Below are 72,089 nucleotides of genomic sequence, written 5' to 3'. Positions count from 1 at the left end.
CTGGATGAATTGGGGATGGGTTCGTAGCCTCCTTAATCATTGGAGACAAGAAGAAGACGATCCTTTCCATCCACCACATTGCCCTCTTGGCAATGAACCTGAAGCACTTACCGGCGAACCTGTCCGAAACACCATTTTCTCTCTCATTTCCAGAGTATCTCGTCATGATTATATACTACACCAAATTCTAGATCTTATTTATCCGCTTGTCCGAACCGATAATCACCCCGGTGTAATAGAAGAAGTCAATGAGCTTCGCGCTCGGGTAGTGGCTTTGGAGAATATGGTGCAAAGGTTACAAACAACAGCAGCAGCACCAGCAACATAACCAGTACCACCATCAATAACATCAACAATACCATTACCACCACCAACAACAACCGTATCGCAAACCTCAACTTCACAATCTGTCCCATGAGCATCGACGTCATACGCCCTGTAGATACTAAGGAATACCACAACGATGAAGTATTGATTCATAACTTCATTGGGAAAACATTCTACGACGATTATGTAATTTCTAAAGTTTAGAAATTATCTATCCTAGCCTTAACCATAAATCAAGTGAGTTTAATTTAATATTAACTCATTAAATCTATATTACATCTGAAGAAATATACACATATATTTCCATAAAGACTGTAATAAAATTCTTTTATACAAAATATTAATTGTGACATTTTTTTAACGGGTAGGTAATACCCGAGAGATATTTAAATTCACAATTAATATGTTACATTCTTCGAATCTGATTCAGCAAATCATCCATTATACTCCCTACTTTCACAACAATATACATTCTTTTATAGAAATCAAAACAACCATACTCATTCAAAAATCTAATTACATATTCTGATTTTGAAATCGTCGAATTCAATTCAAGTTATAACCGGTATCATCACTCTTAGATTCTTACATCTTTCAAAGCTATACTTTAACTTCAAAACTATGTTAGAACATCGTATGTATATTAACGATTATAATCTGTGTTCAACCCCTTCGAAATACCTGAAGACACTTCAAATAATGAACAATCAAGATGATGATCCAACCACATGTTATCCACAGTTACGTACCTGAAAAACTCTTGAAACCAAAGTCATAATTTAACATGTATCCATGTCAGACCTTTTGGCATTTACTAGCTAAAATAACTTTTCAATCCCTTCTAAAAATAGATGGTTTTGTCACAGCTCCAGCAAACCAACTTCAATTGTTCATTTGAATAAGCCTTATTATAATGATTACCCCTTCATCATTATTACCGGGGAACCTTTCATATCTCGCCACATTAGCAGTAAACTTATTAACAACTTCATTGATCTTTGACTTTTCTAAAAATCTTTATATTTATCAAAACCCCGTCATTTACTCATCTGCATCTTGTAACGAGAATTGCCATACGAATCATCGGAAATTAGCAATCAGTATTTTGAAATCTCGCAGCATGTCTACGCCAACAATTATATGTGTCTATCTTCTGGACTTATATACTTTGAATGTGAAGTTTCTGAAAAACACCCTAAACTGCGAACTAGTTCTCGAAATACTGATGAAGCAGCAAAAAACTATAAACGACCTTAACAGTAAAAAGTTTGATGATAAAGAGTAGTGTGTTGGCAAAGCTCAGAAAAAGAGAAGATTTGGAACTGAAAAATACGGATTGAGCAAACCATGAAGAAGGCTGTGGATAAATCACAAGGACGAGATCTACCTTCAAAGAATCCAAATGATTCTGTGTCTGCTGAAGTCATTATCAAATACCTTGCTCCTGACTCTAAACCCTTACGGACAATATTCTTCATCATCCTCTGATATTAGAAATTTTAAGATATCATCGTATCTTTCATTATAAATATCCTCCATATTTCTGAAGATATTTCCATAATTATTCTTATCTGAAATCATTTACCTCTTCGTGCTGTCTGTATTACATCATAAAAGAAACTATTTTAGTTTCTAAATTCTGAAACTTTCGAATTTAAAATAGGAATATTTTTGAAGTAGTGTTGGGAACTGAAGCATGAACTAGTATAATATAATGACACTTGATCAACGTGATTATATTACAGTAAGTCATGCTGAGTTTCTAAATGGAATGTGATGATTCACAGATCATAACGTCATCATGTACTATGTTACACGACTCTTGTATTCTCTTTAACCTCTAAAATATCAAGAAAATATTTCTTGAAGATTCGGCCTTTTCCGAGGTATTCTAGTAATTTGACAAGTCAAGATCGTGCCATTACAATTTCCTTCTTAGAACATTAACAATGTTCATTCCGAAATTCATATATGCGAATTCTGGACCATTACAAGCGGTGCTTAATCGCAAGAAGAAGAAACGAAAGGACAAAACTCCGAAATAGAAATTGGGGTATAAATCGCAGCAAATAAAAGAGATCATTAATTGGGGATGACAATGATTATAGAAGACAGAAGCAGGGACATCGAAATATAAGGGAAGATATAAAACCCAACAACAACCCAGAAACTATAAACTGTATATATCGATGCATATAGCAATATAAAGACACGGGAGAACTAAAAACACTATAAAACCAAGAGTATAGTAGAAGTAAATAGATTCTTCTGGAGGTAGATGAAAAAGAAGAACGACAGATATGAAAGTGAGGAGTATATCGAGAATCAGCAATGGATGAAGCATATTGACGAATAATTTTAAAGTAAGAATTGAGGGAGAAAGAATAGAAGGTGTGAATTAAAAGGAAACGAAGGAGATGGATTTATAGTGAAATATCCGACAGAAAAATCGAGATGAATCATCGCATTAAATCGAAGAGGATCATAATTTTTTTAATCACCGAAGAATCAAATCCTATATAGATTACAAAGATTTTCTTTAATCCAGAGATCAACCGTGATGACGTCAAAAGATAAGATGAATCCCTATTTTCTCATTTCACTCTTTTACGATAGCTTCACTCATACGTTTCGAGTAATCGAATTATTTTATCCATATTTCTCAATCATGATAAAACCCTATGAATCAACTTAATTCGTCATAATAACATTCTTATTGTTAGCCATGACGACCTCGATCAAATTTCGGGACGAAATTTCTTTAACGGGTAGGTACTGTGACGACCCGGAAATTTCCGACCAAATTTAAACTTAACCTTTATATGTTTCCGACACGATAAGCAGAATTTGTAATGTTGAATCTCAAAAAGTTTGGAACTACATTCATGTAATCAATTACCCTTTGACCGTGTTCGACGATTGACGAACAATTATGAGTATATAGATATGTATATATAATATATAATATTAACTGAAAACATTAATAAAGTATTAGATATATGATACTTTACATGAACGTATTTGTTTCGATATATTTATCGACAGAATTAAGAGATAATATCAAATGATTGAATTATCAGATACATTATGATATGATTACGGGCCTATATTATGAGGTCCACTGTGATTTAAGAAATCTATTCTTTTTGACAACATTTGGAAAATGGTAAAGTGATTTATAAATAAGAACAAATGTGTCAATTAACGGGAACTAGACAAGGGTTAGTGGAAATTCATGTTTAATTTCCAAGGCATGTTTTATAATATTTTCCTCGTGACCTTGATAAGATAACTATGTTAACTTTCATTTTATTTAATATGAAAATAAGAACGTGGAGTGTAAATAACTTAGATGTTGGATATCGACAAGTTAAGTAACTCGACATTTTTCATTAAGATGATTTCATACGTTTATTTAACCTTTGGACTTTATCCCATGCTTCACCAACAGACTGTAATTTAAAAACTTGAAACCTATTATGAATATATATAATTCTACTTTTCTAAAATGTTTTGTGGTATAACGATTTCCATTATTTTAACCTTTTAACAAAATGATTCTTGAATATATTTAGTTTTGGAAAACAAAATTATCATATTTATTTGATTTAGTTTTAAAAGTACAAAAAATGTTTTCAGTTTAAAAAGAACTTTATTATTAAAACGTATATATCTTTTATAAATATCTAGAACCACTTTTGACAACTCATTACTTAACCAGTATGATAAAGATAACGATATTTATATTTTATTTTATTAAATATATATAACGATTTAAATTAATATTATATATATTTATACGCGTATTATACGTATATAGTTTTATACTTTTACTATACTTTAACTTTACCTTTACTTTACTTTTACTTTACTTTAACTTTAATAATTCATACTTTAATAATTCACTTTAATAATTCATACTTTAATAATTTACTTTAATAATTCATACTTTAATAATTCACTTTAATAATTCATTTTAATAATTCATACTTTAATAATTCACTTTAATAATTCACTTTAATAATTCATACTTTAATAATTCACTTTAATAATTCACTTTAATAATTCATACTTTAATAATTCACTTTAATAATTCATACTTTAATAATTCACTTTAATAATTCAAAAATCTATTATAAATAGAATTGAATAAGTTTCATTATTTCATAGAAACTTGAAAATATATTTCTCTAAACTCTCTCAATCGAATTACATATATATATTTTCTTTGTATTATTTCAAGATATTATTAGTATACATAAAATACTACGACGGAGTTATACTCAGACGATTTCAAAATAAGTTTTCAAACGTGATAGAGCTAAGGAAATTATGGGTTATAGCTATGGAGGTTATGGGTATTGATCGAGGGTATTGCTCGTGAGGTCAACCTAACGTTTATCATTTTCGTTGCGTCTACGTACTTTTCTGCAATATTGAATCACAATATTGATACGTTCGTGAATCCGAGACAAACCCTGCACTTGTTCAGTGCCGTCATATACATAATTGCTACGAAATAAAGTATTGTGAGTTTCATTTGCTCCCTTTTTATATATATTTTTGGGCTGAGAATACATGCGCAACTTTTATAAATGTTTTACGAAATAGGCACAAGTACTAAAACTAATTCTACGTGGGTTTAAACCAGAAATATCCCCTTAGCTTGGTAACTATAACTACTGGTGTATGACTGGTAGGCGCGAATCCTAAAGATAGATCTATTGGGTCTGACAAACCCCATCCTGACTATGGGATGCTTTAGTACTTCGAGGTTATTTAAACGCACCTAATTCGGTGTACTTTAGAGGGTAAAACATGAACGTTAAGGCTTGTTACCGGGTGCCTACAACTTATAGAATGCTTTTAAACACTTGCGAGTGTACGAATATTTATGAAAACTGAAATCTTGTGGTCTATTACTATTACGGAAATGATTGATTATGATAAACTAATGAACTCACCAACCTTTTGGTTGACACTTTAAAGCATGTTTATTCTCAGGTATTAAAGAAATCTTCCGCTGTGCATTAGCTCATTTTAAGGATATTACCTGGAGTCATTCATGACATACTTTGAAAGATGTTGCATTCGAGTCATTGAGTTCATCAAGATTAATATTAAGTCAATTATAGTTGGATGTAATATGAAATGGTATGCATGCCGTCAATTTTTGATGTAAAGAAAGTTTGTCTTTTAAAAACGAATGCAATGTTTGTAAAACGTATCATATAGAGGTCAAATATCTCGCGATGTAATCAACTATTGTGAATCGTTTATGATGTATATGAACGGGTCCTTTCAGTTGGTATCAGAGCGGTGGTCTTAGCGAACCAGGTCTTGCATTAGTGTGTCTAACTGATAGTTGTTAAGATGTATTAGTGAGTCTGGACTTCGACCGTGTCTGCATGTCAAAAGTTTTGTTTATCATTTTTAGTCGGAAATCATCTACTTACCATCCTTAGAAAATTACCTGCTTATCATTCTTAGTCTAGACATGTCTTGCTGCATTGATTGCATGAATAGTGTATAGACAAAATTCATATCTTAGCGTATCTGCTAAATCATATCTTATCGTATCTATTACCGTAAACTTTTCCTGAGATATTCCGTAAATTCTTCCGTAATCTATGAAATCTTTTGATCTATATATATATATATTCTATGTAGTTAGAATACCACCCGATAGCCGGAAAATCATTTCGTATCGAAAAATCCTTTATCAAATCGTACGAAATGGAATTCGTCATCAGTTCAAGTTCCTCGGATTCCGAAATGGAATCCCACTCAAGCTCCGAAAGCAGTGTGACTGGAATGGATCAACCAATCAGCCATCATCTATTCTGGATGAATTGGGGATGGGTTCGTAGCCTCCTTAATCATTGGAGACAAGAAAAAGACGATCCTTTCCATCCACCACATTGCCCTCTTGGCAATGAACCTGAAGCACTTACCGGCGAACCTGTCCGAAACACCATTTTCTCTCTCATTTCCAGAGTATCTCGTCATGATTATATACTACACCAAATTCTAGATCTTATTTATCCGCTTGTCCGAACCGATAATCACCCCGGTGTAATAGAAGAAGTCAATGAGCTTCGCGCTCGGGTAGTGGCTTTGGAGAATATGGTGCAAAGGTTACAAACACCAGCAGCAGCACCAGCAACATAACCAGTACCACCATCAATAACATCAACAATACCATTACCACCACCAACAACAACCGTATCGCAAACCTCAACTTCACAATCTGTCCCATGAGCATCGACGTCATACGCCCTGTAGATACTAAGGAATACCACAACGATGAAGTATTGATTCATAACTTCATTGGGAAAACATTCTACGACGATTATGTAATTTCTAAAGTTTAGAAATTATCTATCCTAGCCTTAACCATAAATCAAGTGAGTTTAATTTAATATTAACTCATTAAATCTATATTACATCTGAAGAAATATACACATATATTTCCATAAAGACTGTAATAAAATTCTTTTATACAAAATATTAATTGTGACATTTTTTTAACGGGTAGGTAATACCCGAGAGATATTTAAATTCACAATTAATATGTTACATTCTTCGAATCTGATTCAGCAAATCATCCATTATACTCCCTACTTTCACAACAATATACATTCTTTTATAGAAATCAAAACAACCATACTCATTCAAAAATCTAATTACATATTCTGATTTTGAAATCGTCGAATTCAATTCAAGTTATAACCGGTATCATCACTCTTAGATTCTTACATCTTTCAAAGCTATACTTTAACTTCAAAACTATGTTAGAACATCGTATGTATATTAACGATTATAATCTGTGTTCAAGCCCTTCGAAATACCTGAAGACACTTCAAATAATGAACAATCAAGATGATGATCCAACCACATGTTATCCACAGTTACGTACCTGAAAAACTCTTGAAACCAAAGTCATAATTTAACATGTATCCATGTCAGACCTTTTGGCATTTACTAGCTAAAATAACTTTTCAATCCCTTCTAAAAATAGATGGTTTTGTCACAGCTCCAGCAAACCAACTTCAATTGTTCATTTGAATAAGCCTTATTATAATGATTACCCCTTCATCATTATTACCGGGGAACCTTTCATATCTCGCCACATTAGCAGTAAACTTATTAACAACTTCATTGATCTTTGACTTTTCTAAAAATCTTTATATTTATCAAAACCCCATCATTTACTCATCTGCATCTTGTAACGAGAATTGCCATACGAATCATCGGAAATTAGCAATCAGTATTTTGAAATCTCGCAGCATGTCTACGCCAACAATTATATGTGTCTATCTTCTGGACTTATATACTTTGAATGTGAAGTTTCTGAAAAACACCCTAAACTGCGAACTAGTTCTCGAAATACTGATGAAGCAGCAAAAAACTATAAACGACCTTAACAGTAAAAAGTTTGATGATAAAGAGTAGTGTGTTGGCAAAGCTCAGAAAAAGAGAAGATTTGGAACTGAAAAATACGGATTGAGCAAACCATGAAGAAGGCTGTGGATAAATCACAAGGACGAGATCTACCTTCAAAGAATCCAAATGATTCTGTGTCTGCTGAAGTCATTATCAAATACCTTGCTCCTGACTCTAAACCCTTACGGACAATATTCTTCATCATCCTCTGATATTAGAAATTTTAAGATATCATCGTATCTTTCATTATAAATATCCTCCATATTTCTGAAGATATTTCCATAATTATTCTTATCTGAAATCATTTACCTCTTCGTGCTGTCTGTATTACATCATAAAAGAAACTATTTTAGTTTCTAAATTCTGAAACTTTCGAATTTAAAATAGGAATATTTTTGAAGTAGTGTTGGGAACTGAAGCATGAACTAGTATAATATAATGACACTTGATCAACGTGATTATATTACAGTAAGTCATGCTGAGTTTCTAAATGGAATGTGATGATTCACAGATCATAACGTCATCATGTACTATGTTACACGACTCTTGTATTCTCTTTAACCTCTAAAATATCAAGAAAATATTTCTTGAAGATTCGGCCTTTTCCGAGGTATTCTAGTAATTTGACAAGTCAAGATCGTGCCATTACAATTTCCTTCTTAGAACATTAACAATGTTCATTCCGAAATTCATATATGCGAATTCTGGACCATTACAAGCGGTGCTTAATCGCAAGAAGAAGAAACGAAAGGACAAAACTCCGAAATAGAAATTGGGGTATAAATCGCAGCAAATAAAAGAGATCATTAATTGGGGATGACAATGATTATAGAAGACAGAAGCAGGGACATCGAAATATAAGGGAAGATATAAAACCCAACAACAACCCAGAAACTATAAACTGTATATATCGATGCATATAGCAATATAAAGACACGGGAGAACTAAAAACACTATAAAACCAAGAGTATAGTAGAAGTAAATAGATTCTTCTGGAGGTAGATGAAAAAGAAGAACGACAGATATGAAAGTGAGGAGTATATCGAGAATCAGCAATGGATGAAGCATATTGACGAATAATTTTAAAGTAAGAATTGAGGGAGAAAGAATAGAAGGTGTGAATTAAAAGGAAACGAAGGAGATGGATTTATAGTGAAATATCCGACAGAAAAATCGAGATGAATCATCGCATTAAATCGAAGAGGATCATAATTTTTTTAATCACCGAAGAATCAAATCCTATATAGATTACAAAGATTTTCTTTAATCCAGAGATCAACCGTGATGACGTCAAAAGATAAGATGAATCCCTATTTTCTCATTTCACTCTTTTACGATAGCTTCACTCATACGTTTCGAGTAATCGAATTATTTTATCCATATTTCTCAATCATGATAAAACCCTATGAATCAACTTAATTCGTCATAATAACATTCTTATTGTTAGCCATGACGACCTCGATCAAATTTCGGGACGAAATTTCTTTAACGGGTAGGTACTGTGACGACCCGGAAATTTCCGACCAAATTTAAACTTAACCTTTATATGTTTCCGACACGATAAGCAGAATTTGTAATGTTGAATCTCAAAAAGTTTGGAACTACATTCATGTAATCAATTACCCTTTGACCGTGTTCGACGATTGACGAACAATTATGAGTATATAGATATGTATATATAATATATAATATTAACTGAAAACATTAATAAAGTATTAGATATATGATACTTTACATGAACGTATTTGTTTCGATATATTTATCGACAGAATTAAGAGATAATATCAAATGATTGAATTATCAGATACATTATGATATGATTACGGGCCTATATTATGAGGTCCACTGTGATTTAAGAAATCTATTCTTTTTGACAACATTTGGAAAATGGTAAAGTGATTTATAAATAAGAACAAATGTGTCAATTAACGGGAACTAGACAAGGGTTAGTGGAAATTCATGTTTAATTTCCAAGGCATGTTTTATAATATTTTCCTCGTGACCTTGATAAGATAACTATGTTAACTTTCATTTTATTTAATATGAAAATAAGAACGTGGAGTGTAAATAACTTAGATGTTGGATATCGACAAGTTAAGTAACTCGACATTTTTCATTAAGATGATTTCATACGTTTATTTAACCTTTGGACTTTATCCCATGCTTCACCAACAGACTGTAATTTAAAAACTTGAAACCTATTATGAATATATATAATTCTACTTTTCTAAAATGTTTTGTGGTATAACGATTTCCATTATTTTAACCTTTTAACAAAATGATTCTTGAATATATTTAGTTTTGGAAAACAAAATTATCATATTTATTTAATTTAGTTTTAAAAGTACAAAAAATGTTTTCAGTTTAAAAAGAACTTTATTATTAAAACGTATATATCTTTTATAAATATCTAGAACCACTTTTGACAACCCATTACTTAACCAGTATGATAAAGATAACGATATTTATATTTTATTTTATTAAATATATATAACGATTTAAATTAATATTATATATATTTATACGCGTATTATACGTATATAGTTTTATACTTTTACTATACTTTAACTTTACCTTTACTTTACTTTTACTTTACTTTAACTTTAATAATTCATACTTTAATAATTCACTTTAATAATTCATACTTTAATAATTCACTTTAATAATTCATACTTTAATAATTCACTTTAATAATTCATTTTAATAATTCATACTTTAATAATTCACTTTAATAATTCACTTTAATAATTCATACTTTAATAATTCACTTTAATAATTCACTTTAATAATTCATACTTTAATAATTTACTTTAATAATTCATACTTTAATAATTCACTTTAATAATTCAAAAATCTATTATAAATAGAATTGAATAAGTTTCATTATTTCATAGAAACTTGAAAATATATTTCTCTAAACTCTCTCAATCGAATTACATATATATATTTTCTTTGTATTATTTCAAGATATTATTAGTATACATAAAATACTACGACGGAGTTATACTCAGACGATTTCAAAATAAGTTTTCAAACGTGATAGAGCTAAGGAAATTATGGGTTATAGCTATGGAGGTTATGGGTATTGATCGAGGGTATTGCTCGTGAGGTCAACCTAATGTTTATCATTTTCGTTGCGTCTACGTACTTTTCTGCAATATTGAATCACAATATTGATACGTTCGTGAATCCGAGACAAACCCTGCACTTGTTCAGTGCCGTCATATACATAATTGCTACGAAATAAAGTATTGTGAGTTTCATTTGCTCCCTTTTTATATATATTTTTGGGCTGAGAATACATGCGCAACTTTTATAAATGTTTTACGAAATAGGCACAAGTACTAAAACTAATTCTACGTGGGTTTAAACCAGAAATATCCCCTTAGCTTGGTAACTATAACTACTGGTGTATGACTGGTAGGCGCGAATCCTAAAGATAGATCTATTGGGTCTGACAAACCCCATCCTGACTATGGGATGCTTTAGTACTTCGAGGTTATTTAAACGCACCTAATTCGGTGTACTTTAGAGGGTAAAACATGAACGTTAAGGCTTGTTACCGGGTGCCTACAACTTATAGAATGCTTTTAAACACTTGCGAGTGTACGAATATTTATGAAAACTGAAATCTTGTGGTCTATTACTATTACGGAAATGATTGATTATGATAAACTAATGAACTCACCAACCTTTTGGTTGACACTTTAAAGCATGTTTATTCTCAGGTATTAAAGAAATCTTCCGCTGTGCATTAGCTCATTTTAAGGATATTACCTGGAGTCATTCATGACATACTTTGAAAGACGTTGCATTCGAGTCATTGAGTTCATCAAGATTAATATTAAGTCAATTATAGTTGGATGTAATATGAAATGGTATGCATGCCGTCAATTTTTGATGTAAAGAAAGTTTGTCTTTTAAAAACGAATGCAATGTTTGTAAAACGTATCATATAGAGGTCAAATATCTCGCGATGTAATCAACTATTGTGAATCGTTTATGATGTATATGAACGGGTCCTTTCAATTAATGTATTAACAATTTGATTATCTTATATTATATACTATAAGTTATTATTATTAAATTAGTATAGTTATAAAATAAGTGTTTATTAATAATGTATTGTTATTAACTTACATTATAAGCATTATACTTTATTATATAGTATACTTAGTTATTAACCGTAAGTTATAATAATAATATTAATTTAGTATATGTAATATACTTATGTTAATCGAAAATCATACTAATATATGTTAATTCAAATATTAATTTATTAAATATTATATTTATAATTTTTATAAACTAATTTTTATAAACTTAGTTAATTATACAAATTAGTAGGATATTTTATAAAAATAATTTATCAAGTTTTTGTATTTATTTCCCACTTTTTTTTATATATATACTCGGTTTATATTAATCAATTTTAATTAGGTAATAAATATTAAATTCACCTAAATAAATAATTTTATATTTTTTACAGGTTCTATATTATGTAAAAATGTTATAAAAATTATTAAATCAAATTTTATATCAAAATATTATTTATTTAATGTTTTCTAATTATTTAACCATCGTAATCGGCCTATAATTAAATAAATAGGAAAATTAATTTAAAATTAATTTTTATATTTTTTTTAAAGTATCTAGTGATGATACTAATCATATAAAAACTTTATAAAAATATTTAATACACATTTGTATTTATTTTGTATTTTCTTTATTATTTCTCTCGGTTTAGAATAATGCAAAAGTAAATTCTATTTAAATATTAATCGACCCATTTATTTAATTTTTATAATTTTCACTTGTTTATAAAAGTATAATAATTTCAAAAAAAAATTATAATTATTTTTATTACTATTTAATATTTTATTACGAATTTTATATTATTTTTATGTTTAAATACTACATAATTCGTATTTAATTATAAATAATATTCCATAAATTATCAAAATTATTTTTATACATCATAATACTTATAATACTAATTATAACATGTAAAAATAATTTATATATATCAAATTCGAATTTTTAAAGAATATACAAAAAAATAAAAGCAATTCGATAAAAATATAGAAAATACCTCAAGTAGTTTCCCAAGTTTGTGAGAGAGTTTTTCCAAAGATTTGATACAAGTTTTTATGAAATGGAAGTGGGTATTTATAGGAAAAAAATGATTATTGAAAAGAAAAAAAATAATAAAATAAAGGTGCCAATTTTGACAAAATAATAAAAACATGTTAAAAATGTTTTTAATGTTGTAAATTTAGTAGTTAAATATGGATGGTAATTAGTCAAATATGGATAGTAAAATTTGTACTATATATATGTGCATAATGTAAGTTACAAAAACACACATATACATTAAATACATCACACCTCTCTTCAACCTCTTTCTCTCCTATATCTTCTACAACACATCTCTCTTTTATTGGTTCTTTCAATTTGAATATATTGAACTAGGCCACTAAAGGTAGTTATAAGCCTACTGAAATATAACACGTTATCAGCACGAAGTGCTCCGTATAATCAAGGTTTATCTAAGCAAGCACACGTTACTAATCAGGGTAAGAAATTATCTAACTTTTATTAACTTCACTAACATTTATATTTATGTTATTTAAGTTATATATGGTCGGTTATACCGCCTGAATTATATTTCTGTAATCTAACTTTTATTAACTTCACTAACATTTATATTTATGTTATTTAAGTTATATATGGTCGGTTATACCGCCTGAATTATATTTCTGTAATATAACTTTTATTAACTTCACTAACATTTATATTTATGTTATTTAAGTTATATATGGTCGGTTATACCGCCTGAATTATATTTTCTGTAATCTAACTCTTATTAACTTCACTAACATTTATATTTATGTTAATAAGACCTCATGATTGTACGCAACACGTCATTTGACAACACGGTACTTTATGTACGCAATACGTCATTTGACAACACGGTACCATGGGTCGAGATTAATTCCGATCAATACGAATACGATGGGGTCTTTATATGTTATCTAACATTTATGATTACTTATGCAATTAATCATTATTTATTTCATGCATACTAATGTTTATTCTTAAAAGTAAATCTTAAAAGTTAAAATAAGAAAAAGTAGTTTGTATTTTTATTAAAAGTAAATCATAAAAGTTAAAATAAGAAAAAGTAGTTTGTATTTTTATTAAAAGTAAATCTTAAAAGTTAAAATAAGAAAAAGTAGTTTGTATTTTTATTAAAAGTAAATCTTAAAAGTTAAAATAAGAAAAGTAGTTTGAATTTTTATTAAAAGTAAATCTTAAAAGTTAAAATAAGAAGAAAAAAAACCGTGTCCTTTATATTACTCATACGCGTTTTGATATAGTGACTTTATTCGTTAACGTCAACTAACGACGTTACAACGGTCATATATACATAACGGTTGTTAACGTCAACTGACGACGTTACAATAACTATATTTTTCAAATATAAAATAAACATCTCCTTTTTCACATTTTTACAAATCAATCTTCATTTTTCAGATTACTACTCTCAAAAAGTTTTTGTAAAAATGATTCACACAAGGATAATTTTTCCTATTGTATTGGTCATATTAACTATCATCATTGTTGCTAATATACCACCGGGTGAACCTATATTCTATCCTGCCCTTGTGGTTTTATTATTTGTAATCATACCATTATTCTGTTGTTTGCTACTTATGAATTTAAAATGATTCTAATTTCATTTTATTATTTGTCTATGAATAGAAGTTGATTATGATTATGATTTATGTTATTCATCTTTTTGATAATAGAAAATGTCGAATTTGAAAAGGCTTAAATTTGCTCATTTAGAACAAGTGGGAACAACTACTTAACATGGGTTATGAATGTAGAAAAACATCTCGAATCAAACGGTATTTTAGAAACCCTGAATGAAAATAACAATTATTCCGAACAAGAGAAAGCAATAGTAAGTATTTTTCTTAGCAAACATATTGACGAGTCCTTAGAATCTACATATTATATGATCGAAAATCCAAGTGTATTATGGAAAATACTCAAAGATAGATACGATATTAATTATCAAAAAATAATAATAATAATAACGGTGATCCATGAAAGAATAAAATTAAAGATATTAGTAGACGCTCTTATAAGAATTCCTGAGATTCTTATTAATGATCTGGTAACGTGGATCATCAGTCTAGTATTTCTTGAATACATGAACATCTTGTTTAGCTCTACAAATAAGTCCCAAAAGAAAAGAAAACGAGAGTGAATCTGTTGACAAATCTTGATTAAATTAACCCTGAGCTACCTTGAGACTTGAATGGTTTGAATTTTCTAAGATGCCTAGTTTTTTTTTATGTATCACTCATAAATAAATGGTTTTAGACCATAACGCATATGTTTTATTAAGTGTTATCTTTTATGTACTTCAGATTATAACTTGTTTGCCGGTAATATAATTTGATTATCTTGCTGAAATATAACTCATTATTTCTTATCTTATTTGAAGTTTTAGTATGAATCCTGCTGAAATACAACATCAATTAAATAGTAAAGACCTATGTATTGCAGATAGTAGTAACATACACACTATGATCAAATCTAAGAAATATTTCATTGATTCAAATCAAATGAAGGAATTATAAATACTATATCAGCTCTTGCAAACTTGATATATGGAACGAAAAAGGCAAAATTTCATATTACCAAATGGTACGAATTTTTTGGTAAACAATGTCTTGTTTTCTCCCAAATCAAAGAGAAATTTGTTAAGTTTCTCTGATATATATCATAATGGATATGATTATCAGTCAATGATAATCGAAAATGAGAAATATCTATGTAGCACCGAAAAGCGCATATGATAAAAAGCGCATATGATGAAAAGCGCAGCGCATAGGATTAAAAGCGCATATGATAAAAAGCGCATATGATGAAAAGCGCAGCGCATATGATTAAAAGTGCATATGATAAAAAACGCATATGATGAAAAGCGCAGCGCATATAATTAAAAGCGCATATAATGAAAAGTGCATATGACGAAAAGCGCAGCACATATGATTAAAAGCGCATATGGTGAAAATGATATATGATGAAAAGCACATATGGTGATTAATGAAAATCACATATGGTTATTAATGAAAAGCACATATAGTGATTAATGAAAAGCACATATAGTGATTAACGAAAAACACATATGGTGATTAATGAAAAGCACATATGGCGATTAATGAAAAGCACATTGAGAAATAATCACCAATGTTTCTTGAAAGAATTCAAGGGTATATATATGGACCAATTCATCCATCATGTGGACCATTTTTCTAATAGACGCATCTAACGCATGGTCTCATGTTTGTGTGTTATCAAGCCGTAATATGGCATTTGCAAAGTTTCTTGCACAAATTATTAAATTAAGAACACATTAAATCAAGTGCAAGTTATAAATATTCTCCATTACCAACTTAATTTTGGTGGAGACCGAATATTTTCCATCTTAGAACATTTGGTTGTGCAGTGTATTTTTAATTGTACAATCACAACAAATGGTTCCTCAAAGAAGGATTGAAATATATGTTAGATATGAAATATCTTCAATCATGAGATATATTGAACCCATGACGGGTGATGTTTTTACAGTAAGTTTTGTCGAATGTCACTTTAATGAAACATTGTTCCCTATATTAGGGGGAGAAATGAAATATAAATAAAATGATGTTTCATGGTGTGAACATCAATTAAGGAATATTGATCATCGCACAAAAGAATGCGAAAAGAAAGTTCAAATATAATGCATATGCAAGAACTTGCAAATTAATTACTTTATGCATTTAAAGATACAAAAAATAAGTGACTAAATCATATATACCAGCAGTAAATGCTTCAGCTAGAATTAAAATTACAAAAGCTGGCAATAATGTCACTTATGAGTCTTTGCTACGGCAGAAACGTGGGAGACCAATTGGTTCCAAAGAAAAAAATGCTCGAAAAAGAAAATCAGCTGATAATGAGGTAAAAGAAAGTGTTCAAGAAGAACCACAAATCAATACTCCTTCTGCAGAGGATATTGATAAATGTAAATACATAAATTGCAATAAATTATGCAATATTATGAAACTGAAATGAAATGAAAAATCTTGATGAGATATTTTCATATAATGTTACAATGACATCATGAATAAAGATGATGATCTGGAACCAAAATCTGTCATTGAATATCAAAATAGACGTGATTGAACTCAACGGAAAGGAGCAATATGAGCTGAATTAGAATCGCTCAATAAAAGAAAAGTTTTTGGATCAATCGTTATCACTTTTAAAGATGTGAAACAATGGGATACAAATGAATTTTTATCCGAAAAGAAATGTGCAAATGAAGTTACAAGGAAAAACTTGACTTGTAAATCAAGATTTCCCACAAAGACCAGAAATGAATTAGGAGAAAAACTTATCCTCCTATAATGAATACAATTACTTATTAGATACTTAATCAACCTGGTAGTTATTTAAATGCATCTCATGGATGTTGTTACTACTTATCTGTATGGATCACTTAATAATGATATATATATATATATGAATATACCTGAAGGGTTAAGGTATCATAAGCATCTAATGCAAAACCCAATGGAATATATTCCATTAAATCACAAAGATTTCTAAATGGGTTTATACAATCGGGACGTATGTGGTATAATCGATTAAATTACTACTTGATAAGAAAAGGGTATACATATAAACTTATTTGCACGTGTGTTTTATAAAAACAATGTTCGGATATGTGATCATAGCTGTTTATATCAATTATCTTAAATAAAGAAATCTATGAAGCCATTCAACTTCTAAAGAAAGATTTTAAAATAAAAAAAAATCAAGTATTACGTTGATTTACATATTGAGCATATAACTAATGACTTACTTATACATCAAACAATTTATACCGAAAAGATTTTAAAATATTTTAATATGGACAAGACAAAAACCATTAAGTACTCTATAGTTGTTAGATCTTAATACTGATACTAATCCATTTCATCCTCTAGAAGATCATGAAGATCTTCTTGGTTCAGAAGTTCCATATTTTAGTGCAATTGGGGCTCTTATGTATCTTACAAATTATACAAGATCTGACATTTCTTTTGCAGTTAATTTGTTGACAAGGTTCAGCTCAGCCCCTAACAAAAGACATTGGAATGGGATCAAACAAATAGTTTGATACCTTCGGGGAACTACTGATTTATAATTATTTTATTCTAACAACTCGAAACAAGATTTGTTTGGTTATACAGATGCAGATTATTTATCTGATCTACATAAAGCTAAATCTCAAACTGGATATGTATTCCTAAATGGAGGCACCGCAATATCATGACGTTCTCAAAACAAACACTTGTTGCAACATCATCAAATCATGCCGAAGTGATTGCATTACATGAAGCTACTCGGGAATGATTTTAGTTAAGATCAATGATACAAATCATTATTGATTCTTGTGGACTAGAACACTATAAAAGCCCAACAACTATCTATGAAGATAATACAGCTTACATAGTACAAATGAAAGAAGAGTATCAAAAATGACAAAACAAAACATAAATGCTGACGAGGCGCTAAAGCTATAAACGGTCTTAACGGTCATAAGTTTGATGGAAAAGAATGGTATATTGGTAAGGCTCAGAAAAAGACTGAAAGGGAATAGGAATTGAAACAACAGTTTGAGCAAACCATGAAGGAGATTGTAGACAAATCACATGGGTCAAACTTGTACATAAAAGATTTAGATGATACAGTTTCAGATGAAAACCTCAGATTCTTCTCATATACTCAAGATCTCGTAAAAGACAACCAAATTAAAATGAGATACGTTCAATCAACAACTCTGCTGATCTTTATACCAAAGTACTGTCAATCGCTGTTTTCAAAACATACGTTCACAATATTGGCATGAGGCAAGTTCAAAAGATGTGACGACTCAGCGTTGTCTACTTGAGGGGGAGTCAACTCTATGCTGCACTCTTTTTCCCTTAGCTAAAGTTTTATCCCACTGGGTTTTCTTTAACACGGTTTTTAACGAGGCAGTATTAATTGCTCTTTAAAAAAATTACCATCCAAGGGGGAGTGTTGTAAATTTAGTAGTTAAATATGGATGGTAATTAGTCAAATATGGATAGTAAAATTTGTACTATATATATGTGCATAATGTAAGTTACAAAAACACACATATACATTAAATACATCACACCTCTCTTCAACCTCTTTCTCTCCTATATCTTCTACAACACATCTCTCTTTTATTGGTTCTTTCAATTTGAATATATTGAACTAGGTCACTAAAGGTAGTTATAAGCCTACTAAAATATAACATTTAATAAGTTTTTGTTTTTGAAAATATTTAGTCAAAATTCATGGGCTCGTTATTTAATTTATAAAAAAAATCTTATTTCTTTTTTTTTTATAAGCTAAAAATGTAAATAATGATTAAAATAACTTATCATTTAATTAATAATTATGTTACATATAGTTTTAAATATAATACGAATTAATGTTAATATTAACTAAAGTTATTTTATATAATTAGTGTAAACTTTAGTTAACAAAAAGTGTCGACTAAAAATAAATATTTGATCAAAGTCGAATTTAATTATATATTACGTATGGATAACAACATTATAGGCAAATTAGTCAATTAAAGTATGGAAATATGAGGGTTGTTATAATAGTGACCAGAATAAATAAATGGACTTAAAATAAAAATTAGGGATTTTTAGGAACACTCTTGTATATTAACTGTTTAGCAATGGACACGATAGCACTTTGTGGAAAAAAGTGTCGGCACATAAATTTAAAAAGAAGGCTGCTATACTATTTGAGTTCACTATTTGTACACGTTCCTATTAGCTTATAATGATTCATTTGATTATTAAGTTATTATTATTAAATTGTGATTGAGATTACTGTTTTTAATTGACTATCTAAATTTTATATATGAAAAAAATACATGTACTGCATTCATGAACCCTCTAACACTCACCTCTCTCTTTATATATATATATATATATATATATATATATATATATATATATATATATATATACACACACACACACACACATATATTCAATGCATTCAAAACACACAACACCCACACCATATCTTACTCCTTCTTCCACCGTCCGGAGATCACCACTACTCGTCATCACCATGAACTATCGAAGCATCACCACCGGTTGCCAACCACCCTCACAGCCGTCTCCCACCACTACATTCGGCCACCATTAACCACTAACTTAAACCATCACTTTTCTCCCTCCCTCTTTAAACATCTCCCTCTTTTCTCTTTATTTTTAAACGTGAGCAACCAATCCAAGACCACCACAACCATTGTGTTGTTGCTACTATTCGGTTGTTATGAACGCCAAGAACAATCACCACCACCCTTGTTAACCACCTACGACAACCACGAAAACCTACCACCTTATACCATCGAAACCTCACCATCGACTACCACAACGATTGCCACCACCTTTTATCATTACAACCACCATTCTCCATCAACAAAACCATCACATCCACTGCCACAATCGGCTACTACTGCAGTACGTTTTATGTTTTCTTTGAACTCAAACGCAACCCAAACACCATAGTTACAACGTCTGTCGCTGCTACCGTTTTGTTCTGTACGAATGGCGATGATACACGAGGTTGGTGTTGACCTGATGATCATTACGTTAACGATGGATGAAGATATTCATAGATGCAGATTTGATGATAGATAAAAGATAATTTCATGTTCCCTTGGTTTTATTTATTTATTATTTTTTTTTTTTTGCCAACAAAGACTAAAGCATCTAAAACCCCACCCACTTGTTGTTGAGTTCCTTATACTGCATAAACTAGACATTTAAAATAATTGGTCTTGAATAAATCATTTGGGCCGTGATCCTTTTTCATTAATTGGGCCAAAATCCTTTTCGTTGTTGGGCTAGACAATTTTTCTTTGACTTGCAAACTTATATATTTTTTTTTTACTTTAGGCCGTGGATCTAGCTAGTTTGTTTGTCTGATGGGCTACCTTGGCGTACAACACACCTACATATGGAACGTTTTTTTTCTGTTATGAAGCTGAATGATGATCATGATGATACATGATCATGATAAAGATGATATATGATTAGGACGTACGATGGGTGATAATGATAATGAAGATCATACGATGATATTGTATGATTCATTAGGATGATAAATATGATTTGAAGATGAGGGTGTTATAATAATAATAATGATCCCCTGGTGATGATGTTTTATGACGATTAGAAAATGATAAGTCGATGTTATTAAACGATTCAGTGAAAGAAGTGATGTGATAATAAATGGCGATTAGAACATATGGTTAAATATATATGGTACACGATTTAAATTAGATAGGTTAGAGCAGAGGGATGGTTCGTTGTGTTTGGGTGGACCGAAAGGTCTTGGGTTCGAGCCCGGGCAAAGACACTTTTATTTTTGAAAGCTTTTCATTTAAGGTAGTATTATTATTATCATTATTATTATTATTATTATTATTATTATTATTATTATTATTATTATTATTATTATTATTATTATATTATTATTATTATTATTATTATTATTATTATTATTATTATTATTATTATTATTATTATTATTATTATTATTCTTAACATTATTATTTTTATTATTATCGTAAGTATTAGTATTATTATTAGTAGTATTATTATCATTATACTTATTAATAAAAATATTAGTATTATTATTATTTGTAAAATCATTATTTTTATAGGTATTATTATTAGTAGTTTTATTATCAATATAATCAAAAACAACTTTTATTTCTATTATTGATATTATGATACCAAATAAACATTTTGGGGTATAATAATATAACGATATAAATATTAGTCATTATAAATGTATATACACAAATTAAATATATATAAAATATAAAATAAGTTATAATATGTGAAATTGTTCAATTACGATTATATGTATTAATATACATATACATGATATAGGTTCGTGAATACGAGGTCAACCCTACACTTGTTCAAAGTCGTCATATGTATTTTTACTACAAAATACAGTATTGTGAGTTCATTTGCTCCCTTTTACTCTTTACATTTTTGGGACTGAGAATACATGCACTGTTTTTATAACTGCTTTATTAATGCTTTTGAAATATATTTTGAACTGAGAATACATGAAATGCTTTTATAAATGTTTGACGAGATAAACACAAGCAAAACATTCCTCGAATGAATTATTATGCAGACAGAAGTTCTGTGGATTATTATTGAATTAGTTGGACGTTATAATTGCCACTAATTGTTGTGAATATTTTTCCTGATTATTATTGCTTGGTAACCTAAGAATTAGAAACGAGTATGGCCCTAATTCACACGAATCCTAAAGGTAGCTACCGGGTTTAACACCCCCACCCAGAATGTTCACTGGACGGAAGAGCTAGTGGGCGTGGTATTTAGTACTTCGAAGTTTATATATTATACAAACAAGATGTTCTGTTTTGGGGATATTATTTATGCGCATTATATGTTAAGGTCGATTACCAAGCCAAGCAATGAATGAAAAGTGAATGTTATGTATCGAGCGAATGATTTTTTACACAGGTTATGTGTATGATATTTTTGTGCACGAGATATGTGTACGGTTACTAAGATTTATGAAAATGGTTTCGTACATGAGATAGGTGTACTGTATTTGAATCTTGTGGTCTATCAAAATGATGAATTTTATTGTTTACAATAAACTTATGAACTCACCAACCTTTTGGTTGACACTTCAAAGCATGTTTATTCTCAGGTATGAAAGAAATCTTCCGCTATGCATTTGCTCATTTTAGAGATATTACTTGGAGTCATTCATGACATATTTCAAAAGACGTTGCATTCGAGTTGTTGAGTTCATCAAGAATATTATTAAGTCATTTATAGTTGGATATATTATGAAATGGTATGCATGCCTGTCAACTTTCGATGAAATGAAAGTTTGTCTTTTAAAAGCGAATGCAATGTTTGTAAAATGTATCATATAGAGGTCAAATACCTCGTGATGTAACCAAATGTAATGTATTCGTCCAGATAGATTAGGATGGGTCGCTTCAGCGCTCACCTGGTGGAACAACTATTCTCAATCCCTGGGTCAAGATCAAGCTTATGCCCTACCTTGGGACACTCTGAAGCAAAGAATGATAGAGGAGTATTGTTCAAGAAATGAGATTAAGAAAATGGAACGCGAGTTCTGAGAGCTGAAGTTGGTAGGCAACGATCACACCGCCTATAACAAGAGGTTCTTTGAGCTGGAATTAATGTGTCCTGAAATGGTTACTCCTGAAAGGCGTAAGGTGGAGCTGTACATCGAAGGTCTAAGTGAGAATATTCAAGGCGGGGTCACTACTTCCAAACCCGCAAACGTGCAAGAAGCTATTGACATGGCTAGTTTGCTATTGGATCAGATTGCCCAGAGAGGGAAGGGCACTACAGTGAATGAGAATAAGTCAAATGATGGTAAGAGGAAGTGGAACGGTGGTCAGGATAAGAATTTTAATCAACAGACGTTCAAGAAGCAAGATTCTTACCGCAACGACACTGGGATCACAGGAACTAACTCCGGGTATAAGGGCAAAAAGCCACAATGTCAGAAGTGTGGCAAGCATCACACTGGAAACTGTTCTGTTCTAAATTGTGACCGTTGTAAGAAGTTTGGCCATTTGTCAAAGGATTGCAAGGTTAATCTCAACGGCAACAACAACAACACTACAAGCAACGCGAACAATGCTAATAATGGTAAGAACTGTTATGGTTGTGGACAGTCGGGTCATTTCAAGAAGGACTGTCCTAAGAACAACAATGGGAATGCTCGAGGCGGGGCGTTCAACATCAATTCTGCGGAAGCTCGTGATGATCCGAAGCTAGTCACGGGTACGTATTCACTCGATGATCAACCTGTTTATGTTTTGTTTGATACTGGCGATGATAGAAGTTTTATATCTAAGGATATTTGTCATAATGTTAAGAAACCTGTTTCTCCCTCAGATAACGTGTATTCCATAGAACTAGGGAATGGTAACTTGATGAGAGCCGATAAGATTTATCGTGATTGCACCTTAATGTTAGAAAGTAAGCCTTTTAGCATTGATGTGATACCTATTAAACTGGGAAGTTTTGACCTTGTGGTTGGAATGGACTGGTTAGCTGATAACAAAGCTGAGGTGGTCTGTGACCTAAAGGCTATTCGTATTCCTATTACTGACGGTGAACCTATGATGATTTATGGCGAAAAGAATGGCTCGCAATTACATCTCATTAACTGCTTGAAAGTCTAGAAGTATGTGAGAAAGGGATGTATCGCGTTTATGGCTCACGTAAACCAGATTGTACCTGAAGAAAGGAGACCCGAAGACGTTCCTGTAGTTAAGGAATTTCTTGAAGTTTTTCTGGAAGAATTACCTGGTCTCCCACCTCATCGAGAAGTTGAGTTTCAGATAGACTTAGTGCCAGGAGCGGCACCGGTGGCTCGCGCACCGTACAGACTTGCACCCCCAGAACTTCAAGAGTTGTCTAGTCAATTGCAAGAGTTGTTAGACAAGGGATTTATTCGACCGAGTTCTTCACCTTGGGGAGCTCCGATCTTGTTTGTTAAGAATAAAGATGGGTCAATGAGATTGTGTATCGATTACAGAGAATTGAACAAGTTGACAATCAAGAATTGGTATCCGCTACCGAGGATTGATGACTTATTTGATCTGCTACAAGGATCTAGTTGTTATTCGAAGATTGATTTGAGATCCGGGTATCACCAATTGAGAGTCAAAGAAACTGATGTCTCGAAGATAGTGTTTAGAACACGTTATGGACATTATGAGTTTAAAGTGATGCCGTTTGATTTGATGAACGCACCAGCAGTGTTCATGGATCTCATGAACCGTGTGTGTAAGCCATACCTAGATAAATTCGTCATTGTGTTTATTGATGACATATTAGTGTACTCCAAGAACAAAGAAGAGCACGAACAACATCTACGTTCAGTTTTAACTATACTTAGAGATGATCAGTTGTATGCAAAGTTCTCTAAGTGTGACTTTTGGTTACCCGAAGTACAATTTCTTGGCCATGTTGTAGGGGCCAATGGAATACAGGTCGATCCAGCAAAGATTGAGTCGGTTAAGAATTGGGAAACTCCAAAGACGCCAACTCAGGTCCAGTAATTTTTGGGTCTAGCTGGTTACTACCAGAGATTCATCGAAGGATTCTCTAAGATCGCCTGACCATTGACCGCGTTGACTCAAAAGGGCAAGAAGTATGAGTGGTCGGAACAGCAAGAGTCCGCATTTCAATTGTTGAAAGAGAAGTTAACAACTGCACCAGTATTGTTTCTACCCGAGGGAAGTGAAGATTTTGTTGTTTATTGTGATGCCTCACGTCAAGGAATGGGTTGCGTGCTTATGCAACGAAATAAATTTATTGCTTATGGATCGCGACAGTTAAAGATTCACGAGCAGAATTACACTACGCACGACCTTGAACAAGGAGCTGTTGTCTTTGCACTTAAAATGTGGAGACACTACCTGTATGGAACCAAATTTACTATCTTCACTGACCATAAGAGTTTACAACACATATTCGATCATAAACAACTCAACATGCGACAACGACGTTGGATGGAACTAGTTAATGATTATAACTGCGGACTTCAATAACATCCGGGCAAGGCGAATGTTGTGGCGGATGTTTTAAGCAGAAAAGAGCGAGAGAGACCTCTTAGGGTTAAAGCTCTTAACATAGTTGTCCGTACGAATCTCACCTCACAAATCCGCGAAGCACAACAAGAAGCAGTGAAACAAGAAAATGTCGACATTGAATTTCTCACAGGAATGGATAAGAAATTTGACATCAAGGAGGACGGAACATGGTACTTTGCTAATCGAATCTGGGTACCAAAATTTGGTGGATTGAGAGAACTAGTGTTGGAGGAAGCACACAAGTCAAGGTACTCAATTCATCTGGGATCAGATAAAATGTACCAAGATTTGAAAGCATTTTATTAGTGGCCAAATTTGAAAGCTGACATTACTACTTATCTCGGTAAGTGCTTGACTTGCGCTAAAGTAAAGACTGAGCATCAGAAGCCATCAGGATTATTAACTCAGCCAGAGATTCCCCAGTGGAAGTGGGAAGGTATTACCATGGACTTCATCACGAAACTGCCGAGGACGGCGGGAGGTCACGATACTATTTGGGTTATCGTGGATGGTCTCACTAAGTTTGCACACTTTCTACTGATAAGAGAAACTGATAAAATGGAGAAGTTGGCTCAGATCTACATTAAGGAAGTCGTCTCTAGGCATGGAGTGCCTATATCCATTATATCCGATTGCGACAGCAGATTCACTTCCAGATTTTGGCAGTCATTACAGAAAGCAATGAGGACTCGTTTAGATATAAGTACAGCATATCACCCCTAGACAGATGGCCAGAGCGAACGAACTATTCAGACTTTTGAGGACATGTTTAGGGCATGTGTCATTGATTTCGGTAACGGATGGGATAAGTATTTACCACTAGCTGAGTTCTCATACAATAACAGCTACCATGCGAGCATTAAGGCTGCACCTTTTGAGGCATTGTATGGAAGGAAGTGTAGATCTACCTTTTGTTGGAGCGAGTTGGGAGATAGTCAGTTGACAGGCCCTGAGATTATTCAGGAGACAACTGAGAAAATCCTACAGATTCAGGAACGATTGAGAACGGCTCGGAGTCGTCAAAAGAGTTATGTCGATGTTAGACGGAAGGACATAGAATTCCAAGTTGGTGACAAAGTTATGCTTAAAGTATCACCTTGGAAGGGTGTTGTACGATTTCAGAAACGAGGTAAACTGAGTCCTAGATATGTTGGACCGTTCGAGATAACTGAAAGAGTTGGACCGGTAGCTTACAGATTGGAATTGCCACAAGCTCTCAGCGGTATACACGACGTTTTTCATGTATCTAATCTAAAGAAGTGCCTAGCAGAGGAGAATTTGATTATTCCTTCAGAGGAACTACGTATCGACGACAAACTTCATTTCATTGAGGAACCTATCAAAATTTTTCCATGAGGTCAAACAATTGAAACAAAGCAGAATTCCTATCGTTAAAGTTCGGTGGAACGCGAGAAGAGGACCCGAGTTCACGTGGGAGCGTGAAGACCAGATGAGGCTGAAGTATCCACAACTGTTTCCCGAGGAAACTACTTCAGAGGACGATCACTAAAATTTCGGGACGAAATTTTTAATAACAGGTGGGTAATGTAACAACCCTGCTTTTTCCGTTATTTTCGTTAACCTTCCGTTAGTTTATTTAACGGTGATTATTTAAGTTTTGTGCGTTTACGTGTATTAAATGCGTACTTGATCTTTGGAGGGTTATAATAATTAATATGGGTTGATATTAATTCAAATAAATATTTCGGGTGATGAAATACGATTAAAACGATACGATTTTGATAACTGCTTTTTGAGCAACGAAATGCTCGGGTTTATTTTAATAATTATTTTAATAGTTATTAACTTTTAAAAAATATTTAATTTATTGGGTTTTTAATAAATTAACGTTTGGTTGCGTTTTAACGATCGATTTAGCGTTCCGGGCCTTCGGTACGACTAAACGACACTTGAAACGGACCACGAGTACAAGGAATTGGACAACACCAGCCCGGGAGTACCCCATGGGCCATATTCGGCCGACCCCGCTCCCCTCTCCCCTTATTTTGTTAAATTTTGGCTTAATGGAGGGACTTAAGTGTAATTAGTGGTATTTAGCCTAGGTATAAATTAACTAGTAAGTGTATTCTTTCCCAAAACCTAAAATTTGCAGCCGTGGTTTCTCCCTCTCCTCTCCCTCTTGTCGTCGAACACACACCCACACACATCATCATCAAAAATTGATTTTTAGATTAAACCTTCAACACGAACGTTGCAATTCTCGATCTCCTCTACGCGTTGGTATAAACGATTTGTTGATCTAAGGTATATTTAGCTAAACCCTACTCCTAAAAATGTAAATTTTATTAGAGTTTCATAGTAATGTTGTCAATTGCTCAAGTCTATACGTGTACGTGTTAATTGTAACCGTTATATTGATTGTTTGATGCGCTAGGGTTTAAAAACAAATTTGTTTTTGCATGATAAAAAAAATTAAGTTTTTCAAATGTTAATTATTATGTTATATTCAGATTCCTTGTGAAAAAACTATTGAGTTTAGGCTTTGGATTCGCTTGATTTCGTTTCCGGATGATCAAGTTATGCTTAATTGAAATTAACGTTGTGTTTTCGTGAATGATCAGAAATCTGGAATTGATAGACCACGAATTGGCATGTAAACTTATACCACTGGAAAGAAAATTTAAAAACACTCAATTTAGACTAGGATATCATGTCGTTTGCTTATGTATAACCCGAGATATGCTTGAATTAGTGTAAAAGTAGTTATATACAGCACTTGCATGAAAATAACCTTGTATGATAAAATGTATTAACTTATGTGATTAAATCATTGCATATTTGAAATCTACACAAAAATTACTTCATCTTTCATGTAGATATCATAGGCTAATTGTATCTAGATCTTCGGATAATCGCGTGCGAATGTGACTAACTAAACTAGAATCAAATCTGTAAATTGCTCTCTGTTTTATACTCTGTGGATTGTGTTTATTGATTGAGCATGTAAGCTTCTGTAATATGAATTTTAACATGATATGTGACTTATTGTTAGTTTATGTCATTCTCTGAAAACTTATGCATTGGGCACAATAGAGCCGTACTTTATGTGGATTCTGATTTGGGCTGAAAAACTTAACATCCAAATTGCACAAATAAACTGTACAAATTGGCTAAACAAAATTTGCTAGATTTTTGATATGTGTTACTTTGACTTGTCCTTGAACTATGGCCACTGGTCTTGTATCAATTTCATGTTCCTAACTCCGGTTATAGCCAAAACGAAATCAGTGCGCGGTCAGAAACTGACTGGGCAAACCCCAAATGTACCCCTTCTGATTCCTGACTTTTAATTATCGTATGAGTCCCTGACTGGACTTTTTGGAATTTCTTTTAAGTATATTTATGATCTGGAGTTTTCCATGTTTACGTGAATTTTGTACTATGATATATTGTGCTAAATATGCTACGTGTTCATGAACTTTGTGCACAACGATAAACTGAAAATGTGAAAATGATTATTCATGACCTGAAACGTATTGTTTGACTTAGGTTTGACATGTTGACCAACATTTGACATGAACCTACTGATATTTACTTTAGTTGACTACTTTGACCAAGTTTGACTTTTGGTTTGACTTCGGTTGACTTTGTTTGACTTGCATAATATAGTTGACTTTTACTTTGAAACGCGTCGAGTCGAGCAATAAGACAACTTATACTATGAAACCACCCTTATTTAAGATACATATATTGACCAACCTAAATACGTATACTTAGATTGCATTATTCAGCTGTAAACCGTACAAGTTTTGTCTGTCATCCAAGCTTATTCAAAGGTGTGTCTACAGTCCCGATTTTTACATGTTTTCAGGGATGAGAATACACACTGTTATACTTACTTTATCAAATGCTTTTGTATTGACACGAGTACTATATATGTGTGCTGAGTTTGTTCACAAAGCCTCTAGCTTGAATACTTTTAATACCATCGGTGTAAGCACGATTTAGATGGACGGATCCGTTAGGTTGACAACCTCACCCGCTATAAAAACTGTGGTGCATTTATTTTGAACATTAGATACGCTCGAACAAGTGTATAACATTTTAGGAGGTAAAGGCGAGTATAGTGGCTTCTATACTCGGGTCATTGGTAGTATTCAGGTGCTCAGATTATGCAAACGTTAAAATCTTGTGGTCAAGGAAACTAAACTATTTTTCTGATAACTATTTTCAGATACTGCAACATTACTTTAAACCTTTAGATTCACCAACATTATTGTTGACCTGTTTTTGCGTGTTTTTATTCTCAGGTCCTTAAGAGATAGGCTTCCGCTGTGTTTGCTGCATGTCTGGCCGTGGAGTCAGCATTTGATTTAATGAATATTATTTACTTTCCCATTTAAAACTTTTATAACTGTTTAAATACTGTTGGCTTGTGGTTACGATCACAACAGTGTTTCTATTTTGGGATTATTGACTTATGTTTTGAAAGTCAACTTTTAATAAAATTAAATGCGATTGCTTTAAACGTGTCATAGAGAGGGCGTAACTGTTAACTGTGGGACCTGGATTAACGCGCCGTCAGATGGAAATTTGGTTGGGTGTTATAATCATGTATGCTATGGTTTGTACAAGACCGGATATTGCACAGGCAGTAAGTGTGGTGAGTAGATATATGGATTGTCCAGGAAAAGCTCATTGGCAAGCGGTGCAATGGATTCTTCGGTACCTGAGAGGGACAACGGATTTTGGCTTAGTATTTGATAGCGGTGGTAATACTAATGTTACTGGATACGTTGATTCAGACTATGCCAGAGATTTGGATCAGAAAAGGTCTCAGTCTTGGGTATGTTTTTACTCTCGGAAGATGTGCTATTAGTTGGAAAGTAACATTACAATCGATTGTTGCATTGTCCACAACTGAAGCAGAATAGATGGCTATGACTGAGGGTGTGAAAGAAGCAAAGTGGCTGAGGGGTTTGGTGTAGTGACCCGAACTTTTACATGTTTATATATATATTAAATGAAATTGTTATTTACATGATTAAGTGTTTCCAACATGTTAAGCAATCAAACTTGTTAAGACTTGATTAATTAAAATAGGTTTCATATAGACAATTCACCACCCAAGTTGACCGGTGATTCACGAACGTTAAAACTTGTAAAAACTATATGATGACATATATATGGTTATATATATAGTTAACATGATTTTATTATAAGTATGTATCTCATTAGGTATTTTAACAATGAGTTATATACATAAAAATGAGACTACTAATTTAAGAAACTCGAAAACGATATATATAACGATTATCGTTATAACAACGTCTTACTAGGTACATATGAATCATATTAAGATATTGATACACTTGGTTAATTATGTTAAATGATAAGTAAATATATTATTAAGTGTATTAACAATGAAATACATATGTAAAAATAAGACTACTAACTTAATGATTTCGAAACGAGACATATATGTAACGATTATCGTTGTAACGACATTTAACTGTATATATATCATACTAAGATATATTATATATCATAATATCATGATAATATAACAATTTAACATCTCATTTGTTATAATAAACAATGGGTTAACAACATTCAACAAGATCGTTAACTTAAAGGTTTCAAAACAACATTTACATGTAACGACTAACGATGACTTAACAACTCAGTTAAAATGTATATACATGTAGTGTTTTAATATGTATTCATACACTTTTGAAAGACTTCAAGACACTTATCAAAATACTTCTACTTAACAAAAATGCTTACAATTACATCCTCGTTCAGTTTCATCAACAATTCTACTCGTATGCACCCGTATTCGTACTCGTACAATACACAGCTTTTAGATGTATGTACTATTGGTATATACACTCCAATGATCAGCTCATAGCAGCCCATGTGAGTCACCTAACACATGTGGGAACCATCATTTGGCAACTAGCATGAAATATCTCATAAAATTACAAAAATATGAGTAATCATTCATGACTTATTTACATGAAAACAAAATTACATGTCCTTTATATCTAATCCATACACCAACGACCAAAAACACCTACAAACACTTTCATTCTTCAATTTTCTTCATCTAATTGATCTCTCTCAAGTTCTATCTTCAAGTTCTAAGTGTTCTTCATAAATTCCAAAAGTTCTAGTTTCATAAAATCAAGAATACTTCCAAGATTGCAAGTTTACTTCCAAGTTTTCTAAATCCATTCCAAGTAATCATCCAAGATCAAGAAACCTTTGTTACTTACAGTAGGTTATCTTTCTAATACAAGGTAATAATCATATTCAAACTTTAATTCAATTTCTATAACTATAACAATCTTATTTCGAGTGAAAATCTTACTTGAAATTGTTTTCGTGTCATGATTCTGCTTCAAGAACTTTCAAGCCATCCAAGGATCCTTTGAAGCTAGATCTATTTTTCTCATTTCCAGTAGGTTTATCCAAGGAACTTGAGGTAGTAATGATGTTCATAACATCATTCGATTCATACATATAAAACTGTCTTATTCGAAGGTTTAAACTTATAATCACTAGAACATAGTTTAGTTAATTCTAAACTTTTTCGCAAATAAAAGTTAATCCTTCTAACTTGACTTTTAAAATCAACTAAACACATGTTCTATATCTATATGATATTCTAACTTAATGATTTAAAACCTGGAAACACGAAAAACACCGTAAAATCGGATTTACGCCGTCGTAGTAACACCGCGGGCTGTTTTGGGTTAGTTAATTAAAAACTATGATAAACTTTGATTTAAAAGTTGTTATTCTGGGAAAATAATTTTTATTATGAACATGAAACTATATCCAAAAATTATGGTTAAACTCAAAGTGGAAGTATGTTTTATAAAATGGTCATCTAGACGTCGTTCTTTCGACTGAAATGACTACCTTTACAAAAACGACTTGTAACTTATTTTTCTGACTATAAACCTATACTTTTTCTGTTTGGATTCATAAAATAGAGTTCAATATGAAACCATAGCAATTTGATTCACTCAAAACGGATTTAAAATGAAGAAGTTATGGGTAAAACAAGATTGGATAATTTTTCTCATTTTAGCTACGTGAAAATTGGTAACAAATCTATTCCAACCATAACTTAATCAACTTGTATTGTATATTATGTAATCTTGAGATACCATAGACACGTATACAATGTTTCGACCTATCATGTCGACACATCTATATATATTTCGGAACAACCATAGAAACTCTATATGTGAATGTTGGAGTTAGCTATACAGGGTTGAGGTTGATTCCAAAATATATATAGTTTGAGTTGTGATCAATACAGAGATACGTATACACTGGGTCGTGGATTGATTCAAGATAATATTTATCGATTTATTTCTGTACATCTAACTGTGGACAACTAGTTGTAGGTTACTAATGAGGACAGCTGACTTAATAAACTTAAAACATCAAAATATATTAAAAGTGTTGTAAATATATTTTGAACATACTTTGATATATATGTATATATTGTTATAGGTTCGTGAATCAACCAGTGGCCAAGTCTTACTTCCCGACGAAGTAAAAATCTGTGAAAGTGAGTTATAGTCCCACTTTTAAAATCTAATATTTTTGGGATGAGAATACATGCAGGTTTTATAAATGATTTACAAAATAGACACAAGTACGTGAAACTACATTCTATGGTTGAATTATCGAAATCGAATATGCCCCTTTTTTATTAAGTCTGGTAATCTAAGAATTAGGGAACAGACACCCTAATTGACGCGAATCCTAAAGATAGATCTATTGGGCCTAACAAACCCCATCCAAAGTACCGGATGCTTTAGTACTTCGAAATTTATATCATATCCGAAGGGTGTCCCGGAATGATGGGGATATTCTTATATATGCATCTTGTTAATGTCGGTTACCAGGTGTTTACCATATGAATGATTTTTATCTCTATGTATGGGATGTGTATTGAAATATGAAATCTTGTGGTCTATTGTTACGCTTTGATATATATAGGTTAAACCTATAACTCACCAACATTTTTGTTGACGTTTAAAGCATGTTTATTCTCAGGTGAATACTAAGAGCTTCCGCTGTTGCATACTAAAATAAGGACAAGATTTGGAGTCCATGTTTGTATGATATTGTGTAAAAACTGCATTCAAGAAACTGATTTCGATGTAACATATTTGTATTGTAAACCATTATGTAATGGTCGTGTGTAAACAGGATATTTTAGATTATCATTATTTGATAATCTACGTAAAGCTTTTTAAACCTTTATTTATGAAATAAAGGTTATGGTTTGTTTTAAAAATGAATGCAGTCTTTGAAAAACGTCTCATATAGAGGTCAAAACCTCGCAACGAAATCAATTAATATGGAACGTTTTTAATCAATAAGAACGGGACATTTCAGTTGGTATCCGAGCGTTGGTCTTAGAGAACCAGAATTTTGCATTAGTGTGTCTTATCGAGTTTGTTAGGATGCATTAGTGAGTCTGGACTTCGACCGTGTTTACTTGAAAAATGATTGCTTAACAAATTTTGTTGGAAACTATATATTTTTAACATGTGAATATTATGTGATATATTAATCTCTTAACATGTTTGATATTGTGTGATAGATGTCTACCTCTAGCACAAATCCCATTGACTCACCTAATAATAACGAAGAGTCGAATATATATTGGACTGATTCACAAGTTCCCGAAGAGGAACCGGAAGAAGAATCAGAACCGGAAGAAGAATCAGAACCGGAAGAAGAATCAGAACCGGAAGAGGAGGAACCGGAGGAGGAAATAGAACTTGTGGGGGAAATAATAAAACGGTTAAGTAAAAGAAAATCCTCAACCAACCGACCAAGGTTAATTATGGTCAATGGTGTTTCCGCCAAGGAAGCAAAATATTGGGAGGATTACCAATTCTCCGATGAATCGGATTCCGACGAGAATTCCGATGATGTTATAGAAATTACCCCAACTGAATTTAAAAAGGCAAAAGAAAATAATAAGGGAAAGGGTATAAAAATAAAGAAATCTAATTCCAACCCCGATGAACTTTATATGTATCGTCAACCCCCGAAGCCCTTAAGTTGTAACAATGACCCGGGAACCTCTAAACCACCAGGTTTTTCTAAACCGTTGTGGAAAACGACAGCTCGTATTAGGGGAACATCATATATTCCTAGAAACTTGGCAAAACGAACCAAAACCGAAGAAGAAGAAACGAGCGAGTCGGAATAAGATAGTTGTATTCGTGTGGTGTAATATATGTAATATAGTGTGCTTATGCTTTATGATATATGTAAAAATTGCTTGTATTAATAAGTATTTTTTTTTTTTTATGAATCTAACTCTTGTCTATTTTACAGTATAAAAACACAAAATGGATAGACAACCCAATATTTTAAGAGATCTACCCGGAGACATGATTGATGAAATCTTGTCTAGAGTCGGTCAGAATTCTTCGGCACAACTATTTACGGTGAAATCAGTTTGTAAGACATTCGAAGAACGTTCCAAGAATGTCTTGGTTTATAAGAGACTTTCGTTTGAAAGATGGGGGATATCACATTGGGAAACCCATAAGTTACGATGTGTTTACTTTGACGCATATATTGCGGGGAACCCAAATGCTATTTTACGCAACGGGTTAAGAAATTATTTTGACTCAATGTATCCGAATATAGGACTTCATGATTTAGAAAAAGCGGCTAACATGCAACATAAAGAAGCATGCTATGCTTACGGGTTAGTAATGTTCGCTTCTCACCAAAGTGAGAAAAAAAACATCGGGCTACAACTATTAAACAAAACGTTCACACAAGTGACGGAGTCGGTAATTGGGGTAAGAAATGAGGTTTTTAGGTTATTACGAGACTGTTGGTCATTACGTAACCCTCGTCCCTTTGACGACGTTACAACACGCTGTCTTATCAACGGCCATAACGGTTATGTTCCACAAGACCAAGGATGGGAAGTAGTCCTAGTAAAACCAGAATGCATGACTTGTTTCTGGACGTATGAATTACGTATCTTTATTGCCTTTGCTGAACGACTTGTGTACTAGCTAGAATTATCTTCACAACTATCTTGTATCAAAGTTATTGTGTGCTATATTTCATGCTTTATGTAAAATAAGCGGTATTGTAAGTTTGTAAAATATTGTATAAAAGTTTGAACGCGAAATATTATTATAATCAGTTTTTCATATAGAATTGTAGTAGTTGAATTGTATATTAGCTACTAAGTATGAACTTAACGGGTAGGTACTACCCGAATTTAAACTTATAAAACGCTAATATGAAGAAAAAGCTTTTATAAATGAGTTCATATTATGCTACGAAATACTATTAACTACTCTTAATATTCTGTATGATTAACTTATTCCATTTGACTATTTTGAAGGAAATGGCACCGACTACTCGACACACCGTGAATATGAATGAAGAGGAATTCCGTACTTTTCTAGCTTCAAACATAGCCGCAGTACAGGCTGCGCTACATACCAACAATAACCTTGGATCTAGCAGTACAGGAAATCGTGTAGGATGCACCTACAAAGAATTCACTGCCTGCAAACCTTTGGAATTTGATGGAACCGAAGGACCGATTAGATTGAAACGGTGGACCGAGAAGGTCGAATCGGTGTTTGCCATAAGTAAGTGTACTGAAGAGGACAAAGTGAAGTACGCTACGCATACCTTCACAGGTTCTGCGTTAACATGGTGGAATACCTATCTAGAGCAAGTGGGACAAGATGATGCGTACGCACTACCGTGGTCAGCATTCAAGCACTTGATGAACGAGAAGTACCGTCCCAGAACCGAGGTCAATAAGCTCAAGACAGAACTTAGAGGGTTACGAACCCAAGGATTTGATATTACCACGTACGAAAGACGATTCACAGAATTGTGCCTATTGTGTCCGGGAGCGTTCGAAGATGAGGAAGAGAAGATCGACGCGTTTGTGAAAGGATTACCGGAAAGAATCTAAGAAGATATAAGTTCACACGAGCCCGCCTCCATACAACAGGCATGTAGAATGGCTCACAAACTAGTGAACCAGATTGAGGAAAGAATTAAAGAACAGAAAGCTGAAGAGGCCAATGTGAAGCAAGTCAAAAGAAAGTGGGAGGAAAACGGTGATAAGAATCACCAATACAACAACAACAGCAATTACAATAATAATCGCAACAATTATCCCAACAATCGCAACATCAATCGCAACTACAACAAACGGCCCAACAACAACAACAACAACAACAACAACAACAACAACAACAACAACAACAACAACAACAACAACAACAACAACAACAACAACAACAACAACAACAACAACAACAACAACAACAACAACAACAACAAAAGCAGCAGAAATTACAACAATCATCCCAACAACAATAACAACCGCAACAACAACAACAATCAGAAGCAGCTATGCCAAAGGTGTGAAAAGTATCACTCGGGGTTCTGCACCAAATTTTGCAACAAGTGTAAAAGAAATGGTCATAGCGCGGCGAAGTGTGAGGTCTATGGACCAGGGGTTAACAGAACAAAAGGAACAAATGGTGTCGGAACGAGTAATGGCGGAGCAAGTAGTGTCGGAGCAAGTTATGCCAATGTAGTTTCTAATAAATGTGGAAAATCGGGCCACATTATTAGAAATTTCCCGAACCAGGAGAACACGAATGGACAAGGCCGCGGAAGAGTTTTCAATATTAATGCGGCAGAGGCACAGGAAGACCCGGAGCTTGTTACGGGTACGTTTCTTATTGATAATAAATTTGCTTACGTTTTATTTGATTCGGGTGCGGATAGAAGCTATATGAGTAGAGATTTTTGTGCTAAATTAAGTTGTCCATTGATGCCGTTGGATAGTAAATTTTTACTCGAATTAGCAAACGGTAAATTAATTTCAGCAGATAATATATGCCTGAATCGAGAAATTAAACTGGGTAGCGAAATATTTAAGATTGATTTGATACCAGTAGAGTTAGGGAGTTTTGATGTAATAGTTGGCATGGACTGGCTGAAGAAGGTGAAAGCAGAGATCGTATGTTATAAAAATGCAATTCGCATTATACGAGAAGAAGGAGAACCCTTAATGGTGTACGGAAAAAAGGGCAACATGAAGCTACATCTTATTAGTAATTTGAAGGCAAAAAACTAATAAGAAAAGGTTGCTATGCTGTTCTAGCACACGTCGAGAAAGTACAAACTGAAGAAAAGAGCATCAATGATGTTCCCGTCGCAAAAGAATTTCCCGATGTATTTCTGAAAGATTTACCGGGATTACCCCCACATCGATCCATTGAATTTCAAATAGATCTTGTACCAGGAGCTGCACCAATAGCTCGTGCTCCTTACAGACTTACACCCAGCGAGATGAAAGAACTGCAAAGCCAATTACAAGAACTTTTAGAGCGTGGTTTCATTCGACCAAGCACATCACCGTGGGGAGCTCTTGTTTTGTTTGTCAAGAAGAAAGATGGTACATTCAGGTTGTGTATCGACTACCGAGAGTTGAACAAACTTACCATCAAGAACCGCTACCCACTACCGAGAATCGACGACTTATTTGATCAACTACAAGGCTAGTCTGTTTATTCAAAGATTGACTTACGTTCCGGGTATCATCAAATGCGGGTGAAAGAAGATGATATTCCAAAGACTGCTTTCAGAACACGTTACGGTCATTATGAGTTTATGGTCATGCCGTTTGGTTTAACTAATGCACCAGCTGTGTTCATGGACCTTATGAACCGAGTGTGTGGACCATACCTTGACAAGTTTGTCATTATTTTCATTGATGACATACTTATTTACTCAAAGAATGACCAAGAACACGGTGAACATTTGAGAAAGGTGTTAGAAGTATTGAGGAAGGAAGAATTGTACGCTAAATTTTCAAAGTGTGCATTTTGGTTGGAAGAAGTTCAATTCCTCGGTCACATAGTGAACAAAGAAGGTATTAAGGTGGATCCGGCAAAGATAGAAACTGTTGAAAAGTGAGAAACCCCGAAAACTCCGAAACACATACGCCAGTTTTTAGGACTAGCTAGTTACTACAGAAGGTTCATCCAAGACTTTTCTAGAATAGCAAAACCCTTGACTGCATTAACGCATAAAGGGAAGAAATTTGAATGGAAGGATGAACAAGAGAAAGCGTTTCAGTTATTGAAGAAAAAGCTAACTACGGCACCTATATTGTCATTGCCTGAAGGGAATGATGATTTTGTGATTTATTGTGACGCATCAAAGCAAGGTCTCGGTTGTGTATTAATTCAACGAACGAAGGTGATTGCTTATGCGTCTAGACAATTGAAGATTCACGAACAAAATTATACGACGCATGATTTGGAATTAGGCGCGGTTGTTTTTTCATTAAAGACTTGGAGGCACTACTTATATAGGGTCAGAAGTATTATATATACCGACCACAAAAGTCTTCAGCACATATTTAATCAGAAACAACTGAATATGAGGCAGCGTAGGTGGATTGAATTGTTGAATGATTACGACTTTGAGATTCGTTACCACCCGGGGAAGGCAAATGTGGTAGCCGACGCCTTGAGCAGGAAGGAAAGAGAACCCATTCGAGTAAAATCTATGAATATAATGATTCACAATAACCTTACTACTCAAATAAAGGAGGCGCAACAAGGAGTTCTAAAAGAGGGAAATTTAAAGGATGAAATACCCAAAGGATCGGAGAAGCATCTTAATATTTGGGAAGACGGAACCCGGTATAGGGCTGAAAGGATTTGGGTACCAAAATTTGGAGATATGAGAGAAATGGTACTTAGAGAAGCTCATAAAACCAGATACTCAATACATCCTGGAACGGGGAAGATGTACAAGGATCTCAAGAAACATTTTTGGTGGCCGGGTATGAAAGCCGATGTTGCTAAATACGTAGGAGAATGTTTGACGTGTTTTAAGGTCAAAGCTGAGCATCAGAAACCATCAGGTCTACTTCAACAACCCGAAATCCCGGAATGGAAATGGGAAAACATTACCATGGATTTCATCACTAAATTGCCAAGGACTGCAAGTGGTTTTGATACTATTTGGGTAATAGTTGATCGTCTCACCAAATTAGCACACTTCCTGCCAATAAGAGAAGATGACAAGATGGAGAAGTTAGCACGACTGTATTTGAAGGAAGTCGTCTCCAGACATGGAATACCAATCTCTATTATCTCTGATAGGGATGGCAGATTTATTTCAAGATTCTGGCAGACATTACAGCAAGCATTAGGAACTCGTCTAGGCGTGAGTACTGCCTATCATCCACAAACTGATGGGCAGAGTGAAAGGACGATACAAACGCTTGAAGACATACTACGAGCATGTGTTATTGATTTTGGAAATAGTTGGGATCGACATCTACCGTTAGCAGAATTTTCCTACAACAACAGCTACCATTCAAGCATTGAGATGGCGCCGTTTGAAGCACTTTATGGTAGAAAGTGCAGGTCTCCGATTTGTTGGAGTGAAGTGGGGGATAGACAGATTACGGGTCCGGAGATAATACAAGAAACTACCGAGAAAATCATCCAAATTCAACAAAGATTGAAAACCGCCCAGAGTCGATAAAAGAGCTACGCGGACAGTAAAAGAAAAGATATAGAGTTTAAAATTGGAGAAATGGTCATGGTTAAGGTTTCACCTTGGAAAGGCGTTGTTCGATTTGGTAAACGGGGGAAACTAAATCCAAGGTACATTGGACCATTCAAGATTATAGATCGTGTCGGACCAGTAGCTTACCAACTGGAGCTACCTCAACAACTTGCGGCTGTACATAACACTTTCCACGTCTTAAATTTGAAGAAATGTTTTGCTAAAGAAGATCTCACTATTCCGTTGGACGAAATCCAAATCAATGAAAAACTTCAATTCATTGAAGAACCCGTCGAAATAATGGATCGTGAGGTTAAGAGACTTAAACAAAACAAGATACCGATTGTTAAGGTTTGATGGAATGCTCGTATAGGACTCGAGTTCACCTGGGAGCGTGAAGATCAGATGAAGAAGAAATACCCGCATTTATTTCCAGAAGATACGTCAACACCTCCAACTGCTTAAAATTTCGGGACGAAATTTATTTAACGGGTAGGTACTGTAGCGACCCGAACTTTTCCATGTTTATATATATATTAAATGAAATTGTTATTTACATGATTAAGTGTTTCCAACATGTTAAGCAATCAAACTTGTTAAGACTTGATTAATTGAAATAGGTTTCATATAGACAATTGACCACCCAAGTTGACCGGTGATTCACGAACGTTAAAACTTGTAAAAACTATACGATGACATATATATGGTTATATATATAGTTAACATGATTTTATTATAAGTATGTATCTCATTAGGTATTTTAACAATGAGTTATATACATAAAAATGAGACTACTAATTTAAGAAACTCGAAAACGATATATATAACGATTATCGTTATAACAACGTCTTACTAGGTACATATGAATCATATTAAGATATTGATACACTTGGTTAATTATGTTAAATGATAAGTAAATATATTATTAAGTGTATTAACAATGAAATACATATGTAAAAATAAGACTACTAACTTAATGATTTCGAAACGAGACATATATGTAACGATTATCGTTGTAACGACATTTAACTGTATATATATCATACTAAGATATATTATATATCATAATATCATGATAATATAACAATTTAACATCTAATTTGTTATAATAAACAATGGGTTAACAACATTCAACAAGATCGTTAACCTAAAGGTTTCAAAACAACATTTACATGTAACGACTAACGATGACTTAACAACTCAGTTAAAATGTATATACATGTAGTGTTTTAATATGTATTCATACACTTTTGAAAGACTTCAAGACACTTATCAAAATACTTCTACTTAACAAAAATGCTTACAATTACATCCTCGTTCAGTTTCATCAACAATTCTACTCGTATGCACCCGTATTCGTACTCGTACAATACACAGCTTTTAGATGTATGTACTATTGGTATATACACTCCAATGATCAGCTCATAGCAGCCCATGTGAGTCACCTAACACATGTGGGAACCATCATTTGGCAACTAGCATGAAATATCTCATAAAATTACAAAAATATGAGTAATCATTCATGACTTATTTACATGAAAACAAAATTACATATCGTTTATATCTAATCCATACACCAACGACCAAAAACACCTACAAACACTTTCATTCTTCAATTTTCTTCATCTAATTGATCTCTCTCAAGTTCTATCTTCAAGTTCTAAGTGTTCTTCATAAATTCCAAAAGTTCTAGTTTCATAAAATCAAGAATACTTCCAAGATTGCAAGTTTACTTCCAAGTTTTCTAAATCCATTCCAAGTAATCATCCAAGATCAAGAAACCTTTGTTACTTACAGTAGGTTATCTTTCTAATACAAGGTAATAATCATATTCAAACTTTAATTCAATTTCTATAACTATAACAATCTTATTTCGTGTGAAAATCTTACTTGAAATTGTTTTCGTGTCATGATTCTTCTTCAAGAACTTTCAAGCCATCCAAGGATCCTTTGAAGCTAGATCTATTTTTCTCATTTCCAGTAGGTTTATCCAAGGAACTTGAGGTAGTAATGATGTTCATAACATCATTCGATTCATACATATAAAGCTATCTTATTCGAAGGTTTAAACTTATAATCACTAGAACATAGTTTAGTTAATTCTAAACTTGTTCGCAAATAAAAGTTAATCCTTCTAACTTGACTTTTAAAATCAACTAAACACATGTTCTATATCTATATGATATGCTAACTTAATGATTTAAAACCTGGAAACACGAAAAACACCGTAAAATTGGATTTACGCCGTCGTAGTAACACCGCGGGCTGTTTTGGGTTAGTTAATTAAAAACTATGATAAACTTTGATTTAAAAGTTGTTATTCTTGGAAAATGATTTTTATTATGAACATGAAACTATATCCAAAAATTATGGTTAAACTCAAAGTGGAAGTATGTTTTATAAAATGGTCATCTAGACGTCGTTCTTTCGACTGAAATGACTACCTTTACAAAAATGACTTGTAACTTATTTTTCCGACTATAAACCTATACTTTTTCTGTTTAGATTCATAAAATAGAGTTAAATATGAAACCATAGCAATTTGATTCACTCAAAACGGATTTAAAATGAAGAAGTTATGGGTAAAACAAGATTGGATAATTTTTCTCATTTTAGCTACGTGAAAATTGGTAACAAATCTATTCCAACCATAACTTAATCAACTTGTATTGTATATTATGTAATCTTGAGATACCATAGACACGTATACAATGTTTCGACCTATCATGTCGACACATCTATATATATTTCGGAACAACCATAGACACTCTATATGTGAATGTTGGAGTTAGCTATACAGGGTTGAGGTTGATTCCAAAATATATATAGTTTGAGTTGTGATCAATACTGAGATACGTATACACTAGGTCGTGGATTGATTCAAGATAATATTTATCGATTTATTTCTGTACATCTAACTGTGGACAACTAGTTGTAGGTTACTAATGAGGACAGCTGACTTAATAAACTTAAAACATCAAAATATATTAAAAGTGTTGTAAATATATTTTGAACATACTTTGATATATATGTATATATTGTTATAGGTTCGTGAATCAACCAGTGGCCAAGTCTTACTTCCCGACGAAGTAAAAATCTGTGAAAGTGAGTTATAGTCCCACTTTTAAAATCTAATATTTTTGGGATGAGAATACATGCAGGTTTTATAAATGATTTACAAAATAGACACAAGTACGTGAAACTACATTCTATGGTTGAATTATCGAAATCGAATATGCCCCTTTTTATTAAGTCTGGTAATCTAAGAATTAGGGAACAGACACCCTAATTGACGCGAATCCTAAAGATAGATCTATTGGGCCTAACAAACCCCATCCAAAGTACCGGATGCTTTAGTACTTCGAAATTTATATCATATCCGAAGGGTGTCCCGGAATGATGGGGATATTCTTATATATGCATCTTGTTAATGTCGGTTACCAGGTGTTCACCATATGAATGATTTTTATCTCTATGTATGGGATGTGTATTGAAATATGAAATCTTGTGGTCTATTGTTACGATTTGATATATATAGGTTAAACCTATAACTCACCAACATTTTTGTTGACGTTTAAAGCATGTTTATTCTCAGGTGAATACTAAGAGCTTCCGCTGTTGCATACTAAAATAAGGACAAGATTTGGAGTCCATGTTTGTATGATATTGTGTAAAAACTGCATTCAAGAAACTGATTTCGATGTAACATATTTGTATTGTAAACCATTATGTAATGGTCGTGTGTAAACAGGATATTTTAGATTATCATTATTTGATAATCTACGTAAAGCTTTTTAAACCTTTATTTATGAAATAAAGGTTATGGTTTGTTTTAAAAATGAATGCAGTCTTTAAAAAACGTCTCATATAGAGGTCAAAACCTCGCAACGAAATCAATTAATATGGAACGTTTTTAATCAATAAGAACGGGACATTTCATTTGGTTGGTGATCTGGGCTTGCAACAGGATGAAACTGTGGTGCATTCTGATAGCCAGAGTGCCATACATTTGACTAAAAGTAAAATGTATCATGAGAGAACCAAACACATTGATGTACTGTATCACTTTATTCGTGAAGTCATATCAAAAGGAGTTATAATTGTCAAGAAGATTGGCACAAGAGATAATCCAGCAGATATGTTGACTAAGCCAGTTACTACAAACAAGTTCGAACATTGTTTGAACTTGGTTGGCGTTCGAAGAAAGTGATGAGCCCGGGAGGGCTGACAAGAAGAAGAGATTGATAACAGATAACAAATGAATGGAATGTTCGCCAAGGTGGAGATTTGTTGGACGGTGGCATAATAGCCACATGTTTGGTGGCTCAATTCTTGTTCAAACTACCAATTGTCAAATAATGCAGAAAGTAAATAGCATGACACTATTTGCTTGAAGACTTTTATCACATGCTATAGTGTGGCTTAAATTTCAATTTGGTTGTCAGATATCTCAAGTATACAGCAGCCTACAATGTGGTTGATTTCATGCATTCAACACATGGGAATAACACAAATGTGGCCATGTAAAAGTCTACTTATTCACACAACTCTCACCAACCATTTTCTACTATAAAAGGAGAAGGGAAGCTGTTGTATTCTTCATCCCATGCAAAGTGAAAGAGTTCAATAATGACTCTTGTACTTGTAAGAAAATATAGAGAAAAGAGTGGTATAGAATTGTTAGTCAAAATTCTGCACAAGTGAGTTACGAGGGAACTGTAATAATCTAGTGAGTGGTCCAAATACTTTGTTAGTATTTTCGGAGCCTAGATTAGAGTGATATATTGTAACCTCGGGTTGCCATATTCGCTAGTAAAATCCATCTCTGCTTCCGCCCGTGGACTAGGCCTCACGCCGAACCACGTAAATCTCTTTATTTATTGCTTAATTGTTCTATTAATTTCTCGGGTCTTGAAAGCGTGTAAATCACAACATGTTCAATCTTAATTCTCAATTGTTATCAGTTTGGTGGCGGAGGGTTTGCATATAATGCTTAAAATGGGTGTTGATTGCACCTCGGGGCGTTCACATTTAATTTTGCAGATTGTTTGGTTAACGACATAGCGATGTCCGAGAAGTGATGTCACGGGTTTCGTAATTGTTTAATGTTTTGCCTATATATAATACTCTTAGTAAGAGTAAGTTGGCGTAAGGTATAATAAGTAAACCAGTTTATTCACCTGTAGAAGATTCATATAAACCTAAATTTCACAAGTTATCAGATTCAAACACATTATATTTTTCTCTATCTTTTAGGGTGCAACTGAAAGAAAACACTAATCGAAAGATGAATGGGACGAGTTCATCAAAAAGTCCACTAAGAGAGCACTTGAAAGTCTTGTGCGCTCAACGGATTCAAGATTGCGCTGAGATGTTGCTAATGCTGATAAACTCACTTTACTTCCCACAAAAGACACTAACAGTAGGAAACATAGTTGACTCTCGTGATTAGTTGTGGCCGTAGTTAAGAAAATGTTAAAAGTTTGTTATATACATTTTTGGTAAGATTATTCCTGCCAAGTAACATTGTCATTGTAGGAATTTCTAACTGTTGTTTCTTCTAGTGCCAATGGACTTCACACGTTGGCTTTACCTTAATGTTGTGTACTTTGTGGTTTCAAGATGTAAACAGTAAATTGATTGCAATGACTTTGAGTTCAAGATTGAGAAAATTAGAAGGTCTCTCTGCCCTCGAATAAAAAGACGACTCTCTGTCACGCTCGGCTAATTGGGTGTGCAACAAGTGCGGCTGCACATGACCCAACTTTATGTGAGGCCCAAAATATTCAGGTTGTTGTGCTAAATGCTAGCCCAAGAAAAAGGATAACGTTTAAAGGCATGCTTAAAAAGGCTTAAATGAGACGGACCTTAACGATCCAATGCAAAACTAACGATCTAGAAGCGAGTTTAGTGTATTTATACATGCTGTATTTATAAATGCTGTTTTTATAGCATGTTGGAGTGAATTTACACCTTATCAAGCGATATATCTGTATGTGAGAACACATCAGTTCTGCTTATCAATCAAAACATCTTTTTAATTCCTTTTTTCTGTACTAGGGCCAAAATCACAAAAAAATTGAGGAGGCTCCCTGGATATATATTAAAATCTGAATTACAATTAATTAAAATTGGGAGAAGATACTCATACACTAGTTTTTGATCCACACACACCTAATTTACTATTATGTCCTTACTTACAATGATGGAGGTCCAACTCCCTAGATAAACTTAAGGATATAATTGTAAGTTTTATGGTATAAGGTGTGTATGGATCAAAAACAGGTGTGTGAGTATCACCTCCCATTAAAATCAGTTAAAATTTAAAATTTCTATTAAATTAAAATTAAATTAAATCCATGTTAATATTGATGGTAACGTGACCAGAATGAGATACAAGAGATGTTAACTTGCCAAGTGATGCAACCCTTTCAACCAAGGAAATACATGAGGTACAACTTTGACTTATTCGTGCTTGCTAGTGATCGTATATGAATATTATTTCATTTTGATCTTCACGTTAAAGTATATTAAAGACCCATTATAAGAATAGAAAACTTGAATGCCTTCATTCATTAACATGTCTCCTATTTATACATATCAGCTAACCTTTTCTCCAAGTAACCCAATCCTATCATAATAAGGAAAGTGTATCCTACACACGTTATATACAATATCTTTTGATAAATACAATTAATAATAATAACGTCTAATATGCCCCTGCAGTCGTAACAGGAGGTGGACGAACGTTGAGACTGGATCGAAAATCATCAAACAATATACGTGGAAGTCCTTTGGTGAAAATGTCAGCAACTTGGTACCGTGACGGAACATGCAATACACGGACTTGACCTCTAGCAACACGTTCACGAACAAAATGGATATCCAACTCAATATGTTTAGTGCATTGATGTTGGACCGGATTGTTGGTTAAAAATATGGCAATAACATTATCGCAATAAACAATAGTTGCCTTGTGAATCAGACAATGTAACTCAAGCAATAAATTACGTAACCAACAAGATTCAGATACGACATTTGCAACTCCACGATACTCCGCCTCAGCACTAGATCGTGACAACGTAGGTTGCCTTTTGGATGACCACGAAATAAGGTTGTCTCCATAGTAGACACAATATCCGGAAGTTGAACGCCTAGTCTCAGGGCAACCAGCCCAGTCAGCGTCAGTGTAAGAGATTAAAGACTTTGAGGAGGAGCGTATCAAATTAATACCGTAGTTGAGAGTTCCTTGAACATAACGAATAATGCTTTTTAATGCACACATGTGACCTTCACGAGGATCATGCATATGAAGACAAATCTGTTGAACAGCATAGGAGATGTCGGGACGAGTAAAAGTCAAATACTGCAATGCACTTACGAGACTTCTAAAATATGTCGGATCGGAATAAGGAAGCCCAGCGTTTGCACCCAGTTTTGAATTTGCATCAACGGGTGTCATAGAGGGTTTGCAAGAAACCATATCGGCACGTTCAATAATTTCACGAAGAAAAAGTCCGTTGGACGTATGAGTAACAGATATCCCCAAGAAATAACTTAGATGCCCAAGATCCTTCATTGCAAATTCCGTAGCTAAATGTTTCATAATTTGTCGCTTCAAAATTTCCGAAGATGCTGTTAAGATTATGTCATCGACATATAAAAGTAGGTATGCCACATCGTTACCATGATGATAAACAAATAAAGAATGATCACTCTTACTGTGAATGAAACCAAGGGAACCAACAAAAGCCGCAAAGCGTTGATACCATGCACGTGGAGCCTGTTTGAGTCCGTAGAGCGACTTCTTTAAATAACAAACATAATCAGGATATTTAGGATAACGAAACCCGACAGGTTGATGAATGAATACAGTCTCGTTAAGATGACCATGTAAGAAAGCATTCTTAACGTCAAGTTGATGAATTTTACAATTCCGTGAAAGTGCTAAACTGAGTACCAACCTAATTGTTGTTGGTTTAACAACCGGTCTAAACGTTTCGGTGCAGTCAATTCCCACCTGTTGAGACCTGCCATCACCAACTAAACGAGCTTTATATCGCTCAAAAGATCCGTTAGCACAAAACTTATGTTTAAAAATCCACATAGAACGTATGACATTCATATCTGTCGTACGAGGTACAAGTTCCCATGTCCCATTTTTAATAAGAGCATGAAACTCATCCGTCATGGCACGCTTCCAGTGAGGATCGTTAAGAGCCTCAATAGGGGTACGTGGTATGGGGGATGGTGTAGTGGTCGCGGATAAATTAAATAATTGTTTCGGTTTGTGTATGCCGGACATGGCGCGGGTGGTCATGGTTCGTACGGGAGGTGTGGGTGGTATAGGAGATGCGATAGGAGATGCAACCAAGGTCTCGGTGGGAACAGGCGAAAGTTCTGTAGGCATGGAGGAAGGTGGTGTGGGATGGGTAGTTGTTTGGGCCTAAGAAAATACAAGGAGAAGAACGAGGTTGTAGTTTATTGATGGTTGTAGAAGGTATTAGAGGATAGCATAGACATCCGAACACATAAAGATGAACATAAGTAGGTTGTCGTTTATAAGAATAGAAAACTTGAATGCCTTTATTCATTAACATGTCTCCTATTTATACATATCAGCTAACCTTTTCTCCAAGAAACCCAATCCTATCATAATAAGGAAAGTGTATCCTACACAAGTTATATACAATATCTTTTGATAAATACAATTAATAATAAAAACGTCTAATGCCCATTATTATGTAAATGGGTTGAATTGCCTGCAGTTACGGTATATGAATGCATTGTATATTTGTTATGATGGTAGTTAGCACATAAATTTATGAACTAATTAGCATAGTGTATTTAATGTTAATTCATTTTCTATATCTAGAATGCGGTTTAGAACGAACAAGGGAAAGCGTATATATAAACCAGTTTATTCACCCGTTGAAGACTCTTATATGAAGATAAACTAAAATTCCACAAGCTAACGGTTTGTTGTATACATTTTTAGTAACATTATTCTAGCCACTGTAATTGTAGAAATTTCTAACTGTTGTTTGTTTTAGTTCTAATGAACTTGAACTTTCAAATGCCTATGAAATTAGCCAGATTGTCTTACTTTGTCCATAAATCAGTTGGTATACTGTTGAGTTCAGTCGTCGCTAATAATTAGTAAACCAAATCAACTCAATGAATAACATAACAGACTCCAAATCTTCAAGATATAAAATCCATAAGCTAAAAGCATAAGTCATATCATATCATACTATTAAACAGTAAACAAAAGCCTAAATGTTGTTAATGTTTAACAACCGAAAGCTACAGCTTTTAAATCAGTTGTTTGCAAACAAACTTTAGGTGAACCTTCTTGAGTTCAAGCTCAGGTAAAGGTGCATCAGGGTAGTCCTTAAGCCACTTGGTTGTATCAACAATTGTGTTCTCCATATCCTTCAACATCTCAGCGGACACCTTCTTGTTAACATTGTTATCTTCAATCTTATTCCTCAATTCGTATAAGTAATCTTCTAATTCATTGTGAGCATTCGCTTTCTTCTTGAATTCTATGTCCTCATATTTGTACTCCTCAGCATCTCTTATCATCTTCTCAATCTCGTCCTTAGAGAGTCTTCTTCGTTCATTGTCGATTGTTATTTTCTCCATCTTACCAGTAGCTTCTATCCCAGCAGTAATACTAAGGATACCATTAGCATCTATCTCAAAGTATACCTTAACTTTAGAGACTCCTTTAGGAGCAGGTGGTATTCCTTCAATTCTCAACTTTCCCAAAAAGTGGTTATCTGTATATTTAGATCTTTCGCCTTGATATATTTTGAACCTTATCGAAGTTTGGTTGTCAACAGATGTACCGTATTTTTTCGCATTACTCGTAGGAATTGGCGTGTTTCGTGGGATCACAATACTAAATTTTCCCCCCCCTTGTATGTACACCAAGTGATAAAGGAGTTACATCCAATAACACCACATTTTGAACACTTCTGTTACCCGTGGTACCGCTTAACTTAGCAGCCATTACGGCTGCACCATACGCAACCGCTTCATCAGGGTTCACAGTTTTGCATAGCTTCTTACCATCAAAAAAGTCCTGCAACATTTGTTGGACTTTCGGTATCCTAGTTGACCCACCAACGAGAATTATCTCATCTACACATGACTTCTTCATGTTTGCATCCTTTAAACAATCCTCAACAGTCTTGATGCACTTTTTAAAGAAGTTACTATTCAGCTCTTCAAATTTCGCTCGAGTAAATTTCATAGAAAAATCGATCCCCTCGTGTAAGGAGTCCAAATCGATTGACGTCTGAGTAGTAGACGAAAGAATCCTTTTTGCTTTCTCACAAGCAAATCTCAGCTTCCCTAAAGCTCTTTCGTTCCCCGTTAAATCCATTTTCGATTTCCTATTAAATTCCTTAACACAATGTTCCACCATTCGGTTATCGAAATCCTCACCTCCTAAATGAGTGTCACCAGCAACACCTTTCACCTCAAAAATATCACCTTTCTCAACCGTCATTACCGAAACATCAAAAGTACCACCACCCAAATCAAACACGAGCACATTTATCTTCCCACGAATACAAGACTTATTATTTAAACCATATGCAATTGCAGCTGCAGTAGGCTCGTTGATCATCTGAACAATGTTTAAGCCAGCAATAGTACCTGCATCTTTAGTAGCCTGGCGTTGTGAATCGTTAAAATAAGCAGGGACAGTTACCACAGCATTTTTGACATCAGATCCAAGATAAGTTTCGGCACTTTCTTTCATCTTTGCAAGAACCATTGACGAAATTTCTTCGGCCAAAAATTCCTTCTTTTGACCTTTGTATGAGACGACAATCGTCGGTGTGTCGCCTAACCCTCCTGTAACCTTGAAAGGCCACAACTTTAAGTCTTGTTGCACCTGGGGATCACTGAAACTTCTTCCAATCAACCTCTTTGCATCTGAAAAAGTGACAACTTATTAAGAAAATAGCCAACTTAACGATTTATATTTTCGTTGAAGCTCTTAAAGATCAAGTGTATCACAAGTAAAATGCTGATAAAGAGATTTGAACACATGATCATCTTAAAATTCAACTATATTATAAGTAAATATCTTATCTTACGGAATTGAAGCGACTTTTGCTAATACTTAACTAACTGTAACTGTTATCTGTAACTCTAGATTAACAATGTTTAACAGGGTTGTAAAAGAGCCTAACAAACATGAATACTGAAAAAAAAAAAAAAAAAAAAAAACCTTTTAGTTGAGTCGATCGTTAAGATTTTAAATTAAAATAAGGGAACATAAATAAACAAAAGTAAACAAGTAACAAATATATATATATCAATTCACTCACAAACAGAAGCAAGGTTCAAATTAATTATCTTTATACTGTATAAAATATCTACTACTTTTGCTTCTGTTCATCAAAATATTAAACTTAAATTCTTGTTCATGTTTATCAATGAATAGTATTATATTAACATATCAAATTCCATGGCTTACAAGTTAATTTCGTTAATTATTCCGGGACGGTTTCTGATAATAATCACACTGTAAACCCTATATTTAATCACTGATCAAATCTCATATACAAGCTAAAAATTAATTATGGTATGACATGGAATAGTATTAGTAATTACCAAATATGGTGTTAGCAGAGTTGATAAGAGATTGATTTTTAGCGGCATCACCAACAAAACGTTGAGAATCAGTGAAGGCAACACAAGACGGCGTCGTTCTGTTTCCTTGTTCATTATGTATGATCTCAATGCGATCATCTTTCCATGCACCAACACATGAATACGTTGTTCCGAGATCAATCCCGATAGCCAAAACGTTGCCGTTTCCACTTTCTTCCGCCATCAATTTTACTAATTTCAACAATTTTAGTTAGGGTTTGTTTTCACATTTAACAGTACTTGTTGGCTATATTTAGAGAGAGGTAGAATTTTGTACGTATAATGAGTCTTACCTTTATCCTTCCTTTATTACGATAATATAGGAGTATGCGTATCATATACGCGTATTTGTTTAAAAAAAAAAAAAAAAAAAAAAAAAAAAAAAAAAAAACCTTATACTCATACTCACCTTTTTTGAAAGTCTAAGTTGTTGTCATCGAATACTCTCATTTATCACGCACGATACTCATACTCACTATAATTATAAGGAGAATAGAATTCTAATAATAACTAGTCCCGATCGGCCCACGCAATGTGGCGGGGGCTTTTGGCATGCGCATTCATATTTATTTAACGTAGCGTTGTGTATGTACAGAAGGTTTGGGGAAACGACTCATGTGTTAAGAACCGTTTTAGATGTAGCTGTGCGCACCATTTTTGAAAAAGTGTTCGTTTCGAACGTAATTAGTCTCTTTTGTTAATAAAATTATTTCAAGTTTAATGGTGTAGCGGTGAAAATTAACTCGCGTCGAGTAGGAAGATAAGACCCGTTAAAGTTTATGGCGAGTTTTGTTTTTTAATTTACATTAAAAATTAAATTTACGCTTTAAACTCTTGGAATTTACGGATTATACTCCTGGAGAATTGTATGAGTTGATTTCTTGAAGTGGGTTGGGTGAAAATTTATAGTGTGAAAGTACGTAGTTGATGAACTACCAATTTTTTGCCTGGAACGATACTAGATTCCATCTCCTTTAGTATATGTACTAGTTGAAGAACCCGTGAAATCACGGGTTTATTAAAGAAAAACTGTTGAATGTTTATTTATTTATAATAATGTTTATTTATTTATGATACTGTAAATGTTACAGCACGGCACCATAGTGACAATTATAGATGCACAAACCGGATAAAAAACCGGATTCGGACAAAAAAAACGGATTTTTTTGTCCGGATTTTTCGGAACCGGTTCCGGATCCGGTTCCGGTTCTCGGCGTCGGATTTTTTTCGGATTTTTTTCCGGAACCGGTTCTTTTTCGGATCTCGATCGGATTTTTTCGGATTTTTCTTGGACTAGGATTCGATTTTGCGAATTATATTTTTACCGGTTCTATTTTTTTTAACGTTTGACAACAATAATATAATCGGTATAAAGAAAAGTTATAATGCTCAACACAATAGATAATATAAATAACAATATTCGAACAATACAATTATAAAAATAACACTTTTATTCGAACGATACAATAATAAAAATAACAACACTTTTATTCGAACAATACAATTATAATTAATACATTTCGAGCTTCGACATGGCCATCACCCAATACTGTATTAAGACTAAAGTATATCGAGCTTCGGCATTGCCATCACCCGTTATACTTTAGTCGTCAAATGACCCAAATGTGTTATCTTGTTGAGCGTGTTGAGGACGGTGCCTTCGATCGTAGTCTTCAAAAGCGGGGTCATCAACTAGAGAAAGGTAAGCTTGTTGGTAACCCGATACATTCATTTCGGTTTGGTCCATATCAAACGCTTCATAGTCACCTTCATCCACTTCGTTTAGTTCATTGTCGGAATTCTCTTCGGTTGTTGTAGGTGATAATCCCGCTAAATTTTCTTCATGCTCTATACATTCTTCAATGTCCTTATATAACGGACCTTCTAATGAAGTTTGATCTTTGTATCCTATCTACCCCATCCAAATAATCTTTCAAACATACACATACTTTCACGGCTTGGGGGGTAAGTCTTGACCTTCTTTCCGATATAATTCGACCACTCAAAGAAAAGGCCGATTCGGAAGCTACGGGTGGAGCTTGAACGGTAAATAAGTCACGAGCCATAATGCTTAATATTGGATGTGTCTTGTTTTGTTTCCCACCATTTTAAAATGTCAAGGTTGTTAAATTGTTCTTCACTCATGTTTAGTGCAAAGTTTGCCATCTTATAATTTCCCAACTCGCTTGTGGGTGCCGATGTTCGTGCACGTTTGGAAGCGTCTTCACGTACCAAGTTAAAAAGACTTATTTTGAGGTCTCGGCTCCTTCGAGAAGATGATCCGGGTTGGTCAACAATTAGGTTTGATTGTCGACCATCGTGCCGAAGAGCTTCGGCATCGTATTCAAAAATCGAACCATCGGCCCGCATTGTTTGTTGTCTCGGGTCTTGCCTTGCACTACAACTTTTGTCAAGATGTTTTCTTAACGTTGTATTACCCGAAACACCCATGAACTTCATACATTGTGTACAACGAGCTTTTTCCGCACCATCCTTCATTACACACAACTCGAATTTGGACCAAACGTCCCCTTTTCACTTTGTTTCTTTTTTGTAATCAATATCGGCCGTAGTGTAGCCTTGTGAAGATGTTCCAACGGAAGCGGAACCGGAAGCTTGTGAATTATCCATTATGGGATAAGTAAGTAGAGATTAGAGAATATTTAGTGATTTAGAAAGAAATATGAGTGTTTGTTGATGCATTTTCAACCAAAGCTAAACCATGTATTTATAATGGACTTTGTGGGGTTAAAATGGTAATAAAAAAAAAAAAAAAAAAAAAAAAAAAACTCAAAAACCTGCGAAAAAAAAAAAGGTTGAAACTGCAAAAAAACAGAAAAAAAACGGCTATTTTTTTGAAAAACCGGATCGGATCCGGATCCGGATCCAAACCGGATCGGATAAAATCGGATTTATATCCGGAAAAAATCCGGTTCTCTTGAAAATCTGGATCCGGTTGGAACCGGATCGGATCTCGGATCCGGATCCGGATTTCGCTGTGTCCGGTTCTGATTCTGTCCGGTTCCGGATCGGATCTGGATCCGGTTTTTTTGCCCATCTCTAGTGACAATCTGTTTATTACGTAGTATAAAACAAAAATGATAATACTGAATAATAGTGAACAAACCTGCTCAATTAGCACCATAGCGTAAATGCCAATCGAATTGATAAAACATATTCATATGGTGACTTAATTTAATGCACGTTAGAGCAAACGATAACCATAATCGGACGGAACGATAAGATTATGAACACTATTAAACATTATGATATTCAACAGTATGATACTATGTAGTCAGACTATCACTTCAAAATCATTTTCACCACTCTTGATCCTTCAGACCCATTATTAAACCAAGTTGAATACATGAATCCATTCTAAATTCTTTCAAATCTCACTCACGGTCCCAGACAAAGCACCTACTTCAACATATATAATTTGATTGTGATCGTGTGATACACAACCGATTTCATAAAAAATATATGTAGATTACATTTTGTACATAATTTAGTGTAATGGAAGCATAACGTGTTGTAAACATGATTGAAAACAATAAATAAGTTTTGGCTCAAACCTCCTTCTTCATGTCCTTGCTAAGTTTATCATTGTGTCTTATTCAATTCCTGTAGCAAAACTAACAAAAGATAAGCATGTAGCATATCAGTTACAAAGCTTGCAATTACGAACAAATATCATAATCACGAAGATAAAGTAATAAACCAACCCAAAAGTACAAATAACAGAGACATGAAGTATGGATATGCTAATTGGCATAAGCAAGCATTCGAAACATCACTTGAAATAGGCAATATTATAATTGACTTATTTGACCCACTTGCTAATGAATGAGTCAAAATACATCAAGCCTAGCATAAAGTGACATTTATATAATAAGCTTATATCTATGTATTTATATGAAATATCTAAACTTATATAAAGTTTGTAAAATAGGCAAAGAAGTAATCGCAATCCACCCAACCCATTGTGACTGTTTTAACCCATATCATCACCGCCAAGTTCAGCCCCAACCCAATCTGGCCCATTGTGAATATAAGCTAAGATTCACCTTATGAATAAGCTGGGTCAAGCTAAAGACAATAAGGTTTATTCAGAAATTCTTAATATATAAAGCATTTTTTTGGTTTGTAAATCTTCTTTAAGAGTAATAAGCACTTGTATCTGATAAATAATCTTTTGCTCAACAATAAGATACCCAAAAACATGTTCAGCGGTAAAAAAAGAGGAATACCTCAACCAGAGTTGTATATGAATGATTTAAAGATGACTGTATGGGGACTCCATTAGAGGTAGTTGTGAAAGGATAAATAATAAAAATGTCACTTTAGCGATACACAAATGACTATAAAAATGTCTAAAATGCTCCAACATAAAAAGGTTAAATAATCAAAAATACAGAGTAAAACATGATGTGGGTCAAGGATGACATACCTTTTAATCATTACAAACATATCCATGGAAAACGATGACTTTCAAAGACTCGATCGAGATGCAAACCTTGAGAGAATAATTCTAAACATAGTCAGCATGCACAATCATTAAAACGAAAACAGGATATGGGTCAAAATCGGTTGTGCTCAAGGGGCAGAGCCACTTGGATCCATCACCTATTGGATAAATTCTTATATACAGTAGTATGTTTCATTGAAGTTGGAGAACACCATAAGTTAAATATGCCCATCAAATACTACAAATATATATAGGCTGAAATTGTAGGCGATAAAATAGCAACATGCTTACAACCAACTCCTTGCAAACATTTTGTGCACATAATAGTTGCAATATAAAAGTATGACAATCAAGAAAAATATGATCCCTTGCATTTCTCAAAGCACTAAAAAAATATCATCAATCCAAAGGCTAATGATGTACGAAACATTTTTAAAAGATTAGAAAGCATCTCAATGCTACAAAACGATTAAATAAAAAACTATAGATTTGTACCTGGAGCCAGTTAGTCTGAAGCATAGATTGAACATCTGTAACAAAAAAGAATAGATGTAGAAGGGGAAAAAAATTAGACTGCATATGGTTTTTGAAAACACCAAAACTCCATCCAAAGGTCACATAATCAATTCTTTTTATATATAAAATACGTGTAACAGAAATCATATCATGTAACTAAATACCTCACAGTCATATCATCGAACACCTTTAGTGCACTTACATAATCACATAACTTATCACACCTGCACAATCACTATTTCAAATTATTTATTACATGAGTGAAATTTTTCAATGAACTGAAAACCAAAGTCGAACATCAATCAATACTACAGTAAAAATAAGTTTATATCTACAATTAAACTCATCCTACAAATAATTAATCCTCTTTAAATATGAATATAAAGCAAAAAGATAGATAAGCAAAAAAGAAGAAAACGTTCAAGCACTGAAATACGGAGTAGAAAAGAAACCTGGTATATAAGAAATCACAATAATGAAGCGTTTCTTGTTGGATCTGCAACCAAAGGAGGAATGGAAGAATGGAATTATTGAAAGAAAACCATTTTAGGGTTTAGTGGTTTACCCATGTGGGTGTAAATCGCAGGTTGTTTGGGTTTTTTTTTTAGGGTTTATTTTGATTTGAGAGAATTAAGGAGGTACTGTATCTTATACGGTACGGAGTAATTATTATTTTAATTTTTATTTAATAAATTTTATATTAATTACATCATTTACATGCTCTTAAATTTTTTTTATTTCTTTTTTATTTTTTCGTATAAAGAAAAATTCATTATTTATGATGTCATCATTTTAGCAATATAATAGAATCTATAGATAGATAGATAATATAATATAATTTTTATATGGTTAATAAAATATGTTAGAAATTAGAAAATAAATTAAAGGAAAAAGATAACATCTTATCTTAATTCTTAATTATGCTACATTATAAACGACTTAAGAACCAGATGATATTTAACAAACTCATAGTTTAAATCCAACAACTTTGATTATCACTGATAAAAAAAAATAAAAAATTTGATATAGATATGATATTTATCACTTCTACTACTATTATTATTATATCACTAGTGTACACTCACAAATTTGCAGGTTTCAAAATAAATTAATAAATTTTAATAGTAACCAATATGGTGTTTCAGCGGTGATCAGGTGGTGACCGTTGCTAGTCCGGTCGTCCAGTGTTGGACAGGTGATAGTCTGGTATCCGCCAATGGCTCAGTAGTCGGCCAATGGTCATGTGGTAAGTCGGTGGTGGTTTGGTGGTCCGTTAGTTCATTAGTGATAGGTGATAATTTGGTTGTCTGGTGGTGGTTCGGTGGTCTGGTAGTCCGGTAGAGGTTTGTCGGTATGATCGTGGTGTATTGGTTGTCCGGTGGTCCACCAGTGGTTTGGTGGTGCAGTGGTGGTGTAATGTTCCAGTGGTCCTTTAGTCCGGTGGTTGTCTTGTGGTCTGGTGGTCTAGTGGTGGTACGGTGGTTTTTCGATGGTGGTCTATTGGTACGATGGTGGTCCGGTGGTGGTTCGGTTGTACGGTAGGTGGTGGTTCGGTTGTACGGTGGGCGGTGGTCCGGTCGTGTGGAGGTGGTCCAGTGGTGGTCCGGTGATCCAGTGACAGTTCGTTGGTGGAGGGTTTGCTTATAATGCTAAAATGGGCGTTGTTGCACCTCGGGGCGTTCACGTTTAATTTCGCCGATAGTTTGGTTAACAACATAGTGATGTTCGAGAGGTGATCACATGTTTTTTTTGTATTTCTTTAGTGTTGTGGCCTAAATATAATACTCTCCTTTCTTAAGGGTTAGTAAGAGTAAGTTGACGAAAAGTATAAGTCACCCAGTTTATTCACTTGTAGAAGATAAAAGACTCTTGTGAGGATAAACCAAAATTTCACAACTTATTAGATTCAAACACATTTTCACTATCTTCCATGGCATAACTGAAAGAAAACACTACTCAAAAGATGAATGGGAAAAGTTCAGCAAAAAGTCCACCAAGAGAGCACTTGAAAGTCTCGTGCGCTCAATGGATTTTAAGAGCTGGGATGTTTCTAATGCTGATAAACTCACTTTACTTCCCAAGAAAGACACTAACAGTAAGAAACTGAGTTGACTCTCGTGGTCTTGATTAGCTGTGGCAGAAGTTAAGAAAATGCTAATGGTTTGTCATATACATTTTTAGTAAGATTATTCCTCCCAAGTAACATTGTCACTGTAGAAATTTCTAATTGTTGTTTGTTCTAGCCAATGGACTTGACACGTCGGCTTTACCTTGATGTCGTGTATTTTGAATTTAAAAGACTCCCATACTTTGTAGTTTTACAAGATGTAAACAAGAAATTGATTGCAATGGCTTTGAGTTCTAGATTGAGAAAATTAGGTCTTTCTGCCTTCGGATAAAGAGACGACTCTTTTCCAGACTCGTTTATCTGGGTATGAAACAAGTACGGCTACACATGACCCAACTTTATGTGAGGCCAAAATATTCAGGTTGTTGTGCTAAATGTTAGACTAAGACCACTACTAGAAAAAGAGCTTTTCCAGACGACACCTTTTCGGATGACATTTATCGTCCACAAAAGTCAACTAAATGACAAAAAAACAGCTTTTCAGTCTAGCTTTTTGACCAGACTTTTCCGGACGACATTTATCGTCCACAAAAGTCAACTAAATGACAAAAAAACATCTTTTCAGCCTAGCTTTTTGACCAGACTTTTCCGGACGACCCCCTTGTCGTTCGGAAAGGTGACCGACAGATTTTTTAGCTCCAAAAAATATGGCTCCAAATAATTGGCTCCAAAAAAATTGGCGAGATCCGGACGATTTATCGTCAAGGAAGCTTTCCGGGCGACATTTAGTTCTGATTGTTTTTGTGTATTTATACACCTACACACAATCATCAAGCTCATCAACTAAATTTTTAAAAACTTCTCAATATAAAAATGATAACGACTTCACCTATTATCGTCTCATTTGACGTGTATTACGGTAGTAAATTCCGTAATGAAAATAAAGAGTACGACTATACGCGTGGATCGAAAGTTTCGTTCGAAGAAATTGACGTTCGCGACCTTCGTTTAGAGGATTTGTTAGAATTCTTGAAAGAAAATGTATCGTTTGAACACACTGACATGTTGTATTTTGAAGATGATTGTGTTCTAGAATTGGCCGCTAAGTATCTTCGTACCGAGGTGAAGCGACCCGTCCTGATCCATAAGGAAGAATACAATAACATATGGTTACATTGCGAGGTATTTGACCTCTATATGATACATTTTACAAATATTTCATTCGTTTTTAAAAGACAAACTGTCATTACATCGAAAGTTGACAGGCATGCATACCATTTCATAATATCCAAACTATAAATGACCTAATCTGTCATTTACTTAATAATAATCTTTATTGAACTCAACGACTTGAATGCAACGTCTTTTGAAATATGCCATGAATGACTCCAAGTAATATCTTTAAAATAAGCAAATGCACAGCGGAAGATTTCTTTAATACTTGAGAATAAACATGCTTACAATTGTCAACCAAAAGGTTGGTGAGTTCATTAGTTTACCATAAACAATCATTTCCATTATTTTAATAGACCACAAGATTTTCATTTCCATTTCTCATAAATATACATCTCATATCAGGCATTTTGCAAACTGCATAGAGATAAAAATCATTCATATGGTGAACACCTGGTAATCGACCTTAACTAGATGCATATAGAATATCCCCATCATTCTGGGACTCCCATCGGACATGATAATTCGAAGTACTAAAGCATCCGTACCTCGGATGGGGCTCGTTGGGCCCGATAGATCTATCTTTAGGATTCGCGTCAATTAGGGTTTCTGTTCCCTAATTCTTAGATTACCAGACTAAAAAGGGGCATATTCGATTTCGATAATCCAACCATAGAATGTAGTTTCGATTACTTGTGTCTATTTTCGTAAAACATTTATAAAAGCAGCGTATGTATTCTCAGTCCCAAAAATATATTGGAAAAGCATTTAAAAAGGGAGCAAATGAAACTCACAATACTGTATTTTGTAGTAAAAATACATATGTCGACATTGAACAAGTGTAGGGTTGGCCTCGGATTTACGAACGTATCAATATTGTGATTCAATATTGCAGGAAAGTACGTAGACGCAACGGAGATGATAAACACTAGTTGACCTCACGAGCTATACCCCCGATCCATATCCATAACCTCCGTAGCTATAACCCATAATTTCCTTAGCTCTATCCCGCTCGAATAACCCATTTTGAAATAACTCGCTCATGACCTCGTCGTAATATTTTATGTATACTACATAATAATACTACTAATAATGATAAAATGATTAATAATAATAATATTAATCTTAATAATAATAATAATAATAATATTAATATATATAAATAAAGAGAGTAGAGAGATTGAGATGGAATGACTCAGTGAACCAGAAACGCTCGACATTTATAGACTTGGCCTCACCAACCTAGCCATGCGATCGCATGGGTCAGGAAGGCAATGGCCATGCGATCACATGGCCACCTGTCTCCAGCTCACTTTGTTTAAAAACGTGGGCGGCCAGCGGTTTTATAATATTATATATATATATATATATATATATATATATATATATATATATATATATATATATATATATATATATATATATATATATATATATATATATATATATATATATATATATATATATATATATATATATATATATAATATATTTAATTTATATAATTTATTATATATTATATTATATTTACGTGCATAGTAAATTTGTAATTTTAGTTCCAATGACTCGTACATTAACGCTCGACTTATGTCCCAGTTCCGGTTTCTCGAACGCCTTTACGTACGCTTAGAAAACTTGTACTAAACGATACGCGACGTGTACTTTTATTAATAAATAGACTTAAATTGCCAATTAACTATATCACTCTAAATGTAACTTGAACATTCGAGCGTTTTGGTCATTTGCTTCTATAAATCGACGTCTCGTTATACGTATATATATATATATATATATATATATATATATATATATATATATATATATATATATATATATATATATAGTAGTAGTAGTATTATTTATATAAAACATTTTATAACTACATTAATATTAAATCTTATTACATTGTAATATATATATATATATATATATATATATATATATATATATATATATATATATATACTTTCATTTCGAAATATAAATTTGAAATATTTATTTAATAATATAATATATAATTTTTTTTAAAACTAAATATATTTCAAAGTTCTTTATATAATTCAAAATCGTTTCGAAATTATTATTTAGTAATACTTTTATCTTTTTGAAACAATAAAAAATATATTTACAAATTTATAATACAAAGCTTTAATTAAGTTCTTCAAAATTTATAAACAAATTATCTTATAAAGTGTTTTAAAGTTCTTTTTAAACTGAAAATGTTTTGTACATTTGAAACTAAATCAAATAAATATGATAGTTTTGTTTTCCAAAACTAAATATATTTAAGAATCATTTTAAAAGGTTATAATAATGGAAAATGTTATATCATAAAATATTTTAGAAAGGTAAAATTATATAAACTCATAATAGGTTTCAAGTTTTCAAATTACCGTCTGATGATGAAGCGTGGGATAAAGTCCAATGGTTAAATAAATGTATAGAATCATCTTAATGTAAAACGTTGATTACTTAACTTGCCACAATCCGACATCTAAGTTATCTACAATCCACATTCTTACTTTCACATTAAATAAAATGAAAGCTAAACTAGCTATCTTATCAAAGTCACGAGGAAATTATTGTAAAGCATGTATTGGAAATCAAACAGGAATCTCCACTAATATTTGTCTAACTCTCGTTAGTTGACACTTTTGTTCTTACATGTAAATCACTTTACCAATTATTCTGAATATCGTTAAAAAGAATAGATTTCTCAAATCACAGTGTACCTCACAACAGAGACCTTAATCATATCACAATATATCTGATAATTCAATCTCTTGATATTATCTTTTAATTCCGTCAATAAATATGTTAAACATATATTGAAACAAATACGTTCATGTAAAGTATTATACATTTAATACTTTGTTACCGTTTTCAAGTTATAATATATATATATATATATATATATATATATATATATATATATATATATATATATATATATATATATATATATATATATATATATATATATATATATATATATACACACACACACACACACACATATATATATATTCATATCCAATTATATAATGGTTCGTGAATCGTCGGAATCTGGTCGAAGTTAAATGAATACATGAACATAGTTCAAAATATTTGAGATTTAACTTAACATACTTTGCTTATCGTGTCGGAACATTAAATCATATAAAGATTAAGTTTAAATTTGGTCAGAAATTTCCGGGTCGTCACACGAGGAACAGTGGTGCGGTATAAAAGAAACCGTCAATTGGCGTTCCGGACGAATTTCTCTTTACTTACTTTTGGAAGATGAAGAAACTTTTATTATGTATTAGTTTAATTATGTCGTTTGTGTAATATTTTATTGTGTTTCATTTTAATTATGTTGTTGTTTTAATATTTTATTGTGTTGTATTTGTATCGTTTGTATTAGTTATCTTGAATGAAATTGTTATGTTGTTGTCATTTGTTTTGAATGAAAACGGATTTTAAGTAGATAAATCGATTATTATATATAAAGAGCAATATTTAAGTAGACAAATGAATTTTTTTGAATTAAACACAATAAACGACAAACATTAAATTAATATAATACAAAGTTACTGAATTAAACACACTTCAACGATAGGTAAAGTACTAATCAGACGACGTCCCACATATCCTTCAAACACACGACTAAACTTAAACACACTTACTAAATTTAAACACACTTACTGAATTAAACACACTTCAAACGCATGACTACAAAGTTACTGGTATTGAAACACACTAATAACGATGACGAGGATGACTACGAGCATCCGATTTAGTCGACGAACTTTCAGAACCTGAGCTTGATGCTGCCGATGTTTCAGAAACGAAGGACCGGTCGATAGGTAACGTGGTTATCGGATGTCGTCCCACCAGACCTTCAACTACACCAATACTAGTAAATACACGGTTCAGAAATGCTCCGTACGGAAGATGAGGTCTTGTTTCTGCATAACGAAGTTGATTCATTCGGGAAGCGACCAAATGAGCAATATTTACTTGGGTGTTGTGAGTTATGCACCAGTGAAGACATGCTTCAGTCATTGACAATCGAGTGACGTTTGGTTCGCGGTGTTACATGTTACTCCTAATAATTGCATTTCTTATAACAATATTTCCCGGACGAAGATATTCGTCAAGGATGCCTGAACTTTCTACGGTTCTGAATGGAACCGCAGTACGACACACAAGTATGGCCATGTCATATTTTGGAATATCCTGAGGAAGAGCTTCGAGGTCTTCACTGGGAAAATAGATATTTTTACCTTCAAATGGTACGGCCAATAGCATACCAAATTGTTCAAGAGTATACTCATGTTGCCAGTCATAGATTTAAAACCTCACTAATTGTTCATTAGTGAATTCAAAGTTGGAATAGAATTGATGCATGAGTGCAGGAAAAAAGAACTTATCAAGCAAAAGGAAAGGAAGCCAACCCATTCTTCTGAATTCGCGGTGGAAAATCTTGTGTATGACTTGTCGACCTTCACTAATAGGTCAATTATTTGTTGGTTGATTCATAGTGTGATTGTAGAGATAGAGATAAAGATACTTGAATGGGTAGATATTGATGAAAAGAGTGTGTATGGCTACTCTTTAAGTAGACACAAAATGCCACCAAGAATTCTCGTACAAATGTTTCCCGCCCAAATATTTCCCGCCCTAATGTAACGATGTTTATGTGTCGGTGTACGTAACGGTGTTATGTAACGTTGTTATGTAACGGTGTAATGTAACGTTGTTGTTGTTGTTGTTGTTATTGTTATTATTATTATTATTATTATTATTATTATTATTATTATTATTATTATTATTATTATTATTATTATTATTATTATTATTACTAATTATAAAAGATTATTTTTTAAGATCACTTTTATTAAAACACCAAACACGGTTACATTTTTGTTGAAACTAAATGCAAACATGGCTAAACACAAACATGTCTAAACACCAAACACGGTTAAATTAATTGTGAAACTACAAACTAATTCTAAAACTGAAATACTTTAAACTGAAATACTAGAAACTGAAATTAATTCTGAAACTACAAACTACAACACAATACTTCCAAAGGGGATTACATCGGTTAGTTGAAAATGAAATACGACACAAATGCTACAAAAGTACAAACTAACATCAGTTTCAACATTTTTGCTTGACGTTTTGCGGTTTTGAGTGAACGTTGTAGATCTTTTTTGGACCTTAACAATTCTGGTATCACTTCAAGCGCCCTATCAGACCAGAGCGGATCAATCTAAATTTGTCGCTTTCTACAAAGTTTAGACATCAAGGTGCCGAACCTACCACCACAACCATAATATCGTCGACCGTACTGGTACTCATCAATCAAGCAAGTTTTGAGAACCATCTTTGAACCACAAGATCGACAAAATTTCACAGGCAAAGTTTCCACTGGACCATAATGGTAATTATCAGCCATATTGTTCCAGTCATCTAGTGTTGTGATTAGTGGGGTAGTCATATAGAAGAATTTTCCCGCACAAAAAGCCATCATCTGTTTTCCCGCCAAAAATTTCCCGCCAAAGATTTGATGTCACATGTGACGAGGATGATGACGATGACGATGATGATGACGACGATGATGATGATGATGATGATGATGACGATGATGACGATGATGATGATGACGACGATGATGATGACGATGATGACGATAATGACGATGATGATGATGATGATGATGATGATGATGACGATGACGACGTTGATGACGATGATGACGATGACGACGATGATGGCGATGATGATGACGATGATGACGATGATGATGACGACGACGATGATGATGACGAGGATGACGATGACGATGATGACGATGATGATGATGATGATGATGAAGATGATGACGATGATGATGATGACGACGATGATGATGACAATGATGACGATGACGATAATGATTGCGGTGATATGTGATGATGATGATAACGGATTAATTTAACGATGACGAGGATGATGATGACGATGACGATGATGATGATGACGATGATGATGATGACGATGATGATGATGATGATGACGATGATGATGATGATGACGACGATGATGATGACGATGATGACGATGATGACGATGACGATGATGACAATGATGATGATGACGATGATGATGATGACGATGATGATGATGACGATGACGAACCCCCTCTCAGAAATTTTTTGCATGATATTCAGGGGGAAGAACCCCCTAGTGTTGATTCGGAGGAAGGACCGGATGACGATGAGACTATGAATGACACGACCGCAACTGATCTGGAGGATTTAATTGACTCCACCCAAACCGAGCTATATGCTGGTAGGAAGATGTCCTCGTTAGAGTTTTTAGCCAAGTTAACACACATTAAGGTCTTGAATAAATGGACAAATACTTCATTTGACCAATTGTTAGAATTACTCAAACAATCACATCCTGAAGATAACACAATCCCGCCATCATATTACGAAACTAAGAATTTGATGAAAAAGATCGGTTTAGGGTATGAAGCGATACATGCTTGTAAGAATGATTGTTGTTTGTTTTAAAAAACTGCTGCTGCTATTTTAAAAGAAAAAACTGTTAAAAAATTGTTGCTGTTATATATATATATATATATATATATATATATATATATATATATATATATATATATATATATATATATATATATATATATATATATATATATATATATATATATATATATATATATATATATATATATTTTGTGTGTGTGTATGATATCGCATATTTTATACGCATTTTCCTTAGCGATATCGGGTACATTTTGGTCCTTTTGGATACGATTTGGAATTATTTCGGTGAAAGTTGTGAAAAGTTTGAGTTCCAAGACCAAGGAGGTTAATTTTGAAGTTATTTGATGGTTTTGGGTGATTTTCGATGTAAACGAGTGAAAGGGTTTGGTCCGATTCGAGTTTTGGTGTTTGTATTAAGTTTTTCAGCTCATTTCAGCAAAAGTGATATGGAGCGCCGCTCCAAAAGGTGGCGCGCCGCGCGAGTAAGGGCGCGCCGCGCAAGATCTTAACCGGGTTCAGAATTTCACCTATTTAAAGCCCGAAAATTACCCTAATTGATCATTATCGTATCCAGATGAATTCCAACAGCTTTTTGACGAACTTAGGTGATTTTTGGGGATTTCCAAGGTCATTCTAAGGTATCAATCATTCCGAAAACAAGTCTCGATTCGTTTATCTTTCAGGATTCAATCATTGATTAGGTTAATCTCTTGTCATAAACAATGAATTTCTCTATTACTTTATTTGTGATTTTTATTGTTGCCATGATTATTGGCTAAGTTCTTTAATGTTTGTCTAGATTTAATAACCTATGTATTGGATGCTACTTATCAGTTGTTTGATTAATTTATGATGATTTGATGTTTGAATTAAAGAACCATTCTTATTGAAGCTAGACTCTTCGATTCAATTGGTTGTGTACTTGTTTGATAGGACGAGAGTTCATTAATTTAGTGCATTAATTTACAATTAGTTTGTCTTAATTGATTGTTTGCTTACTCGGAGACGAGAGTAAATTGAATTCAAAAGGCTAGATGAAATAGGGGTGAATTATGCGCAACGAGAGTTGGTGTGATTGTGATTTGAGTCTTCATCTCAGTTGAAATGTTTAGTCACAATTAGGAGGTCTTAGGCTACGGGAAATTCCGTGTCGTGTAATCTTAATTGAAGTGTTTGCGCTGGGGAATTCCAGGTGAACCGACTAGATAATTCACATAAGTTAGATAATAACTGGGGCTTAATCTAAATGCATCCAATACTAGGTGAAAAAGGTCTAGACAAGCATTCTTTTTTTTTAATTGTTTACAACTATCTTATTTTACTCGTTTGTTTGCTTTAAAGCTTAAAACTGAAAACACCAAAAATATTGTTCAATCTTGTTATTAATTAAAGCTATCTTTGATTTTGGCTAATCGTTAAATAGCCAACCAAACAAATTATCTCGTAATTCAATTTTCTAGATTTAACTTAGTTTAATTCATTAGTTACAATCTTAATGTTCACGTCTAAACTGTCCTTGGAATGATCTTGGATTTACCAACTTTATACTATTGCACGATCGGGTACACTGCCCGTTAGTGTGTAGTAAATCTTTAAACCGGTTTTTCCCATTATAAGTAATAGACGCGATTTCACACATCAAGTTTTTGGCGCCGCTGCCGGGGACAGTTGTGTCGAAGATTAAGATTGCTATCTAATTGTTCTTAGTTTAGTTTAGTTATAGATTATTATTTCTTTTCGTTATTCTCAAGTTGAATTGGTGCGTTTAATCGGTTGTTAGTGGTGATTTCGCAGGTAACAGGTAGTGCATGCCACATATGCGTTCTTCTAATTCTCCGATTTTTCAACCATTTGCAGAACCTGAAAGAGAGTTATTCAGAGCGTTAAGTCACGAACAACAGTCTACAGTGGATTCATCTTTTTCTTCAAGTGCTAATATAATTAATTTGGGAAGTAGTTCTGAAACTGTGGTGCCCGATACACCACCTGAAATCAGAGAAGAAGAAGAATCTTACATTTCCTTAGATCTTTTCGAGACTGAAGATATGGCTGTCCAAGAACAACCACCTCGTCCTCAGACTATGGCACAAAAGTTGAAGGCCACACGAGGGGGCCAAGGCAATTCGATTACTCAACCAGACATCACTCAGCCTTTTCAAATTACAGGGCCGATCCTGAATTTGATTTATTCTGATTGCCGATTTTATGGCAAGGATACTGAGGATGCTAACGAGCATCTTCGTAATTTTAATGATGTTTGCAATTTGTTTAAGCTACATGAGGTTGCCGATACTTCAATCAAGACAAGGCTTTTCCCTTGGACTCTTAAGGGAGAAGCTAAGAGATGGTTAGATAAGCAACCAGAGGGCACGATTACCTCTTGGGAGACTTTGGAGGATAAGTTTTTGTCGAAGTTTTTCCCTGCGTCTCGAGCTGCTAGACTTCAAGCAGAAATTTCACAATTTAGACAAAAGAGCAGTGAGACATTATTTGATGCTTGGGACCGTTTTGCTACTTTGCTACGCTCGTGTCCGCAACACGGGTTGAATGATTTACAAAAGGTTCAGATTTTCTACAAAGGTTGTGACATTCCAACTCGTCAGAGTATTGATCAAGCAACAGGTGGTACGTTAATGGATAAGACCGAAGAAGAGGCGTTAGAGATAATTGAAAAGCAAGCTACTTACTCTCACGAATGGCATCAAGATCATGAGTCATCCCATTCAGCTTCAGTTAAGAGAACCGAGACCACTGGTGCGTATGATGATTTTGGGTCTATCAGTGCTAAGTTGGATTCTTTTGGCAGAAATTTAGAGAAGATGAATAAGGATATTCATGGTATGAAGGTTGGTTGTGAGTATTGTGGGGGTTTACATTTAGCTAAAGATTGTGATGCGGGGTTAACGATAGGTCAAAAGGAAGAGATAGCGTACATCAGTCAGCAAAATAATAATCAGTTTCAAGGGCGCGCTCAGTTCAACCGCAATTTTAATAATCCCTACAATCCTCAAGGTCGTCAGGGAGGTAGTAACAGTAATTATCAGAATTCGCTGGGTGGAGGATTTCAGCAACAAGCTCCTGGGTATTTTCAAAAGCCCCAAGCTGAAGAGAAAAAGTCGAATCTTGAAGCTATGATCGAAAAGCTTGTGATATCTCAAACTCAGCTTGTTACTACTGTGACTCAGAATAATGAGAAGAATGATCAGATGTTCCGGAATCAACAAGCCGCGATTCATAATTTGGAACAACAGATTGGTCAACTTGCTAATCAGAGAAATGAGAGAAAACCGGGAGAGTTACCAAGTAAAACGGATGCTAACCCGAAAAATGGGCACGTTAATGCTATCACCACCCGAAGTGGTATAGCATATGATCCACCAAAGAAGCCTGCTGAGTATGATTTGCGAGTTCCATTGGTTAAAGATAGTGAGCCGGTAGTTGATAGTGAACCGGAGGGGGATAAGGAGCTGGAACAGGTGATTGAGGAAGTTAAAAATATACCGGTAAAGGTTGCTGCTAAACCGGTAGCTAAGGAGTATCAACCACCGCTCCCATACCCGAGAAAACAGAGGTTAGAGAAGTTAGAGGCGGAAAAATCAAAGTTCATGGAGTTGATCAAGAAAGTGAATGTCAACTTACCTTTCATTGATGTTATTGCTGGGATGCCCAAGTATGCTCGGTTCATGAAGGATTTGCTTACCAACCGAAAGAAGATGGAAAGTGTTTCATCCGTGACGTTAAATGCAGCATGTACAGCGGTGGTGACAAACCAACTTCCCGAGAAGTTGGAAGATCCGGGTTGTTTTACTATTCCTTGTTTATTGGGGGATCTTGCTTGTATGCGGGCATTGGCGAATTTGGGTGCTAGTATTAATTTAATGCCCTACTCTATTTACCTTAAACTAGCACCTGGGAAACTTAGACCCACTCGTATGGCCATACAACTAGCGGACCGCTCTATTAAATACCCTCGTGGGATTATAGAGAACATGCTAGTTAAGACCGGGACATTATTTTTCCCCGCCGACTTTGTAGTTCTAGACATGGAAGTGGATGAAAGGATTCCACTCATTTTGGGAAGGCCATTTTTGAATACCGCTAGATGTCTAATTGATGTTTATGGCCAACAGTTGACCCTTAGAATAGGTGACCAAAAGGTGTCCTTTGCTATTGATAAGGCATTAAAATACCCCGGTTACCTAGATGACACTTGTTTTTTTTTTGCAAACCTTGGACACACATGTTGAGTTTTTGTAGGAGTTTCCAGAATTGCAGGGAAAAGGGGAATGTGAAATAGCAAGTGATGAAGGGGATGTGTTAGATGAGGTGGATTTGATGACCACCCTAATGGCTGAAGGTTATGAGCCAACCGAAGAAGAGCATGAGGAGTTGGAGAAAGCAAATGCATACAGGAGCAAAACTTCAATTGAAGAGGCTCCTGAATTAGAGTTGAAACCACTCCCGGATAATTTGGAGTATGCTTTTCTTGGGGAGGAGTCTAAACTCCCGGTGATTATTGCTTCCGATCTTTCTGTAAGTCAAAAGTCTAAACTTGTCTCCATGTTAAAAGCCCACAAACCGGCTATTGCATGGAAAATTCAGGATATTAAGGGTATTAGTCCCTCTTATTGTACACACAAAATCCTAATGGAAGATAACTTCAAACCGTGTGTGCAACGACAAAGGCGACTAAACCCACATATGCAGGAAGTGGTTAAAAAGGAGATTGTTAAACTCCTTGATGCAGGTCTTATTTATCATATCTCTGACAATCCTTGGGTGAGTCCGGTTCAATGTGTGCCCAAAAAGGGTGGCATGACCGTGATCACAAACGAAAAGAATGAATTAATTTCTACCAGGACTGTCACGGGATGGCGGGTGTGCATTGACTATCGAAAATTAAATGATGCCACCCGAAAGGACCATTTTCCCCTACCCTTCATCGATCAAATGTTGGAGAGGTTGGCGGGAAAAAGTTTCTATTGTTTTCTTGATGGTTTTTCGGGATATTTCCAAATCCCTATTGCACCCGAAGACCAAGAGAAAACCACGTTCACGTGCCCGTACATTCTCTTATCGGCGTATGCCGTTCGATTTATGTAACGCCCCTGCTACCTTTCAAAGGTGTATGGTGGCGATTTTCCATGATATGATCGAAGACTGCATGGAGGTGTTTATGGACGACTTTTCAGTCTATGGAGACACCTTCGAGTCATGTCTTCTTAATCTTGAGCGTATGTTGATTCGTGAGAAAAAGCCAGTCTTGTGCTCAACTGGGAGAAATGCCACTTTATGGTTCGTGAGGGCATCGTTCTCGGGCACAAGATTTCTAAAGTTGGAATTGAGGTAGATAAGGCGAAAATCAATGTTATCGCTGGGCTTAAAGCCCCTACCGATGTTAAAGGTGTTCGAAGTTTTCTTGGGCACGCCGGGTTTTACCGGCAGTTTATCAAGGATTTTTCCAAAATTGCCACGCCCTTAAATAAACTTCTTGAA

General features: G+C 33.8%; 1 long non-coding RNA gene and 1 pseudogene across 1 annotated transcript; both read right to left on the bottom strand.

Annotated features, from left to right (window-relative positions):
* Nucleotides 1-49,356: 49,356 nt before the first annotated feature.
* On the bottom strand, nt 49,357-52,077 carry LOC139872269 (heat shock cognate 70 kDa protein-like; annotated as a pseudogene).
* A 2,849-nt stretch (nt 52,078-54,926) lies between these two features.
* Nucleotides 54,927-56,829, bottom strand: LOC139872768 (uncharacterized). Its single transcript, XR_011767156.1, has 3 exons — nt 56,793-56,829; nt 56,280-56,345; nt 54,927-55,453 (listed from the first exon to the last, which is right to left on the bottom strand). It is a non-coding gene; the product is annotated as an uncharacterized lncRNA (long non-coding RNA).
* Between the last annotated feature and the right edge of the window lie 15,260 nt (nt 56,830-72,089).

This window comes from Rutidosis leptorrhynchoides, chromosome 10 (genome assembly GCF_046630445.1).
Source record: "Rutidosis leptorrhynchoides isolate AG116_Rl617_1_P2 chromosome 10, CSIRO_AGI_Rlap_v1, whole genome shotgun sequence".
In the NCBI taxonomy this organism is placed as follows: Eukaryota; Viridiplantae; Streptophyta; class Magnoliopsida; order Asterales; family Asteraceae; genus Rutidosis; species Rutidosis leptorrhynchoides.
Note: the sequence above shows the minus strand (reverse complement) of the source record. Positions and strands in the feature narration are given on the sequence as shown.